Consider the following 72,089-nt stretch of genomic DNA (forward strand, 5'->3'; position numbering starts at 1 on the left):
AATCTGAAAAATAGACTACAGTTTGCATTCTTATTACCTGGAATAAGCCACAATGTTACAAATATAAAATATTCAGGAGTTGGAAATATTTCAACCAAACTGAAGAGAGACAGTTAAAGAAAGTGTCAAGCAAATTGTTTCTGTGATACCTCTGTCAGGAGAATCAAGATCACACAAGCTGTGTCTCCAGCTGGTATGGTTAGTAGCAAAGTGACTTTGAAATAATTTGATTTTTGTCTTTTGTTTCCCTTTTCCATATCTTAAATCTGCATCATAGTTCATGCTGTCAGGCAAGCTGCAAGATGAAAATATTCATCTTTATCCCACACCATCTCATATGTAAGGAGTCCTCCTGCCATCCCAATTGGCCAAGCTACTACTTGCCCTGCATTCACATTCTTCCATAAGTTTCAGTTCTTCAAGGATGTCCAGTGAATGAGTAATTTTGAATGAACAAATTCATAAAAAAAATTCAAACCTGTATGTGAAAATGTATGTGAAGCCGGGGGCAAAATTTGTTGAACAACTGTTTGCTATGAATGGTTCACCTCTCTTTACATATGACATGCAAAATTACCTACAGTGATAACATTTGCCTCCACTTTATATACAATTTACTTTAAGCCCATTCTTATTCATGATTCTTCCTCTGTATGTTTCCCTTCAGTGAGCAGTGACAGTGATGACATGGATTCCAATATGCTTTGCAGTACAGCATTCACCATGTGGTCAGAAGTTCCATTAAGCTAAATTTCTTTGTTTCAGATTTATAATAAAATCTATGAATGTTAATAGCCACAAAATGCATCTGCTGGTTGGCATTTATAAAGTTCATCGGGAGCACTTACACTTTACACGTCAGATGAGACTGTACAACATTAGCCCTGATTTACAAGCATCATTTATCAAAGACAACACCTGCTGCAGTGCAAATATCATACAAGGTCACTTTTTCCATTTAATACCTCTGCTGCAAAAAAATCGACTAGTTTTCTTTTTCCCCTTTCCTCAACATTTCTGAAGAGAACTCTATTTCATTTTATCATCAGAATGTACATAACCATATCTAAGTTCACATTTCCAGGATCTATATCATGGGACAATCATACTTTCACTTTCATCTACTTTGCAAATGAGCAGCAAATTCCTCCATCAATACCCCAGGAGGAGATACCAAATAACTTCCATTAGCATTATTGGTGGTTGCTTGAATGAATCCCCATGAACATCATTGAGAGTACAGATATCAAAGTGTACTCTTAAAGTTTCAATTTATGTTTAATTGTGTAAGTTAAACCCACCCAAAATCCAATGGAAGATTTACTTCCCTTGCGAAACCTTTCTGAAGGAAATGTAGTCAGTTTCCTAAGGGAAGAAAACTGAGTCAATATTGCTCATAAGAAGTCAGATGATTTCCACTAATAAACTAACAACACACTTCCATGCAAATAAATAAACATTACAGCATAACAATACTAAGGCTATAACTTAAACCCACAGCTGTAAAGCAAGGATATTGAGAATTAAGGCTTATCAATTCCTCTTCTCATGTTGTCATATCCAAAAAAATAATTTGAAATAACCAGTTTTGGCCAGTAGTGTAAAAATTTATGCCTCTGGTTAATGCAAAGCCTCCTTGTTGTCATCAGATATGTTGCCATGATGACCATAATATATCACCTCAGTTATACCCCTGACAGAGTGATGTGACATTCATTCCTCACAATTGTTCTGATTCATTCACTGTCCTTTACTGAACATTGGTAGCTTTCTGCTAATAAAGTGAAAAGGCTGATGTGCTCTTGACAGGCTGCCCATAAAAGAAGTCAGGTGGATGAAATGAGTTAGAAGATTAATTGATTGGTGTTGGCAAAGGGAGGAGAAAAGCACATTTTGTGGGTCTTCTTATTCGTTGATTTATACAGTGCATTTTGCAAGCACAAAGATATTTTGCAGAATTGCAAACTCGATAGAAAATGTAGGGCCCATTTTTGAAAACCCAGTCACTTTCATTGTATCTGCAATTTTTCTAGTACACATAACTGGAAACACAAATTATGTCACAGACATCTAGGTAGCTGGTCTACAGGTACCAAGTATATAGAAGTCCAAATGATGTCAATTGCACCCACAAATAATTGGAACTAGGCCCTCTCACTCTCCACTTTGGTCAGCCTGGTTGGCTCCTCCTTCCATGAAGAAGCTCATGTTGTATCCTCCTCCACTTGTTGCCAATAGTGCTAACTGGGAGCAATGCCTGTGCTCACAATACAATTGTGTCAGACTCTGAAGTGGCACAAGATGCTGAGAGTGGTGGAATGATGCACTAATTAAATGTAATTCAAACAAGAAAAAGCAAAGCCATTGTGGCTGAAATAAATGTCATTAAAGTGCAGATGGATTTGGCCCAATGTTTTGTAATTAAATCGTTGTGGGTTTTCCATTCAGAACAAAGTGCCAGCTCATTCACTTATTAGATGCCAGAGCTACTTAGCTTCATTTCATGGGTCTTGCACATAAATTGTTCATGAGATTCACTGGTACAGAGAAGCCCCTGAATCTATATATTAATTTACGTCACAGGGGTTCCTTTGGCTCCAAAGCACAGATAGAGGGGTCTTAACTGCACATAGTTGCTAGCTAGCTATTTATACAATGCCAGTCACTCTAGTATCTGAATAAACAGAACTAAGTAGGTTGTTGATGAGTGGTTCTCTCTTCCTCTCATCCACTGGTAGGAAGGAGTGTTCTACATTAGTCACAAATGTGTGTGGTGGAAGGGCAGAGGGTAAAAAGTGTTTTATTCTTATCCTCATTGTTGTAAAAGAAGGCAAACAAATGGATCTTGCACTTTGAGTGGAAGACAGTAAGATTTGAAATCAGCCTGATCTCTTGAGGAAGGAATTTCCATGTGCGGAGATAAAGGAAGAAGGAAGCATGCATCAGGACCCTAATGGGGCCCTGGGTGGTCACTACTTCCCACCACCCAACACAGATGTAATGAGGTTAAGTGGTGTCCATATAAAAGAAATTAAAACTACTGATTATTCCTCAAGAAAAGTTATTAATGACTTTCGACTATAAAGGCAACACAGACAAAATAAGAAAAGCGGAATTAAATACCAGCACTAAATAAGGATTAATATAAATGGCAAATTATACTGAAGGCAAGCACAAGTACATGTAATATTATGCATCAGGTACTTACTACTATTTTTAATACTGCAGTATTTATATAGCCTGAGGTCAAATTATCCCGACACTACTATTCTTAATACTGTAGTGTCAACACAACTTGAGATCAAATCAGCTTGAGCAACCCAGACTTCTTTACTCCGTAACCTTACCCTGCTTTCATCCGAAAAATACGTTATCCTTTAGTCGGCCATTTGCTCCACTGGCCAGGTGCCAACAGTCACAAAGTGCATGTTCTTTCGGTTCAGGGGTGAAGGTTGGGTTTAACACACACACACACACACAGAGGTTTGTGCCTTCCTACTTTTTATCTCATCTGCTGGCTGTGTTTTAAAACAGACCAACCAATCGGGTTAGGCCAAATGTTTACTGTGGTGGTTGTGGTTACTTTGATATCCAATTGTTTTGGTTTTATAAGTGATGCACAAGGAGATAACTTATCTTCATATAGCCCATTGTCTCGACGGTGGGTAGTGTGATTTTATAAGCTATGCCTGAAGGCCTAACTTATTTCACCACAAAGAAATCAGCATAAAGCGTTATCTGGTTGCAGGGTCTCTTGACTGCAAGCTGCAGCCTAATTTTGCAAAGCTTGCTTTTTAAAGCTAATTTTACAAGGCTGCCTGTCCAAAAAAAAAAAAAGGGGGGGGCTCTGGTTAAGCTTTTGAGATGTGGCTAACTAAAGCTAGGCACTAAATCCATATGTACATACATATTTTGATGTGTCACTCCATATTTGTAATGAAATATGCTTAGGATATGAATATGACATAACTGAGACATACTTTATGCAAGATGGCTCGTGTGAGATATCATTGGAAACACTGTGATTTACTGAACGTGATTTTCCCCTTTGTATGCCTGTATCATTTCTGTTTCTGAAGTTAGGAATATTGACTAGGTATCTGTATTTCAACTATGCTACTCTGGGTGACTGCTAACACTTCAGGTACAACAGTGGAAAAGCCAGACAGGGCGGATGGCCCATCAGCGAGGACAATGGACTGTGAAAAGCGTGGCCTTCCTGTGGATGCTCCATACTGCCACTGACTCATGGATGCTGTGATCCTACAGAGTCAGGTGGTCTTGTCACCTGATACTAAAACATTACCTGGGACTTCTTGTAACTTTCCACTGCAAGGGAAGCGGGGTCAAGTTTGGGAAACAAAGGATTCCTGCCTTATGTAAATCCTATTTAAGGGTGGGAAGGAAGGCAAACAGGACTCCTCCTCTCCATGGCCTGTCTGCCCAAGAAGGAAAACTGAAGGCAAGGGGGGAGTCCAGACTGAGACAGGGTCCAGTTTGAAAAGGAATATAACTGGAACTCTGAACCACAGAAACTTTGCAAACTGCCTGTAACAATATCTAGGGTGAGGAATACTATTTGTAACCAATTTCTTTAGTGAAACTAGCTTAGTTTGCATGTTTGATTTCATTTCCTTAGTAATCTGCTTTGTTCTGTTTGTTACCCCTTTTACCACTTAAAATCTGCCTTTTATAGTTAATAAAATTTGTTTGGTTTATTATTAAACCGAGTTTCTGTAATTTCTAACAAGGGGTGGGGGGAAGAAGGGTGCACACCTCCACATGGAGGGAGGGGGGGGCAAATTTCATCATCTATCTGTGGGTCTGCACTCCCAGGAAGGTGGACATCTGAGTGCTGGAGCAAGTCCCTGACACTGAGTCTTCCCAGAGCTGATCTGCAGTTGGGTGTGGCCCTGCCTGTGTGTGTGTTAGAGCAGGTTTTAAGAGCCTGGCTCAGCAAGACAGGTTAAAGGGGGCCCATGCTGGCAGAACAGATAGACTCAGTGGTATCTCAGCACTCAGATGGCTTCCCAAGGGGTCCAACCCATCACACCTATATTCACATTGAGTACTGCACAAGCAGTCCCATTCATCTTAGTGCAGCTGCTACTCATGAACTAAAATGGAAGCTAGGCCTTGTGAATAGGTCGTTTAGAGTAAAATGTGTCTTCACCACTAGTGCTCAGTTCTACATTCTCTGAGAGATACAATCATATCATATTGTTTCTATTTATTGTAATATTCTTGTCTATTCAAATTAACCTGTGGATTTACTATCTGGAGAGAATGGATCAAAGAGCTTCAAAGGATTTAACAGAGGATTAAGCATTGATGTGAATAATAAGACTATCATCTGAGGTTACATTGGCTACAATACAGATTTATATAAGGGCTACGAGCACTCATACTTGAAAACATAGTCTAGTCACTAAGGGGCAGGTTGCATGCTGGGATGAGGAACTAAAGAGGCATATAGCATTGAGGAAAGTGTACTATTTTTTAAATAAATGTGTACCTCTGGATTATTATCATCCGCCTGCTATACGGGAGGCAAAGAATTACCGGTAGCTCAATACTGGGAGGTTCTACACATCTCCAGAAAGGAGGACAATTACCATAATTCAGTTGCTGGTGCTCAGATGGACAATACAGTGATTCCACTTCTGGTAGGCTACCTCTGCCTTCCTGGCAAGACGCAAGGGCCTAGGACAAACCAAAGGACTTTGAAATGGCTAAAAGACTCACAGGTGCCAACGCTGTGGATGCTCCGGGGCTCAAGCACCCATGTAAAAAATAAAAAGTGCTTCTCAGCACCCAAGAGCCAGAGCTTGAGTGTGGAATGTGATGAGTTCTGGGCTGCTAAAAACTTCTGCCCTTGGGGCAGGAAGTTTGTTTATAAACAGAGGCAGGGTGATTAAGATAAGAAAAGGCTTGTCATTAAATTAAATTAAGGATCCTTAGATGACCCTGAAAGCATTGCTTCATCTATCCTTAACACTGGGGGGTGACTGAGAGAAGAGGAACCCGCAAGTAAAGGCTACGGTTTAGGTAAGCTAATATGCATTACAGGCCTTTTGTTGTTTTAAGAATTGTCCCCTATGTGTTTTGAGCAAGCGGTTCTGTCACTGCATTTTCATACTGGTCACAACAGGCTCCTGAAAGACAGTCAATGGCGGGGGCCAAAACCCAGCTGGCCCTTCTGATGAAACACTGCTGGTGAACAACAGTGCTGGGGACCCAGTCTAAGAATGGGGTGAATTGTGGTTTCCAACCTGAGAGAAGTACAGGTATGGGCCTGTCATCACAGAGACACTGAGTGAGGGGTCAAAGGTTCACCCTTGGAACCGTATGTGACAGGGTGTGCTGAGTCAAGAGCTGACTCTGCATCCTGTCACTCAAATCCCCATCAACATAGGTTAATTGAGACCTAATTGGAAAGTCAGTCAACGGACTAGAGCTACAGCTGAAGGGCTACTTAGAGGGGGAAGCAACCCCAGCAGCTGAGCATGTAAATCGGAAATGGGGAAGCTGAGAGCCAGAGGAAAGGCAGAGCTGGCGGCTGCTAGCTTTGGGGAAGGGAACAGAAGCAAGGGGAAGCTACCTGGGGCTTGTCAATATCAGTACAGGCAGAGGCCTGCTTGAACAACAAAATAAAACAGGGTGGTGGTGAAGTGGTGTGGTCTGTCCTTAAGGCCTGAAAGGAGTCACTGGCGACCACCCCATGACACCATAACATCCGTTTCTGCTCCCCACTAGGCTACATTTATTGCTGTTTTTAACAATAAAAGCTGGGAGGTTAACAGGCAGGGTCTGTGTTTCTGTATTTCCTCTTGTACAAGTTCTGAAAATCCTCAGCCACAAGAAAACATTATTCAGACTTCAGACACTCAAACCATAATAAGTTCATTTTGAGTCACATGGTTCATTACAGTGCACTATTTAATTGCTTCCAGTAGAGACTTGAATCTGTCAGCATGCTGGTGAGCCATTTGCTCATCTGCAAACCAAAGTATTGCTCTCTAGTCTCTGTAATAGAAAGTCCACCCAATGCTACTATAATATGTGATACAAACTGTGTCTGGAAACCTCACATATCTTTAATGGTCTACAGTGTACAGACAGACAATTAAATATCAGCAAGGGAAAGATGAATGCAGAGGTCTGAAACTGCCAATAGATGTAACAGAGAGACACGGTGAATGAGGTAATATCTTTTCTTGCCTCACTTTCGGTTAGTGAGAGACAAGCTTTCGAGCCACACAGAGCTCTTCTTCAGAGTCTCTCTCACCAGCAGAAGTTGTAATATTTTTTATTGGACCCTCACCCATCTTGTCTCTCTAATATCTTGGGATCAGCACGACTACACTTACACTGCATACAATAGATGTAATTAGCGCCTACAATGACAAGCGCCTGGTAGCACACACGGCCTAATTGTAGCCCCAGGGTAACTCCGCTGGTTTCGGTGGAGATTAAACCAGCGATGATCTGTCCAATACGCTGAGACTATAAAACTGAAGGTGAACTTCATCCCAAATGAAACATTCAGTCACTGCCTAATTTTTAAACCACCCAAATCTGGATATAAATAGACATCCTAATGTTGGTAAATCCACATGAACAATGAGCACTTCACCTTCCACATGAAATGATCTTGATGGGCTGTAGTTGTTGAGTGAACTAAACGAAGAGTTCAGAAATCATCCCGTTACAGACCCAATTGGGTCTGTTCTTTGCCTCAGATTAAACTATGTTAAATTTTAAGCTGTTCTCTCATTGGTTGAACTTCATTCAACTCCAGTCTGCAGAGGTTGTCAGCCTGTCTAACGCACTGCTGTAGCAACAAGGTTATTCAGTTGTTCAAGTTATTTCCTAAGGGAAAAATGCTCAGGTAAAGTGCTTTTCTAAGTGGTGAGTGCCTAAAGAACAGACAGCACATTGCAAGAGAGTGAAGGAATAACTGATTGAATATGCTATTATATACATGTCTGCCCAGATTGTTACCGTTTCATCTCTCACACAGTGGATACTGGCAGAGATCTCTTGGAGTCAGTAGACACATAACCACTGAATTGGCAATAATCTAGTTACTAGACCTGTCTGCCACTTGTTTATAGCTGGTAAAATGCCATAATTTCTATTTAGAATATTATTGTGCTTGAGCATCTGAATTCATTGGATGAAATGCTAGTATTTAGATAAACTCATTCGCTGTACCTAAACTGGCCAGACTTAGCATGCACTGTATCACTGCAGGAATTTGGAAGACTAGTATCTTATTTTAAGATCAAACATTTAAAGAAAAATAAATGTGAAATTAACTTCAGAGTGTACTAAGGCAAAGCATTGATTCAACAAAGCACTTAAGGACAGGCTGAACTTTAAGTATATGCTTAAATTATGACAACACAACACTGAGGACACAGAACACATGGTCAGAAGGTGGCACTTCCAGTTTTCGCACAGAACCATCTGTAGCAGATGCCTCAGGCAAGGCTTTTTGTATTCCCAGTCCTGTCTGTGCACTGAGTGGTGAAATAGGTACTTGGCAAGGCTAGCGAAAGCAACGGGAGAGCTGCCATTCACTGAGTCGGTATCAAACTCATAGTCACGAGCTCACTGGCCCAGTCCTGAGGCAGAGATGACACAAAAGCTTCTCACCACAAGCCATCATAAAGAGTACACCGCAGGCTCACGTGCTTTGGCAGGCTTTGTTGTGGAATGGGGAGGAAGGGGATTTATTTGCATTTTGGTGGCTTTTGCATAATCCGAACAACACTGATAACATTATCTGATTACAAATCAAACAGATTCTTATCACATGCCCACCCCAATTATAAATCTCTGATGTATGATAAGTACATAGAGTCTAAGGCCCACACCCTTAGCGCCCTGTGTGGATACCAAATGTATATCCATGGATATAAAGTGGATATCTGAGGAGCTGCAGGGCTCTATCGGGAACGGCAGCAGCCTTTATATCTGTGGATGTAAATTTGGTATCTGCGCAGGGTTCTGCAACTTTGCTGCATTCAAAACTGCCTTTGGCTGCAGCGAGAGTTTCAGACAGACCATAGCATCCAGACTCAGAAGAACATTCACTCACAGCTGCAGGGTCAGAGTCTTTGTCTCACTGGATTTACTCTTAGCAAAGCAGAGAATGGGGAGACATCAGGGTGCCTATTATGGCCTGTGAGTCTCTCTCTACCTCTTCTCTGGCCCCATCCATCAGCTGAGTGTAGCTGAGCACAGCATGCTCCTGCCTGTCCTCATGCCTATCCCTGACATGCCCCTTCTGCTGAGCATTGTGGGGACGATAGCATAAGACCCAGGTATGCCAGCTTTATACCTGTTGGGCACTCCCTCTTCCAAGGGAATCTCCTGCTAGAGCGATGCAGCCAGCCCCCACTCTCTTTGTGCTGCCCAGGAGAATGTGCCCATTGGAGTGCTGAAAGAGCTAGGTACCATTGTCTCTATGTAACAATTTAAAGGACAGATCTTGCAAATTGTTGGTCACCATCAGTGCCCCTTGACTTCACTAGCTAGGGTACCAGATAGGCACCATGAAAGGTTCAATTACTTAATGACATCACAGTCACCTGTCACTGTGCATATGCACCTTCTAGTACATAAAGCAGAACCTTTCAGATCAACAAACTCAGGCCTGTATCGCATAAGCTAAAGGAGATCTGTAAATTGTGGCAGAATTAGGGCTTGTTTGTTACACCCTCTTTAGATCAGCTGCCAGAAAGCATAGCTATTTGATCTGTCGCAGTCATGACATTCCTTCCAGCAGAGAACAGAGGTACTTACAGATTCGGGGCTAGTCTACACTTACCGCGCGGGTCGACGCGGTGAGTTCGACTTTCCGGAGTTCGAACTATCGCGTCTGATCTAGACGCGATAGTTCGAACTCCGGAAGCGCTAGTTCGAACTCCGGTACTCCACCTCGGCAGCTGGAGTTAGCAGAGTCGACCTTGGAGCCGCGGAGTTCGGTTCCGCGGCGTCTGGACGGGTACGTAGTTCGAACTAGGGTAGTTCGAATTCAGCTACGCTATTCACGTAGCTGAATTTGCGTACCCTAGTTCGACCCCCATTCTTAGTGTAGACCAGGCCTCAAATACATACTTCCCCCTCCGGTTATTAATACTTATCCCATCTAGAGTGCCTGTATGTTGAAGACACTTTATGTTGAATACAACATCTCTGTAAGATCAGTAAATATTATCAGCGAGCTTCTAAGATGGAAAAAATAGGCAGAGAGGTAGTAACTTGCCCAAGGCCACAGAGAAGTTACTGTTATAGGTAGGCTTAGAACTGGGGACTGCTGGTCTGATTCTTCAAACCCTAGTGCATCCGTCTCTTTGACTCATTGTTGACTATCTGGGGTGCACTTCCAACAGTTGGGATCAATCTATATTAAAACCATGTGCTGGAGACAGACTTCATGCTTGCCAGCTAAAATGCCCTCAGGCATAGAAACCAGGTTCCAAAAAGCAGAGACATCCAGCAGCACTTGAGCTAGAGTAGAATACTATTAGCGCAGTAGTAGAGGCCTGCATATTTGATGTGGAAGTTGGTTGGATTCTGTCCACAGTATGGTAAGTGCTGTTGACAAGCATCTATTATTGATGGCCAGGTAATCCCCACCAATATCATTTTTCTCTGCAAGGCCAGAAGTTAGGAACTTTTTCCTCCAAAACCCCAGGCCCGTTGCCTCTCAAAAATGCTAAGCAGGATCATGGCCTTAGTTTGTCTACAAACAAACATTCACTGGAGTGTCGTATGCCAGAGGGAGTCTTAAGCCTCGTCAGTCAGTGTTTATGGAATGGATGACATTTTGCCTTCTCTGGTTCCTTCTGGGTCTTGTGCTGACTCCTACACATAGCTAATCCATGCAGCTTAACCAACATCATACTATAAAAACATTTGTTTTTTATTTCATCCTATATCTCATTAACAAAAGTGCTTAGCATTCAGACAACTTATTTGGTTGGAAATCTTCTCCAGAACTATATGAGTTCCCTAAAGATTATCAGTTCTGTAAGAGTACTTTGTTCATTTGCAAATAAGGCGACCTACAAAAGGAAAAAGTGTGTTTATGCTTTGATATGATGAACAAAGAATGACTGGAAGTCTTTTTCAAAAGAAAGGGTTTTTTCCTGCTTCTTTTGTAACCCTATAAATGCCATATTGTCTTTTCTGTTCTGCTGGAGTATTCCATGGATGGCAAGAGAACTAGTGGGATTATGACTAGGACCTTCCCAAATTCATGGCTGGGAAAAACACATCCAGGCTGTGAAATCTCCAAGCCATGCAAGCTTTGCAGGTGTGGTGAGGTGGGTCTGCCTATGCCCAGAGCAGCTGCTTAACCCCTTCCTTACTGGTCTGGGGTTTGTATGTCAGGTGCTGCCTCCTGATAGGTCAAAGGCAGGATCAGAACTGGGCTGGGGGTAGTGCCGGAACCAAGATCAGAGTCTGTTGACAAGCCAAAAACTGTACTGTAGCCAGAACCCAAAGTGCAGGCCAGAGGTCAAAGCCTGGTGGTTAGAGTCTGAGGGGGTGGGGGCAGGGCTGGAGCAAGTTCAGAGTAGTGCAAGGACAAGACTGGAACGGGGCTCGGGTCAGGCTGGGGCAGGAACAGAAGCTGGAACTGTAGCTGGGAGCTGAGAGAGTCTGATATGCTCTGAGGCACCAGGAGGGTTCCTAGCCAGTTAGTGCTGTTGCATAGACTGATCTGCAGCTCTGGTGGGCTTGAGGAAACACCTGTGCCTCAGTGGGGGTGGGGGTCATCTGAGCCAGGCTCTGCTCAGGGATAGGCGGCTGCCTGGGTGGGAAGGGTAAGTTAGTACAGTGAAGCTGTTGCTGCATGCCTGACTGGTGACTCACTGCAGCTCTTTTGGAGGGGCAGCTAGGGAACAGCCCTGGTTTGGTGGGGGTTTGCCTCACGGTATACCTTGTCACACTGACCATGCTACAGATCATGTTAATAGGCAAACTGTAACACAGAGGTTAAGTTTCTTGCCCAAAGTCACTGTAGCGGGGCAGTCACCCCGCTCCGGCCGTGAAAGGGTTAAAAGCCAGCCCTTGGAGAGGGCTGGGGCTGAGAGCCAATAAAAACAGGCTGATTGGGAAGGCAGCCACAGCTGGGGCCAGGCCCAAATAGGAGATAGCTGGCCCTATAAAAGGGCTGTGAGCCAGGTGCTGTGTCAGTCTCTCTCTGGCTCTTGGGAGAGAAGGACCTGGCTGCCTAGGGCAGGGGGAGCTCCAGCCTGGCAACTTCCCAGGCCTTGCTAAAGGCCAAAACAGATACTGGGGTTGCAAAGGTTCAGCCTGGGGTTAGGTAGAGGCCAACCCCCCACCACCAATGATGAGTGGTTTACAGACTGCAGTCTGCCCCAGTGAGCAGGGGCTGGATGATGATTGGCAGTAGCCACTGAGGCAAGGTGGGTTTAGAGACTGAGGGTTCCCCTAGGAGGGGAGACACAGAGTGGGGGTACTGCAGGGGTAGAACCCCAAGGTAAAGGGTACTGGAGTCTGGGCAGGACATGGGGCCTCAGGCAGGTAAGCCACTGGCCAGCAGAGGGTGCTCTGGGCTGAAATTGAGCTAATTCCCAGGATAACCAGCAGGAGGTGCTGCACAGGTGAGTTTCACTTCACTACAGTCACACAATGAGTCAATTCCATAGCTAGGATTAGAATTCAGGACATTCATTCACAATTGGAGCTGCTTAGTAGAATGGACCTTTAGAAAGACCTTGGTGGTATTTTACCACCTTCCTCTGCAGTATGGGGCTTGGGCCACTAATAGGTTTACACTAATGTAAATGGTGGATTCTCTGTAACTTGAAGTCTTTAAATCATGATTTGAGGATTTCAGTAACTCAACCAGATGTTATGGGTTCAGTACAGGAGTGGGTGGGTGAGGTTCTGTGGCCTGCAAAGTGCAGGAGGTCAGACTAAATCAGGGATTGGCAACCTTTGGCACACGGCCCATCAGGGAACGCTGCTGGCGGCCAGGATGGTTTGTTTACCTGCAGTGTCTGCAGGTTTGGCTGATCACAGCTCCCACAGGCTGTGGTTCACCACTTCAGGCCAGTGGGGGCTGCGGGAAGTGGCATGGGATGTGCTGGCTGCTGCTTCCTACAGCAGAAAGAAAGAAATCTGAGCATTTAAGTCTAAACTGTTTGAGCAACTGCCATAGGGATAGAGTACCCCACCAATCATCTGAACAATGCTGTTTTGCTCTGTTATTTGCTTTGTAGTGTGCAGTCCCCAATGCTAACCACATATCCAGTGGCCAAGCCAGCTAAAAGTAGGTGGCTACTGTCCAGCATGCTGTTTTGTCAGCCACCAGCACTGGGGACGGGGGGAGGGGCACCACAGCTGTGACTGAGATTTGGGCATGAACCACCTGAATCAGATGGATATGGGAATAGATCAAGAGTGTTAAAGGGAAGCAAGAAAAGAAGGTAGGATAAGCAACTTACCATTGAGGTTTCTCTTGAATGAGATGGGATTTATTTTTGGGGGGTTGGGTTTTTGGTTTTTTGCTTCTCTTACTGTATACTTGCCTTGTCTAAAGGACAGAAGATGAATTTGATTATCTGGCAATGAAATCGCCTAGCACTACTTCACTCCCAATAATAACTCACAGGGCAGTATCTCATTAAACTTGCCCTGTTGCAAGGGTTAAAAGCCAGCGTGAGCACACACCCACCCCACATCTGAATGGCATACTCCATCACACACTGCTGCATTTTAACTGTCTCGATGCCAGAGTCGGGGAAATTTGGCTGCAAAACATCCTTTTGGGCTGTGGAGTGCTGGGGCCACCAGGCCATGGCCTGACCACTTGCACCAGGCTGCAATGCCATTCACTCAAATTTGGACAGAGTGGGTGTAGGGGCTGATGGATCAAGGGGGTAAGCCGCTGGGTGGTGTGCTGGAGAGGGGAAGAGAAGGGTTGGGGCGGGGGGAATCTATGCCCCTACACATGCTCACTTTAACTGGTGGTGCACAGCTCTGGCCTTTTCTGCATTAAGGACTTTATTCAGGAAAGCATTTGAGTGTATGCTTAAGTTCATCTCTATCAAGAACAGCATTTAAGCACCTGCTTAAAGTTAAGCTGGTGCTTAAGTGTTTACCTGATCAGGTATGCTTTCCTGGGTCAGGGCCCAAGATCCTATCTTATTAGTCAGTACAATCCGGCTACAGGCACACTATAAATTGATATTACACACAGGGACAGGGAACATTTTAGGCATAGGCTGGATAGGCAGTTGCATAGACTGCCAGATTTTTGTGGGGAAAGGCCCTCCAAAAAACTACAGTGAACTAAAACCATTTGACTTCTGTGTGAGAGCATCTAAAAGGGATTTACTGTGCTTTAACAAAAAGGGTGAAGTTAATGCATACAAGTTAATGTGTCTTATCTTTCCTGAATGTCCTCAAGTAGACCAGACCTGAGAGGTAAAAACTTTGAGGGCACTGTGTTTTAAAGTATTAGGCAGAAGACTGGGAGCCAAGAGGCCACATCTGTTTTTATCCTGATTAAAGCACTGATTACAGGGAGACTTTGGCCATGACACTTAGCCGCTACAAGCTTCTCTAACTAAAGTTCTTTACCCCAAACTAGGTACATTTTGTCAAAGTCATTTATTACAAATATTTCACCCAGCTCTATGGCAAGGTCACTCAACTTGTCAGAATTAAGGAAAATTGGAGATGCTGATTAGATTTGTTGTATTTCAGCTTGGTATGCTATGAAAGCCGCCTTTGAATCATGTTTTAGGCTTTCCAGTGCCAGAATGTGTCTTATAGAAAATGATGGGTATTATAGAAAATGATGACTGAGAAAATGAGTTTCCAGCCTAAATTATACCATCCTCTCAAAGTGAGCACTAGGCTATTTGAACATCACATAGGAAACTCACATTCAGTTGACCTTTTGATATTGTATATTCACTGCTTAATCAGATGAAAAAGTGGCCTAGCGTATCTTGAAAATATTGTATTGAGAACATTGACCAATTATCATATATTTACATATACTCTGGCAGCTTCTGGAGGGCCATTCAAGTATTTACCCATTAGCATAGTAGCTGCCTCTTTCCTACTAAATGAAAAAGACTTCAAAGTTTTCAATTTACTGAATAACATCACTCAATAGTATCAGAGGGGTAGCCGTGTTAGTCTGGTTCTGTAGAAGCAGCAAAGAATCCTGTGGCACCCACGAAAGCTAATCACTCAATATTAATTTTCCAATAATATCCTTTAAAAGTGCTTTTTTTTCCTACAGTCTAGACTATACTGCAAGTTCAAAATAACAAATTAGAGCAAAGTGGCAAGAAGGAGACCTGTGTTTGAGTGCTGACAATTGTTTGCCTTCTCAAAGCATCTGTAACCCTTTTCAGAACAAACCAACCACGCCTTTCCTACCTCCTGCAACGTTTACTTTGGCTCCTGAATCTTGAAGGCCAGCATGATGTTGCAAGTGAATGGTATGTCATGTGTCCCTGTGAGGAAATGCAATAACAACAACTACAACCCACCAAGATCTGCTGCCATTAAAATTATTGGGGTAGACCATACACCGATCCCTGCAGGACCCCACTTGTTATGCCCTTACAGCATGACTGTAAACCTCTGGGAACAGTTTTCCAACCAGTTATGAACCCATCTTATAGTAGCTCCATCTAGGTAATATTTCCTTAGTTTGTTTTTGAGAAGGTCATGTGAGACAGTATCAAAAGCCTTATTAAAGTCAAGATATACCACATCTACTGCTTCCTCCCACAAGGCTTGTTACCCTGTCAAAGAAAGCTATTGGGTTGGTTTGACATGATTTGTTCTTGACAAATCCATGCTGACTCTTATTTATCACCTCATTACCTTCTAAATGTTTGCAAATTGATTGCTTAATTATTTGCTCCATTATCTTTCTGGGTACGGAAGTTAAGATGACTGGTCTGTAATTCCCAGGGTTGTCCTTATTTCCTTTTCTATAGAATATCACTATATTTGCCCTTTTCCATTCCTCTGGAATCTCTCCTGTTTTCCATGAATCTTCAGAGATAATTGCTAATGACTAAGAGATCTCCTCAGTCAGCTCCTTGAGTATTCTAGAACGTATTTCATCAGGCCCTGTGACTTGAAGACATATGATACCTACTGTAGCAGGGTGACCACCCGCTCCAGCCTGGAAGGGGTTGGAAAAGCCCTGCAGAGGACAAGGTAAAACCCTTAAAGGCAGATAAGCCAGGGGCAGATAGAAGTCTCCCTCTAGCTGTAGAGTGAGATGGGCCTGGCTGCAGGGAGCTGGACACGTGCATGGGGCTAGACAATGACTGGCAGTAGCCATACACTGAGGCAAGGTGGGGATAGTGGGTTTCATCACTACAGTGGGTGGGCTTTGTCTGGGTCTAGGTGGAGGAGACAGGAACAGTGTTGGCACTGGCAATGCAGCCCTTCCACTACATCACTGAAGTGATCATGAAAAGTTCTCTTTCTGCTACTGTCATCTTAGGAAACAGGAGCTGAGTTTAAGGGCTGCCAAATATATACTTAAGAGTGGGCACTGCTGCTGACAGTGCAATTCTCCTAATGCTTATCTAGGTAGTAAACAGTAAATTGGTGCATTGTTTTAAAGGATGACCTTAATATGTGACTAGTATAATTGGCAGGAAAGACTATAGTTCAGTGATGTCTATTGAAAAAAGTCAGTGCACACCTTTTTGTAGCTTTTCTTTCTGCAAATAGAAGGCCTTAATAGAGCTGCATGTCTTCAGATTTCTTGTCCACAGCCCATTTAAAAATATAGATTATAGGATTTAATCAAATTCCTAATAAGAATAATTTGTGTCAAAATGGTACATGTATGTGCAAATTAACAGCAAAGGTTATTATAGACATCTGTCTCTATAACAGAAAAAATATTTTAAAAATAACCCTAAGAACAAATATTTGTCAGTCATCTTTGTACTAGACCAGTGGTTCCCAAACTTTAGTGAACCCCTTTCACTAAAATGTCGTCTTGCGAACCCCCTCCTAAAAATGAATATTTCCAGGAATTTTCTCCTTTACCTGAGTATAAATTATAAAAGCAGTGATCTTGGAAATATAAAATTTGTTTTTATGACATGCTTATTACACACTTTATTGTTAATTATTATTTATCATTACAGTATTTTTATTAAATTATGAAAACGGCAACACTCTTCCAAGATCTCACTTTCATAGCTTTTATCACTTTGAACAAGCCTTTTATAGGACAAGGCTCCTATGTTTCATCAAGGAGTATCAGATGTGAAACAGCATGAAGGTATTTAAGAAGCCAACTCAAAAAGTTCCTCCTACACAAGCATTGAAGTCTTGAGCAGTCCAGGCAAACAATGCACGTTACAACAAAGCTTAGCTGCCTATTTAATTTTAAAAACAGCAATATATATCCACCTCCCTTTCCATTTCTTATAAGGAGTACTGAAGTTTAAATCTCCTCAGTGGGGTAGATATGCTTGCTTTGATCTGCTTAGCTCTTGGAAGTCCAGGGGCTCCGGGCTGCTGGCCCCGTGCTGCCCAGGGTCCCTAGGGACAGCTCTGTCCGCCATTAGGGAATTTTTTCCTGAGAACCCCCTGTAACATTTCGCAAACCCCCAGGGGTTCACGAACCCCAGTTTGGGAACCACTGTACTAGACTAAGAGCACACAAAAGCAAGAAAGAACCAAAGTAAATTTCTACAAGTGAGCATATAGAATGTGATTCCCCTGTGACAGTCTGTAGTCAACTGAGCACAAAGTGGCTGCCTGCCTCAGCACAAAGCATGGTACATAGACATTTAAAGATGTAGTACACAGAAAACTAAGCCATAGCAGGTACACAGCTAAGTGCATTTCCTCATGCAATTTTTATATTCTATATGTGTAAATAAAAAAATCCAGCAGTCTCTAAGGACAAATATTTTCTACCGCTTAGCATACAACCTGACTGTGTTGTGTACACTTTCTCAATCACATTAGTAAATCTTCACCGTGCAATGCATTATCAGAATTTAATAGTGTTACCTTAAAGAGGAAAGCTATACATGTGCATGTCGGCCTAATGATATATTTACTGGCATAAAGGCTCAGATCAGCAGCGCTGCAGCAGCCTTCTGTCACTCCACATTCCACAACAGCCGTCTCTGGCACTTCCATTTGGACTGTCACATATGTTAATTGGACGATGGATATCATGAATTTCTGCCCCTGCTTTTGCAACAGACATCTACAGATGGGAGATGGCCCAGCTAAGCAGAATGTGGCAGGAGCAGCAACACACAAGCAGAAACAGTTTTGCCAACGTTTTCCTGTATATAGAGTATGCCTGTTAGAACAGGCACTGATGGTGCCCGCTGTAAAACTGAGGAACAGTTTCTACTCTAACCCCTTGTTTCCAGATGCTCATAACTTTTCCAACCATCTTCTGTGGGGGCTACACTAGTCCATGCTGGAAGATGAGTTGTGTGTGTTATGTTGGTTCTCAGGGTACTCAGGACTGTCAGTCCCTAGAGGCAGAGGATAATAAGGTGAAAGGGAGTCTTTCTTGCAGTAGCTGGGAGTCCGCCACCAACAGACTTTCAGCCACACAAGCACTCTCCTCTGGACTGTGTCAGACCTATCCTTGCTTTGCAGGTTAACAAGCGGTCCACCCCAATCCGAGAGACCCTTTGAATCATTCCCTTCTGATATCCAAACCCTGACACTAGGTACTCACAGAAATTCCACATCCTCTGCACCCAAAGTCGCTGTGTATCCCAGCTTACCAGTTTTACCTTAAAACACCACACTCCAGTAAACCACACAGCACTTATAATAAAACAAACGAAGGTTTATTTAAGAGCAAATAACGATTTATCAAGAAACAAGAGAGTAATGGCAACAAATGGTTACAATTAGGGCTGTCAATTAATTGCAGTTAACTTAAGCAACTAACGCAAAACAAATGAACTAGACTAAAAAATGGTCACAATTATTCTCAGTTTTAATCACACTGTTACACAATAATCGAATACCAATTTAAATTTATGATATATATTTTTGGATCTTGTTCTACATTTTCAAATATATTGATTTCAATTACAACACAGAACACAAAGTGTATGGTTCTCACTTTACACTACAACAGTGCCATGTGAATGCCCGTTCTCACTTTCAGGTGATACTGTACAGTAAATAAGAAGCGGGCAGCATTATCTCATGTAAATGTAAACACAGGGCCAGTGCTACCATTAAGGTGAACTAGGCGGCTGCCTAGGGCGCCAAGATTTGGAGGCGCCAAAAAGCGGTGCCCCCAATTTTTTTTTTTACAGTGGTTCCTCCCCGAGCTCACGGTTGCTGCTCCACTTCTCCCACCTCCCAGCCTTGCGGTGCCAGGGGTGGCGTGCTCGGGAAGGACGCGGAAGAGAGGTGAGCTGGGGTGAGGAGGTGCCGCACAGCTCCCCGGGGGGGGGGGAGGGAACTGCCGCGGGGGGGAGCGCCTCAGGGCGGGGAGCTGCCACAGGGCGGGGGGGTGGGGAGGCGCAAGGTGGAAGTTTCACCTAGGGTGCGAAACTTCCTTGCACCGGCCCTGCGTAAACAAACTTGTTTGTCTTAGTGACTGGCTGAACAAGAAGTAGGATTGAGTGGACTTGTAGGTGCTAAAGTTGTGCATTGTTTTGGTTTTGAGTGCAGTTATGTAAAAAAAATCTACATTTGTAAGTTGCGCTTTCACAATAAAAAGATTGCACAACAGTAATTGTATGAGGGGAATTGAAAAATACTGTTTCTTCTGCTTATCTTTTTTACAGTGCAAATATAGCCCACACACCTCCTGGGTGTGGTGTTCTGTCCCATCTAGTGGCACTGAGACCACTTAGAGAGAGAGAGATAAAACGAGTCTGTTCTACAGCCTTAGCTAACTGAGAGTTGGCTTTTAGCAGGTGCAGTAGAGGCTCATGAACTAAGCTCCAGAGATCCTAGGTTCAATCCCACTCTCCGACGGCTGGGGTCTGTCAGTGTTACACAAATATTTGTAATAAAAAATAATAATATAAAGTGAGCACTGTACACTTTGTATTGTGTTGTAATTGAAATCAATATATCTGAAAATCTAGAAAAACATCCAAAAGTATTTATAATAAATTTAACTTGGTACTCTATTATTGTTTAACAGTGCAATTAAAACTGCAATTAATCATGATCAATTTTTTATCTCACAATTAATCGCTATTATTTTTTAATGGTTTGACAGCCCTAGTACAAAATTATATCTTAAAAGACAAACTGGGTCTCTACTTACTAATAGCTAATTTTTCTGTATAATAATGTAGGTTCTTCCCTAAAGTTCAGTCCATTGCAGAGAGGGCTGGTTTCACAAGAATCAGGATCCAATTATTCATGAAAGCTCCCTAATCCTCAGTGTATGTATACAGCGTGCTTCTCCCTCTTCTGTGTTATGCTGAAACAGCTTTTTGTTTCTATTCACAGACAGGGCAAACCCCTGTATTGTTATAAAGGTTTTTTAAAACCTTTAAGTGGTTTTCAATGTATGTCATGGCCTCTGATGGTTTCCCATTCAGAGTCCTAGAATTGTTCAAGGTTACAAATTGAGCCTTTCATTGCATCACTTGCCAAAAAGGGCAGGGTGCTAGCTCCCCTTGCCAGAACGGGCCATGACCAAGATATATTATTGCCTGGTGACTAATTTCTACTCTGAGTCCACAAAGCAGGCTTTCACTATAAATACATTACAGTAGAACCTCAGTTACGAACACCTCAGGAATGGAGATTGTTCATAATTCTCAAATGTTTGTAACTCTGATCAAAACGTTATGGTTGTTCTTTCAAAAGTTTATAGCTGAACATTGAATTAATAGAGCTTTGAAATTTTACTATGCAGAAGAAAAATTCTGCTTTTAACCATCTTAATTTAAGTAAAACAAGCACATAAACAGTTTCCTTACGTTGTCAAATCTTTTTAAAACTTCCCCTTTATTTTTTTGTAATACTTTACCTTTAACACAGTACTGTGTTGTATTTGCCATTTTTTTTTTGAGCTGGGGAGTATCTGCTGCTGCTGCCTGATTTTGTACTTCCAGTTCCAAATGATGGGTGTGGTTGACCAGTCACTTTGTAACTCTGGGTATTCATAACTCTGAGGTTCTACTGTATTCCTTAAATATTACCCATACATACATTTCGCAATGATTATGAATCTTGACAAGTTACAAGCTTTCTGTAGATACCTCACATGTTAGTCTTTATGAATAAATATCCTGTAAAATGTGTTTGGTGCAGTGAGCTTGTTGGGTCTGAAGTGAGAGATGTTTCAAAGAATAGGGGACTCTTCGCCAAGGAGTCTCTGTCATATGTGTAAAGATGAAACAAAATCTCCTCATATATTTCTGAATGATGGGAAGGTTGGGGTGGGAGGGGAGAAACAATCTTTTCTCATTATCAAATAATCCTAACCAGTACATTCTAGCTAGTAAACTTTTTTCAGCAGAACTGCAACAAAACTGACTGAAGTTTGAAAACTGTGGTAGAGATAGAGCTCTTAGAGGACCACTGGACCAATTGCTTTGCTTGGTTTGGAATAAAAATGGCCTTGGAAACTGAGTACTGAGCTTGTTCAGAAAGTGACCTTGATTCTGAACGAGCAAACTAAAATCATAGAATTGTAGGACTGGAAGGGACTTCGAGAGGTCATCAAATATTTTCCTGGGGGCAGTCAAAGTCCTTTCTGTTAGCCAGGTTGTCATTTCTGCAGGATAAATAACTGCAGATTATTGAAATCTGTTTCCTTTTCTGTTTAAACTTATTCTTAAAAAAAATAAATCTAGGAATGCAATCGGAAAAAAACAAACTGAAATACCATTGCCATCTCTGTCACAGGAGCATTAGCAGTTCCTCCACTCAGCTAGAGTGTGGCTGGCTTCACGAAGGGGATGCCAGGACTGATCCATGCCACCATCATCAGACCTTGCATCCGCATACAATGACCAACCCAAAATCTATATAACATGCCACATGACACCACCCTGCAGCTGATGTCTAACACCTCATTCTGGGAGTTAAAGCAGCTTCCACTCTCATCCACAATACTGTGGATATGTTTGAACGGGAAGTGATAGGCAGTGGCGAGTAAAGCCCAGGAGATATTTGTTTGTTGAAGAGTCAAAACTGCCTATACAGTTTTGGAATCGCTGATCCAGATGATGACCAGGTTTCGCTTCCAACCCATTAATGAAGGAATGAATGACACATTGTAGGAACTTGGACAACCTTTATCAGGCTGCATACAGCTGGTGGCTGGATACTGTGCTCAATGCACCTGACTTTTTGTAATGCAGATCCTAGCTCAAACCTACATAAGCCACAGGGGGAAAGGCACCAGGGCATCAGAATATAATCTCTGTTCAGGAATGGTGATGCTGATCAGGGTAAAAGAGCAATCGCAGCTGTCTATGAGGAAGCTTGTGCCTGCCTGCACAGCTCTCAAATTTCCTGGGCCAGATCATCTCCCCCTATATCTGTAAATGTGTTCTTGTGCACAGAGCTCTCCTTTCTTCTACGTAGAAGGGGGGCTTAGCTGCCTTTATGGCACCAGCTCACCCCTGCTTCCCAGCTCAACCCAATAGAAACCGCTCTGTGCAGCCTGGGACCCACACTGTGGGATGCTGCCCTGTATAGAGCTTCCTACAGATCCCCAGGGATTCACCACCTTTGAGGGTGGACCTCACAAACCCTTTTCACCACAGGCCAATGAGGGAGAATCTCCAGAAGGGATTTGCTGTATAGATTCCCCCTATATACCTTTTCTGCAGATTTTAATCGAGAAAGGGCTCATTATGATTACTATTTATTATGTTTTATGTAGCACCCCTAATGTGCCAAGTGCTTGTGACGGGTTAGATCACAGAAACCCCCTTGGGAACTGCCAGACTGATGGGCCAAGACTACTTCTGCCCCTGCCTTCCCTGCCAGCTCGGGATCCCAGCACCCTATCTTGCTGAGCCAGACACACTCGTCTGCTCCAACACAGAGTTAACTGAAAGCAGCTTACAGAAGTATCTTTGTCTTTAACACTCAGATACCCAACTCCCCTGCCCCAGGTATTAATACATACTCTGGGTTAATAAATAAAAAGTGATTTTATTAAATACAGAAGGTAGGATGTAAGTGATTTCAAGTAGTAACGGACAGAACAAAGTGAATTACCAAGCAAAATAAAATAGAACACGCAAGTCTATGTCTAAGAAACTGAATACAGATAAAAATCTCACCCAGTAAGCTTCCTTTTACAGACTAGTCTACCTCTAGTCTGGGTCCAGAAATCACTCACACAACTTGTAATTATTGTCCTTTGTTCCAATTCCTTTCATGTATCCTTGCGGGGTGGAGAGGCTCCCTCTTTAGCCAACTGAAGACACCATGGAGGGAGGGGGTCTCCCGGGGGGTTAAATAGACTTTCTCTTTTGGGTGGAGACCCCCTCCTCACCCCTATGCAAAGTCTAGCTCCAAGATGGAGTTTTGGAGTCACATGGGCAAGTCACATGTCCATGCATGACTCAGAACTACAGTTAGCAGCCATGGTTCACATGCTACCTTGAAGTCCTCAAGTAGACTTCTTATGTGGATTGGAGCATTCCAAGATCCATGGTTCCTTAAGTGCTTCTTGATTAGACACTTAACTTTGCAAATTCCTTTGTAAAGAAGCTGACCAAATGCCTTACAAAGCTTACTTAGAAATCAAGCAAGTATACAGCCAATATTCATAACGTCAAGTACAAAAATGATATATGTGTACAAATAAGATGAATAGATTCAATAGACCATAACCTTTACAGAGATAAGTTACATGGCACATGTAGCATAAAACATACTCCAGTTATGTCATATTCCCATAAAGCATTATGGGCTACATCTTCACAGCGCTATCCACTCATTGGACACTGCCCTGCCCTGTAGAGTTTGCCAGCCAATGCTATTAAGACCTAACTGTAGCACTGAGTTAACAAGTCTGTTAGAATTATGGTAGCTTCTTTCCGGATAAGAAAACAGTACACAGGGCACATTAATCCCCCTCCTTCTTACACTGAAAACCCCTTAAATACAGCCTCATGCTTCCCCTACAAACATGTAACACACCACACACCTAACCTGTGTGCATATGTCAACAGTGACTATCTGCTGATGCTACTGAGTCTGTAAGGAAGGTTTGTGTCATACACTGAGGAGGGTGTGAATTTTGGAAGTTTCTTGTACACTGTGGTGAGTTTTGGAAGTTCCTTGAGGTATCATAGACTCATAGACTCATAGATTTTGAGGTCAGAAGGGATCATTATGATCATCTAGTCTGACCTCCTGCACAATGCAGGCCACAGAATCTCACCCACCCACTCCTGTAACAAACCCCTAACCTATGTCTGAGTTATTGAAGTCCTCAAATTGTGGTTTGAAGACCTCAAGCTGCAGAGAATCCTCCAGCAAGTGACCCATGCCCCATGCTGCAGAGCAATGCAAAAAACCTCCAGGGCCTCTGCCAATTGGTATCTGTTGCCACTGGTGGAAATAAGCCGTTGGGGTAAAAAATGGATCAAAAATGTCCTAAAATTTACTATTTCCTTGCTTCTTAGCATTTGTGATGGGAAATGTCACATTTAAACTGACCTTGGTCCCTTTTAAAGAAAGTTTCTGTTTACAGAATCTAGATTGGAAAAAAATGTGTATGATGTTTGTATATTTCTCTCTCCATACACATCATCCTTTAGATTTAGTTTTCAAAAATCTTTATTATCTCTCTCTACTTCAAATTCATCCTCTTGCCATGTTTTTAAACATTCTGAGAGCTGCACTGCTCTGATCTTTTCGCTTGTGTTACATCAATCCTGTGCTATCTGAGCTCTTGGCATTTTTCTTTTCTATGATAAGGATGTTTCTTTTCAAATTAACACATTTCTTACCAGGTTACAACAGAAAAAAGTGCTGGCTCCATTGACACTTTAATACCGTATCTTTTTTTATGCTTCATTATGGGATAATTCCAAATGTTACATTTATTTAGCAACCAAAGCTACATGGGTGATTTGGCAGGTCAATATTAGTAGGTCTAACTGCAGTCATTTTTTACCCTTTAGAAATAGGTCTCAGCACCTGAAGGAGTGCATTCAGGTTCACAATTATGGTAAGTATTTGATCATTCATTGTCACTGCTAAGAACAGCTTTTGCGCCAATTCTCCCAAAGACTTTTCTTTACAGTGTGACATGACTAACTACTTTAGCCTTTATACTCCTCATTTAATAATGTCATCATGAAGCAGTACCTTGTCATCTTCATAATAAGGTCAATGCATGGGAAAAACAAAATAGAGCAATCAGGCAGCAAATTTACCATAGGAGATGTGCTTGCACCGAATAAACGGTGAAGGGTTGGCAAAAGTTCAACACCAGATGAGAGAAGCCCAGAAGCTAGTAAAACCCAGGTTCAACGTATACACCAGCAAAAGGAACAGGTTTGACAAAAGGTCACAGAGTTTGGGTGAAATCCAAAACAGAGTCAGTTCTTCAACTGATATAAATTGGTGTTACTCAACTGAAGTGAATGGAGCTATGCCAATTTACCCCAGCTGAGGAAATAGCCCATAATAAGGAAAGGAGAAGTAATAAGAAATCCAGAAAAAGTTGATCCTAACCATCAGATGCTAGAACCCCCTCGAAGACAGTTTAATACAAGGACAGATTTACTGTAAAGCCAGGTTCTGCTCTTGTTGACATTAGTGTAAATTTAGAGGACTGTCACTGAGAGACAAATATGGCCCACAGCATTTTTTAAAAAGCACTAGGTAAGTCAAAGAATGATTACAAACATCGTGTGTTTAGGAAGATGACGAAGCCAAAAGATTTGTCACTATCAGCCTCAGTTCCTTAAGCAAACTCCATGAGAATGAGAAGTACCTCAAACACTTGCACCTGGCAGTTTTTTCAAAATGCAGCCTCTGTCTGTGCACACACAGTAGTTGAACTTGTGCATGTCAGGGTTGTGCATATAAATTCTGTCACTTCTGTCACATCTGGTAGAATGTACCACTTGCTCTATGTGCAGATGACAGTACTAAAAAATGGAGACTGGAGGAAGCACCTGTGAAAGTTGGCTCTGATGCCAATTTATGAATAAGATCCAATTACTTCAGATGCTTCTCTGGAGGCAGTGCAACTCTCTATTGCCTACAACCAAGGGCAGTGCATAAGTGGCACAACCTGATCCAAAATGTTGCCAGCTCCAACAATACCAGGATTGATAAGCCTGTAGGGATTTCTGCGCCTGCTAATAATGTAGCCCTATTGGTCTAATTGAAACATCTCTCTCTGATTCTTCTCCAGATTACCGCAGGCCAGCATTTTCTCAGTATGACAATGGCGTTACTACATGGCCTGTTCAGATAAGTTGCTCATTAACTTCAAGCAATAAAAGGACCTTAACTGTCTTTGAGAAGGGGTATACACACCCCACATTGGACAGCCAGAAGTTAATGAGCTAATGAGGGCTCAAATCGCTCCACCCTTTTGTGCCCGTGAGAAACGTCAGGATTGGAGGGAGAGCTTAAGAGGGAGAAACCCAGCTCAACTAGACAGACCTTCCCTCCTCAGGTCCTGGAGAGAGGGCTGACTAAAGGTAGAAACTCACCAGACGACCACTACCTGACAGCCCCTCCCTGAGGGAAGGGAGGGCCAGATGCTGATTTACCTTGAGATGAACCATTTCCCTCTATTACCTGTGAACTAAGGTTAGGGTCACAGCCCGGCCAGCATCCTCTGAAGGAAGAGAGCCCTGCCCTTAACCCAAACTCTGGATGAATAATTTCTGTTAATTCCTCTTCTGTTTGTTGACTAATCCTGAAGGAGAGATTCTTTAAAGTGACTTGGGTGGAGCCTAAGTCACAGAAAGAGGTCAGCGCGATCACTGGCAGGAGATACCCGACTGGGAGAGAGCTGCTATGCCGATCCAGGCCACAAGGAGGCACTAGCTGTGAGTCAACACTTCACACCTTGCTTCTTAAAAGTTTTCATCACAAAGCAAAATGAAGCAGAATGAAAGCCACCCATACAAACATCAAAATGAGTTTCAGCACCCTTGTTTCTGGGATACCAGAGTCACTTTTAGATGATGATTGACTCAAAGAAAAATAATTCATATAGTCATGTATGATGCAGGCATCAAACCAGATTTGTCAAATTTTCAAATCACACATGTGTATTGAGAACTTTGAAAAGAAAGGAAAGATGCAGATGCACAGGGAGTAGGAGATGGGCAAACACCACAATCTTTCATACTAAGAAGGAAGTGGTTAAAAAATACAAAGCACTTTGAATCATAGAATCATAGAAGATTAAGGTTGGAAGAGACCTCAGGAAGTCATCTAGTCCAACCCCCTGCTCAAAGCTGGACTAACACCAACACCAACTACACCAACAACAACACTTCCACAGATCTAAACAATTAATCTCATGTAACCATGGAGTTAGGATAGGCATGTGAAGACATGCAAAATGTAACAAGTCAAACAAGATGTGGGAACTAAAAACAGTTTGGGAGTACAGCACTCATAGCGTTGAAAAAAACATTCTCGGTTACAGAAACTGGGGACTGTAATTCAGTGGTTAGAATCCATTCTGAGTTCAAGAGCTCAGCTCTCCATTGGTCTGACACAGCCTGAGTTTGAGGAGCTTTGGGGCAGGTTATGCCCATCTGTTGAGTGGACATGTGATAGAGCCCTCCGCTACTGTCTTCTTGCACAAATGGCTCTAACACCTCCAGTTTGTAAACACCCATATGTAGTTTTTGTGTTATCTTAATCAGCACTCCCTTACAGTCCTGTGCAGCAACCCTACTTACACTGACATACAAACATCATCCCCTCTTGCAATAGGGACGAGATCTCCATGCAGAGATCTTCCTTTACCCGGGTCCTGCTAGCCCTCTCCCATATTCTCTCTTTCCACGTCTTTTCTGTGTGCCTTTCTACTCTTTTGGTTCATGCGTTAACAAGCTCATTAGCTCCCCCAGCTCAGATTGTCTAGTAATTAGCCTTAGCTTACATCCCTCAGGCCCTTTTCTGGGGAAACTAACTGGGTTTACAGTGACCAGAGTGCTGATTCAGCTGCTGCTTCTTAGCACGCAGTCACAGGACACCACTCCCAAAATGAAAAGGAAGGAATTTTTGCTAACTAAGCCCCATTCTCTTATGGTTAACTATACTTACAGTGCAGTTTTAAACCAAACTCTCCAGTTTAAGACCAATTTGCCTTATTTTCCTGGAAGCTACAGGAAGACAGACAAGACATCAGGCTTCACAAGGCTGTAACTTTTTCAGCTTGACACAGATGGGAAACTATCAGGCAACAATTTTTTCAGTGTAGGTCAAAAGGTCAACCTTCATCTGTACTACTTGAGGGAGGGCTGCAACCTGGTCCCATCACCTTTGTTGGAACCTCACTGCCCGTTCCTGGAACAAGGGTTGAATGTGGGGGCAGAAGAGGTTGTCCACTCTTTGTAACAGACACATAAAGCCTCTGGCCCATTCCTCGCCTGTGTAGGGGATGCCTTTCCCTCTTCTTCATTTCAATTTCAGTTTATTAAGGACTAGGCACCTGCCATGCTTTGTGACATTGAACATATTATTGCCCAATTCACCTTGGCTGCTGAAAGGAAGGTGAAAAATCCCACAGTGCCCAGGCCAACTCGGTAGCAAACGAAAATTTCCTGCCCAGTCCCCAGAAAGTGATTAGCACAGTGCCCGCATTAAAGCCCCAAAACCCAGCCCTATTCCAATCCCAGGGGAGGAAGTGAGTGCACAACAGCATCCTGGGTTGAGAAGGCTTATAAATTGGGTGTTTGGGAGCCTATAGGCTTTTGCTGAATCCTTCTATCCAGCCATGAGCCACAAGATCACAAGAAGGCCTAATGCCCACAGGGAAGGGAAGAAAAATGGGAGAGGGGGCCCAAATATTTTCTTTCTTGTTAGCCCAGACAAACCCGCCTTACATCTGAGCTTGTGGGTGGGTGAGGATATTATGTTTTCTCCTGTGTTGAATTATACTGCATTCAGAGTGTTTGCACAGTACCCTGTCTACCTTAATTGGGGGCTCATTAATCATTATTAATAATTATATGTGGGATTATTTATTCCTCTGCACAGGAAGGAAATAACATCAGGAGGATGTCAATCTGCTTCAAGAGTGATGAGAAAAGAATGAGCATGAAAACAACGCGTGTTTTAAAAAATCCTTGTGGAGGGAAGCTGCTTTGGCCAGCTGAACATTTATATTCTTTGTCTGTTTTTCTGTCATTCATTCTGAGCACATGTTGAGATCAAAACTGTCACAAATCTACTACAGCCTCACATATCTCATTCCCTGGAAGGATGAGAAGATACCAAAATGGTTTTGGATATCTATATTAAGAGAGGTAATAATATCAGTATAGCTCCGTCCACCCAGTAGGATCCTCAAGCCTTTTGTATACAGAAATCACTTTCACCATCACTGAAATGCAGCTGATTCTTGTGTATAGTGTGGCAGCACTTTAACAGTGCACAGGAACATTCTACAACAGTTTTAAACAAGATGTGAAGACAAAAAGCAATATGAGATTGAAATTATAGGGGGAAACTAGTCGGTAGATTGTAATTATTCAAACTGGATTTAGCCAGGACACAGATGCTATTACATTTAGTCTTGCAAAAAAAAAATCCACAGGCTTATCTTTAATTATTATAATAGGCAAGACTTCCGTTTATGAGTCAGCTGAAAAAAGGCACCTCCAGTGGCAGAGTTTTCCAGCTCGATGATGTGGCCTTATTCAGTACTGACTCAGAGGGAAAAGTGCCACCTAATGAATTACCCAGAGCTCTTATTGCAGCATTTCCTTAGAAGTCTTCTATCCAAGATCTGAGCAGCTACAACTCTGCATAATTTGGAGGACCTGAGAAGATTGCTGCCTAACATTTGGCTGAAACCATAAGAAATAACAAACAAAGCTGCATTTTAAAAATATAAACTGCTATCCTGCTATTTTGTACTTTGAAACAAGCCAAAAATATTTTGGAAGTGACAAAAATATTGCTTCTTGAGCAAGATTCTGATGATTTTCATGGCTGTTTGCTTTTCCTGAATTTGCAGACACAAGGCCTGAGAGATTCCTGAAGGTTTAAGGAGGAAAATTAACTTGTATTCTGTTGCTACAGTCACAATTTGGGGGTATTCATTTAACCTGTTAAGAACCCCATGAACCAAAATGTTTGTGAAGCATCAAGTAAAGCTCTATTATCAAAGAAGATACTATTGTCTCTTATGTTTCGCAACATAAAGATCAAAAGATCTTAGCCTGACACCTTTTCTCTACAAAAATCACGTTTGACTTATGTCCTTTGCTCTGATTTTAGTTGGTTTTTGCATTTGCAAATATTAATCAACTAAATACTTCCAAAACTCTGTGATGAAATATGACAGCATTAGAATTACCTTGCTACAGCTACTTTCTTCTCTTCCATTTTTCTATTTCATTCTATTGTGGTTTTTTTTTAAATAAAATACCTAAAAGTCCTCACTTGCACAACTCTGGAATCTTCGAAACATCAATATGGGTTGAATTGAAAAATAACCACATTAATTCTAAATGTTTATATTGAATTTTATATATTGAGTTATTAAAATAGCATATTAATTATTTAGGAGGTAACATTGATTTATTCCCCAATAAGAAAATACATTAAACAGATCTATTGAGTAAGAAAAAAAATTACAGTGAACTTTTGCAGCTAGATCCTTATTATTCGTTCCATGCCCACAAGTTAATCAATAGCTTATCCATCACGGGCCGCCACGAATGTCAGTATATATGAGATTTTAACTATGAGATATGTATTTATAGTGTCATCTAATTTATTACTGCCTTCCAGGATGTCACAATATTTGCTACCAAAGGAGTGAATGTGCTTTAGATTTAAAAGAAAACTGCTATATAGGTAGTGAAATAGCTAATATCTTAAAGGAAAACAATAGCCAGACAGAACAATGAACCCTGTATGGGTCTGAGCAATTATCTGAAAACTTCTTCTAATAACTTTCTTAGCGTGTCTGACAATCCAGATGACACTGTGGAATAGATGATTCATGTTTAACTCTCTATCAATTAATTTTCTACCAATACTGGAAATAGAATATGTAAAGCAATGCAAAAACATGCAAGGAAAGACCAATAAAAAGAACATACTACAGGATACTTCAAATCCCATAAGACCCTTTCGATGGGAACATGTCAGAAGGATATCGTTGATAAGAAACATGACCAAGCTTTGCCCCTGAGGGGGCAGATTATGGCCTGGCAGTGTTCCCTCACAGGGGAATACAATGGAGTAAGGATTACTAATTCCCCTCCCACACCACTGGGAGGAGAGTGGGTGGAATAGGCAAAGCCCTCTCCCACCAGCCAGCCAGCACAGCTGAGTTTGGTGTCACAGGGGCAGATAGAGGGCTGGCATGTGGCGAGCCAGCTATTCCTAGGTGCCAATTCCTATGGGGCTGAAGCACCCATGGAAAAAAATAGTGGGTGGTCAGCACCCACCGACAGCCCTGCAGATCAGCGGCTCCCACTTCCCCCAGCACCCTGCTGATCGGCACCTCCCACTCCCTTCCAGTTCCTTCCGCCTGCCAGCAGACCTGTCAATCAGCCCCTACCCTTCCCTCCCAGCACCTCCCGCCCACTGTGATCAGCTGCATGCAGGAGGCACTGGGGCAGGAGGGGAAGGAGCAGGAGCAGGAAGAGGTGGGAAAGAGGCGGGAATCGGTGGGGCAGAGGCAGAGTGGGGGTTGAGCACACCCTGGGAACAGAGGAAGTCAGGGCCTATGCAGGTATCAGATTGAGATTCTCTGAGACAGAGTCTGGCTCCTACTCTGCTCTTTGGGCAGCACAGTTACGTAATGTACTTTACATAGGTCTTGTGGCAAAGCTGCAATTTAGCCCTAAGAGTTTTTGAGGGAAACAAAGAAAAGAGTGAAAAACTGAAGCACCATCACGTCTTCTGAGCATAGATGATTCTAAAGCGCTTCTTAAGTGGGAGGGACTGTTCCCATAGGTGGGAGGGACTGTTTTGTTTACTAGGAATAGAGCAGTTAACACAAAAATGTTAACAGTTTCATTATATATATATATATATATATATATATACATATATATATATATATATACTTTTTTGTCATGGTGTTTTCTCAGTGAAACTGTTGAGACCCAACAGTGAGAGAGATGGCATGTTGGTACCAGAAGGTCCCTCAGCAGTTTCCTTTAAAGTTGAATTTAAAAAAAACCCACCATTTTGTTCTGAAATGTCAACTTGAAACATTTTTTTTTAATTTCCGTTCTCCCAATTGGAAAGATTTTTTTTTAAAAATAAACACTTTCCAGTGGATGATGTTCCAACATGAACATTTTTCATTTGAAATATTTCAGCCAGCTCTATTTAAAACTCTCCTTTACATGAGATTGGATTTCTATCAAGTCTCACGAGTTAGATATAAAATATCTGTTAGGAAAACACTGACTTTATGAAATTAGTCACATATGAATTTATGAAACTGCTCTCCTGGCATTCCATACTATGTAAAATGTGAAAATGGTTCAACTGAAAGTATGTTTCAAACCTAATTTATGGTATATTTTTGTTGTAGTTTTTTCCTAATTTATCAGCTAAATATCTAATACACCTTTTATCTCAAAGAACATAGCATACTGATAAATTAAGCCTCACAACTATTGTAGACAGAGTGCATTGTGAGGTCCGTTTTCATGTCCAGTCTTAACGATAAAAGCAAAAACAACAATAAAAATTATACTTCTTAACAGGCCAAGTCCACTAGAGTCACACCAGGAAAAAATGGGTCCCATTCAGCTTATGAAGACCTATCAGGACTGCAATTTATTTAGTGAAATTGACTATATCAAATGCAGTCAATACTTGCATACCTTTTTAGCACAGAGGTCAGATCTACGTAGAATTCTACACTTACCATTACTGAGTGATGTGAATGCTTTACTAATATATCTATATAATAAAGGACTATTGGTTGCTCCCTGAAGATTATTAATAAATGAATGATTTAGGACTCATCCATTTTTCTCCTTCATCTGGCAGATTATATCTGACTTGCTGAGGGATTTAATAAAAGATTAAATTGCTTCTTTCACCTTAGTGTCTGATTTAAAGAAGGTTTCTACATACTATCTGTTTTTCCAGGCTCACAGCAATTTCAACTTATTCCTTAGGAAGGTTTCTCAATATGGATTGACCTATTGCAATTAGACTTAAGGCAAATTCTGCCCTCAGTTACACTGGTGCAGAAATGGAGTAGAATTTGTTCCTTGGGTTCAGGGTTCAGTGTTGTAGAAATCTTAGGGAGAAGAACATCAACCGTTGGATGTGCCTGCCATGTTAAAACCAATCATTTTTGGTGGGAGGGTAAAAAGTTTGGATAGGCTTTTCTGAAAGCCTTGTTGAGCCAAACTAGGTAAAAGATTGCAGAACGCTATCTTGCCCTGTGTCACAGCCCGGCTGGCCCTTTCAGGGAAGTCAGACTCAGCTTTGTCTGTGACAATCAACTATCCTCCAAACTGATCCTAATCAGCTGGGAATCAGGTGGCCTTGGTAATGATTGGACCCAGTTGAGAAGGTGAAAGGGTTTGCTCAAAAGACTGAAAGTGCTCAGTTAGTGGGAGAAGTTTAAGGAGGCAGCTCACACCTAAGAAAGGTCCTGATAGAAGAGGGTAGCAGAGGTGAAGAAGATTCCTGCCATGGGCCTCTGAGAAGGCCAGCTAATGGACAGAAGGCCTTTGGGGTAGATTGGAGTTGAGGTTCCAGAGTAGTGGAAGGGACTCCAGGGAAGAAGCCCTTTGTTAGGAGCTGGACCCCCCAGGGAGAAAGTGCTCTGAAGGGGAGTGGAAAGGACTTCACAGAGCCTGGAAGGGGGCTAAGAGTCTATAGAGGAATGAGCCCTTGAAAGGGGTAGAGAAAGACATTGGTGAGGCCACATCTGGAGTATTGCGTCCAGTTTTGGGCCCCCACTACAGAAAGGATGTGGGCAAATTGGAGAGAGTCCAGCGGAGGGCAACAAAAATGATCAGGGGGCTGGGGCACATGACTTACAAGGAGAGGCTGAGGGAACTGGGCCTGTTTAGTCTGCAGAAGAGAAGAGTGAGGGGAGATTTGATAGCAGCCTACAACTATCTGAAGGGAGGTTCCAAAGAGGATGGAGCTTTGGCTGTTCTCAGTGGTGGCAGATGACAGAACAAGGAGCAATGGTCTCAAGTTGCAGTGAGGGAGGTCTAGGTTTTTAAGGTCCGGCTTGATAAAGCCCTGGCTGGGATGATTTAGTTGGGGTTGGTCCTGCCTTGAGCAGAGGTTGGACTAGATGACCCCCTGAGGTCTCTTCCAACCATAATATTATATGATTCTAAGTGGTCCAGGGAGGCAGCTAGGAGATCTGAGTTGATGGACCTGGTCTGTTCTATGTGTGAAAGTAGAATGAATTATATTGTAAAATAGATAGGATTAAAGAAATGCTGTCTGTACCTTTAAGCAAAATTGCTGGAATGCTGCAGTCCAGGTGTCAGGAATACAGACATTAACATAGAACAATTGCACCATTTAAGGGCAATTGGTGAAGCATTAGCCTTAAATCGATAAAAGTTAGTAAGGAAGTAGGATATGCATGCTGTGCCCCAGATGAATTTTACTGTTTTGTTCTCTTTGTCCCTTTGTTTAATTCCCGCTCTTTTATCTGTATAAATAAGACTGTTTGGGTCTTGCATGGCCACTCACATTATCTGGGTGTTATTGGCAGAGCGCTGTGCTAATAAAACAGAGTGGTCTGACAAATTGTGAGTCTTGATTCTAACTTTGACATCTGGGATCCCTGGACTGTAACCCAGAGGAGAGGGAGAGCCTAGGTTCCCCTACCAGCCACTGGAAAAAGTGGTGTGAAGACTCAGGAGACCCGTGGTGGAGGAACTATTTAACCGAGACTTGGGCTAAAGACTTAGTTTGAGGCTGTGGGTATCAGTGACTAGTCTTTGGGTGGTCAGGCAGGAGTTGGACCCAGTGATTAGAGCCAACAACAGGAATCAGCACGCAGGGTTAGGATTGGGTTACCTGAAGTGAGGCAAGGCAGGAAGCAAGGCTGGAATAAGCCTGGCACAATGAAGGAGCAAGGCTGGGAACAAGGAAACACAAGAACTACCACAGCCATAGACAGATACTTGGAGCTGCTGCTGGGCTTAAGAGCCCATCTGCTGACTCTTCCAACCAATCAGGCAGTGTATTATAGGTCAGCTGTGCTTGTTAGATTGCCCAGAGACTGCAGGCCCTGCTTCCTGACAGTGGGACTATTGTTTGTTGGATTTCCTGTTACTCTGGAAGGGGTGAGATTTCAAAGTGACCTGGATGGAGTCCAGAGTCACGAGATGAGGTAGACCCCTATAAAGCTGGAGCAGCTGCTGGCCCAGGGTGCTAGATGAGAGCCTGTTATACAATGCCCCACCATGAGGGAGTGTGCCAGCAAAGAGTCCACTCTTCTACATCCTGTAAGCATGCATATATACATACATATATTATTTAAAGTTGATAATTATTTCTGTTGTCTAGTGGCATTGCAGTATTACCCAAAGGCTCCACTCAGGAATGGGGCCCCATTGAACTATGTATTGTTCAAACATATAGAAAGATATGGTCCCTGCCCCCCAAAAGCTTACAATCTGAGCTTGGATGACAGCAAGCACAAAATGGAGTCAATGTGAATTGAGTGTGTTTAGGCTAAAATATAGTGGTAAGATGACTCTGAGGACGTTTATGTGATATCAAGCTGACACAGCAATGAGTTAGAAATTGCTTAAAATGGAAAGAAATGTCTACATTTGGTATATTGGAAATTATCTTTATTGGACATTTTTAGTAGGCTAGTGATAGCTGGTCATGTTCTTCTGGATATTTTAGAGTGAGAAACACAGAGCTTTTTCAGGTCTTCCAGGGTTCCGATCTCATTGGCTCATTTCATCCTCTACCCCATAATACTTTTCCTTTAGATCTTAAGGGGATTTTCCAAAATATCCAGGTCACAGATAGACCAGAGAGGAGCTAGAAAGACTAGCCACCAGATTTGGGGGCAGATATCAGGAACTTGTTATGGATCAGCTGGAACCTAACCAATCTTTTGGGATGCAAGATTAAAGATTCTCTTTCATATGTCATTTAATTGGGCCTATTTTTCCTGTCTTTCTGTCTCCTGTCTAATGGATTCTAAATCTGGCCAGCTTTGACATTACCTTAACTCCATGATACCACCAGAATGGCAAGCTAAAATATTGACACAGTCCTGTACCCATTTGAAAGAAAAATAGTGGGAGCATGTGAGCTAGTTGTTAGGCCAGATGAGGAAGTATGCTGACAATGTCCTAAGTTTTATGAATAGGAAGAGTTTCTGAAGAAACCATTTTGGGGTTTGGTTCTCTCAGAAAGAGTTTGGACTGGAGAAGAAAACATTTTAATGAGTGAGAGGAAGAGTAGCACTCCTAGCAAAGGCTGATAGGCATGTTGGAAATTCCCTTGCTGTTAGCTATACTGCTCCACACAGGACACCAGCAGCAAAAGAAACATGATCCAAGGCCATTGAAGTCATTGGGAGCACTTTTATTTATTTCAGAGGTGCTGGATCAAACCGGGGGAGAACAAAGGGTAGGGGCCTTATTTGTGCTGGTTTGTACTACAGTACTGCATAAAGGCCATGACTGTGATGAGGGGCCCATTATGCTAGATACTGAGAGACAGTCTTGGCCATGAATACCATGCAGTTTAATAAAGAAGACCAAGGGTAGAAAGAGAAACACAGAGGTGAAATAACTGGCCTATGATTAGTGGCAGAGCTAGAAGTAGAACCTAAATGCCCTAATTGCCAGTTCAGTGGCTAATTCACTGACCCACCTCAATCAGTAGCTTCTAAAGTCACATGTATCTTTATGAAGCTCTGTAAATAATGATAAAAAAACTATTTGTGCATTTAAAATATTTCTGCTCGTACTCTGGCTGCAATCAATTTGCTCATCACTGCTTTTCTTGGAAAGACTGCTACTTTTCTGCATTTTTCCGAAGGAAATCAGAAAAGAACTGAAAATCAAAAGCAATTTTGATAATTAGCTTGAAATTATTGTCTGTGGTTCCAGCATATTTTACTGTTGCAGAATTTAAAAAAAAATACTAAAAATCAGAAAACTAAATATAGCTAGATAAACAATGTTGTTCATCTCCACACCATACTTAGTAAAAAGACTGGTTTCAGAGTAGAGATTAGATGAGAGAGAAAGATTAATGCAGATCAACTTAATATTTTGGTAATACTTTTACGCAATGATGCTACTAGCAATATTTTTGACATATCCCTGCCTCCTGTCTAGCTCAGCTACGATCCACATTTTTGTTTTTACTTTTTCCATGCCATGGGCCAAATTAGATTGAACTATATCACATGCCAGTAGAATATAAAAGTAATCTATTCATTTATCAGGATTCCACTTTCTGAACCCGATTAGTTTTCATTGTTTAAGAAATTATTCTTCAGGGGTCTCATGTGAACTTTTTAGCATAACCTACTAGAGCTTCAGAAACTAAGTGACAAGTGCATTACAAGAGCTCTGAGTACTGGATAAGGTGATTTTGGCCCCTGCTGCAGGAGCTCTCACCCCCACATCTGCCTGACTCCTAGCAAGAAATTCATCCTGTCCCCCAAACCCCCATCATCGTGTCCCTATCCAGCCCCCCCAGTTCAGCACCCCTCAGTTCAGATCACCACGTCATCCGTTCAGCCCCCCATCAACCCACACCGCCCTCCCTACTGGCCCACTGAGGGAGGCAGGGAGAAACCTCTCTACCCTTTGTGTCTGAAATATTAACACCTCCTCTTCCTCCCCAACCCCCGAAACAAGGGTTAAGGACTAGTGAGTATGGAATTGGAGCAGAGGCCCAAGGTGAGATTGACAGACTATTGTTTTCTGGACTATTGGTTCACTTCAGCATGGGTGGCACTAGATGTGACCTGGCCAGCGGACCAAGTTGCAAGAGAAAGCAGGTCACCGCAGGGCTGGACCAGCTGCCAAAGAAAGGGAGGCTGCTATGCTACCACAAGCCACAAGGTGGCATGCTGCTGGTGAATCACACTCTCACAATGACTTGCCATCTTTTGTCATTGTCCACTGAAAGGTTTGAAGAGCTGAACAGAGGGAAAAAATGAAACTCCCTGATGAAAATACAAAGTAATATCCCCAACGTTTTGTCCAAACACCCACTCAGGCAATAGCAATCTGCCTCCCTAAATTCCCCTTCAGAGTCAGTTAGCTATGGTATTCTTCATCCCTTCCAATCTTAAACTGTTGTGTTATGTTGTCATGTGCTGTCAGTCAGCTCCAATGTCTCATCCTGGGCCTAGTAATGACTGACTTTCAATGGTGAGGAAAGTGATCAATATGCACATTGTATATAAGTGTTTCATGCACTGAGGTCTTTCAGGGTGGAGGCTGCCATGCAACTGCAACGTTGCTATGGGTTTCCTGAAATAACAATAGTGCTGAAAACTACTGTGGGCTAGATCCTTAGCAGGTGTAAATTGCCCTAGCTTCACTGGAGTCAATGGATGTTGCACCAATTGATATCAGCTGAAGATATGGCCCATTGTGACTATACATAATGCATTGCTCAAGGTTCAAATTCTGCTTTCAACTATACTCATGCAACCTCAATTGATTTTAAAATCCCACATTACCCTGTGTGGTCCAGCTAACCTCACCACAAGAATCTAATGACATTTGAGTAGACTTCACTGCAAACACACTTTTACCCTATTATCTGAATAACCAAACAGTATTCAGTAGATTATTTGGCTATTTAGGTGTAGTTCAGACAGTCATACCCCTTGGGAATGACCCTTCAGATTAATGGTAATTCAGGACATGACAGGCACCCAGAATTTGTCATTTCTACTTCAATTCTTCTTAGCCTTTCAGCAGTTTATTCAGTTTAAAATTGGCACCAACCAAATACCATCACCGTAGTTAACAGTAAGATGACTTTGTTACCTCAGGCTGCCAGTGGACAATATGCAGCATTTCAGGAGTGGGGTTTTTGTTTGTTTGTTCTGAAAGACAAACAGGCCAGAGAAGTCAGAATAGCAGCCGAGATGGCAGCATGCTCTTCTAACTTGAGTTTATTCGATGGATTGGAAAACCCACAGAGCTTGTCAGAATGGGACCAACAGTAATGGCTCTGGGCAACACTTTCTATTCCATTATGTTGGAGTCTCGGATCACTCAAAGAGATTTGTTCATGACTCAGAATTAATGGTTTATTTTCTTTTCTGGGCTCCCCCAATTGATGTCATATATTGTGTGTTTGTGTATAGTATGCAAACAAACAAAGCTCAGATATTGTTGCTAGTATTAGTAAGTTCCCTTTTCAATCTTACGGATGTCTTCTGACAGTTTCTCTTTATGCTGTTTTTAAGGCCAGATTAGCTTTGAGTGGACTTAACTATTAAATGGAGTCTCCCATGCAACCGTTGAGGTGTGTGTGTGAGCAGCTGTTGTACACTACACTACCCTCTCAGTCTGAAAACTGCCTCTCAAAGGCTGCAGGTAGCTGCTGTGCTAGAATCCAAAACCAATGAAGTCAGTGGAAAACCTCCCATTGACTTCAATGGGCTCGGGAACAGCTCCTAGATCAGGGGTCTCAAACATTTATATGGCAGCTAAGCTCCCCGTCCGCTGCTCCCCAGTGTTTGGGGCTGGGTCTCTCCCCCTGCCCCACCTGCTGCCCCCACGCGCCTCCCCCGAGTGTCCCCCGGCCCCCACTTGCTGCCCCGTCACCGCCTGGGAGCCTGCAGCTCATACAGACTCCCCTGGGCTGCCCTTCCCTCACCTAGTCCTGAGCAACTCCAATACCCCAAGCCTCTCCAATGCTCCAAACCCTTCATCCCCAGACCACAGCCTCACCCTGCACCCCCTCCTATCCCCAAACTCCATCCCAGAGTCTGCACCCCCACCCCTTGCCCCAGCCCAGAGTCTGCACCCCAGACCCCCTCCCCCACCCAAACTCCCTCCCAGAGCCTTAGGCAGGTGGGGATGGAGTTTGGGGGAGGGCAGGTTCTGGGCACCACCAAAATTTCAACAAACCTGCCACCCCTGGAAGAGGCAGAGCAGGAGTGGAGTGGTGGTGTAGCCCAGTGCAGTGGGGGGGGAGGCTTTACTGAGTGTATATATTTTATTAAAACCGCTTGGAAATGACTTCATTGAAAAAAAGACCACTCGTGGAAGAAAAGAAAGTTTTTCAAGACAAGTGGGAGAATTTATATGTTTTCACAGATGTAAAAGATAAAATTCAATGCCTTATTTGTCAGCAAATGATTGCTGTTCCCAAGGGGTGTAATGTGCATCGGCACTACGACATGATGCACAGTGAAAAATATGATGCATTCACTGGAAAAATCCGAGAGGAAAAAGTTCAGCAACTTAAAGGAACATTTGCCAAGCAAAGAAATTTCTTTTCGGGAATTAACAAGTCTAGCGAAGATTCAGTAAGAACAAGTTTTGTGATAAGCGAAATGATAGCTAAATCATCGTGACCTTTTACAGAAGGCTTAGTCATAAAAGAATCTCTTATGAAGGCCAGCAAAATTTTATGTCCTGATAGGAAGAAAGTTTTTGAAGGCATAAGCTTGTCTACCAATACAGTTGCCTGCAGGATAATGGATTTAGCTTAAAATGTGCAAAAACAATTGATTCAAATGGCAAAGGACTTTGAAGCATTTTCAATTGCTCTTGATGAGAGTACAGATGTATCAGATACCGCACAGTGTGCAGTGTTCATTAGAGGTGTGGACTGCAATTCGAATATAACTGAAGAATTGCTAGACTTAATGCTACTGAAGGGTACCACAATGGGACGTGACATATTTCAAGGACTGGAAGAGTGCATTGAAAAAGCTGCGCTGCCATGGAACAAACTCGTATCTTTGGCTACGGATGGTGTGCCATCAATGTGCTCTGAAAACGTTGGTGTGGTTGGATTATTGAAGGCCAAACTGAACAGCCTCAATATACACCTCTACCTCAATATAACACTGTCCTCGGGAGCCAAAAAATCTTACCGCGTTATAGGTGAAACTGCGTTATATTGAACTTGCTTTGATCCACTAGAGTGCACAGCCTCGCCCCCCACTCCCGAGAGCACTGCTTTACCGCGTTATATCCAAATTTGTGTTATATCGAATTGCATTACCTCGAGGTAGAGGTGTACCAGGAATTAGCTTCACCAGTATACATTGTATTTTGCACCAAGAAGCCCTGTGTAGTAAAAGTCTACAAATGAAGGAAGTTATGGATGTAGTTGTTAAAACTGTTAATTTTATATGTGCACGAGGGCTGAATCACAGACAGTTCACTTCTTTTCTAGCAAGTATGGACAGCAAATATGGGGAACTTCTGTATCACACTCAAGTTAGATGGCTGAGTCGTGGAAATGTTTTGAAGCATTTTTTTGCACTTAGAGAGGAGATTGATTCCTTCATGAAAATGAAAAACAAGGAGGTTCCACAGCTTGCTGATTCCACTTTTATCTGCAACCTTGCTTTTCGAACATGTAACTGATCACCTGAATGCACTGAACTTGAAACTTCAGGGTAGAAAACAGGTGATAACACAGATGTATGACAGTGTTAATTCATTTAAAGTCAAGCTTACTTTGTGGGGGAAACAGCTGACTGCTGGCAATTTGGTTCATTTCTCGACTCTGAATTCCTTAGGAAAAGTTGAACCCAAATCCTTGAAAGAATATGCAGAGATCATTCCTAACTTACACAAACAGTTTGATGCGCGGTTTAAAGATTTCAAGGCACTTGAACAACATTTTCAACTTTTTTCCACACCATTTGCTGTTGAAATTGACTATGTTCCAGATGAAATGCAGATGGAGTTAGTGGAGCTTCAGTGTGACACCATTTTGAAGCAGAAGTCTACAGATGTTGGAATTCCAGAATTCTACAGGTTTCTTGCACAAGAAAGATTTCCCATGTTATTCTCTGCTTCCGCAAGGATAATGGCAATGTTTGGAAGTACATATATATGTGAACAGTTTTTCTCTTCCACGAAGATTAACAAATCTGTGTTAAGGTCAAGGTTCACTGATGAACATCTGAAAGCAACATTGAGATTGGTTTCGTCTCAGGCTATCAGACCTAATATTGATGCTCTGGTTGATGCAAAACGCTGCCAGCTAAGTGGCCAAAAATGAAATGACTGTCAAAATTAGCACTGACTTTTCACATTACAGTTAAAGAAATTGTTGAAAAAGTTAATAAATTGACTTTTAATAGCGTACTATATTTTAATACTATACTACTATATTACTCTTCTTTTTTTTCTGCCTACCTCCAGACGCTTCCCACCTCCAAGCTGCCAAACAGCAGTTGGTGGCGCTTAGCACTTTCCAGGAGGGAGTAGGGAGGAGCGGGGAGCCGCGCGCTCAGGGGAGGAGGTGGAGAAGAGATGGGGCACAGGCGGGGCCTCATGGAAGGGGTGGAGTGGGGGTAGGGCCAGGGGCAGCGAGGAGCGGGTGTCAGTGATGCGGCCCTCAGGCCAATGCACTAGTCCTCATGTGGCCCTTGTGGTCATTTGAGTTTGAGACCCTTGTCGTAGATGACCCCAAAAGAAGCCTTACACTGGCTAACCCAGTGAGAGATCTTTTAAGCATGTCTCATCTGGAAATCACTCTGCATATTTTACAAATAGCACAATGTTTGATTGGGTAGGAGATGCAACTACAGTAAGAAGGCAGCCCAGTGCGGGAACAGCAGTATGTCTTGTTCATCACAGTTCCTCAACAATGCATGTCAGTATGTGGCATGTAATCAGTAATGTGTTAGTATAGTGCATGTTTAGTAGTAGTGCTATTGTATTATAACATGATCCCATGATGGTGCTTATGTGTCAATAATTCTAACCCTATAAGCATTTGGTTTTACCTGCTTGGGTTTGATCCTGAAAAGTACAGCTGTCTAAGCATTGTGTGTGTAAATGCCAGGTTAAAAAAAAGTGAAAAGCAGACCATGGAGTACAAGGGAACTCAATCCTATATTAATTAGTGCTTTAGAGAAGCCTAATGGAAGGAGTAATGCAGAAATGTGTAGCTAAGTGCCTCTTCAGCACGAGGACTGTGCTTAAGCCAATGTCATCTTAAAACCCCGTTCTCCACCCACACCCTTCTGTCTCACTTTGCACTTGGGAGGTGGTGGAATCTCCTTCCTTAGAGGTTTTTAAGATCAGTCTTGACAAAGCCCTAGCTGGGATGATTTAATTGGGGATTGGTCCTGCTTTGAGCAGGGGGTTGGACTAGATGACTTCCTGAGGTCCCTTCCAACCCTGATATTCTATGATTTCTCATATTGCAAATGTGGATTTCCAGTATGCTGTATGTGTTCCCTATGCTGTCAGGTTCAAGCAACTGATGCCAGAATGAGACTATCACAGTTTTAGGGTGACTGCACCTGTATTCCCCCGTCTGTGGTCCCTCCAGGGCACTCATTTAAGGTTTCTGGCTCTCAGCCATTACCTCTCTTCAGAGAGTGTGACACAAGTCTCTATCCTTCTGACTGGGGGGTTTAAGGCTGCACAGCTCACTGGTTTACACTGTGATATCCCCAGCAAGTCAGTCTGCCTAAAGACTAGCTCCTGCACTTATCTTTCTCTCTGAGGGTATGTCTACATGACGAAATTAGGTCGAATTTATAGAAGTCGATTTTTTAGAAATCAATTTTATACAGTCGATTGTGTGTGTCCCCACTTAAGACCATTAAGACCAAAAACATTGTCGCGGGTGGTTCTGGGTACATATCATCAGGCCCCACCTCCCCCCCGTGAAAGCAACGGCAGACAATCGTTTTGAGCCTTTTTTCCTGGGTTACCCGTGCAGATGCCATACCACGGCAAGCATGGAGCCCGCTCAGCTCACCGTCACCGTACGTCTCCTGGGTGCTGGCAGACGTGGTACTGCATTGCTACACAGCAGCAGCTCATTGCCTTTTGGCAGCAGATGGTGCCTAGACATAAATGGGAGTGACTTCAAGTCATCCTCTTTTTAAGTTTCATCTCATGGAGATTCAGTACTGCCTGCCGTCGTACTGCACCGTCTTCTGGAGAGCAGCCAGGAGACGACGGTGGCTAGCAGTCGTACTGCCCTGTCTGCTGCCAGGCTATATTCTTAAGGTAAAAAGCATTACAGAGTGAACATATAGGAACTTTCATTGGTAAACTCTAAGCATGCATATGAAAACAGAGGTTACCCATCAGTCTTATGGGGCCCTGGTAGGCCAAAGTCTTTCCACCTATCCTGTAAGGAGTTGGGGCACTTGGCCAGGTGATCCAGTCCATTTGCTGGATCAGAAAGAAGGCCCTGAGTCAGTTTAAATGCAACCTTTTTATGCAAAAAGGCCTTTCTTTATCGGTTGGTCTTTGGAAAATTCAGTTTGAATTATTATATTCAAACCCCTTCAAGTGTGGTACCTCCCTGAAACTGTTTACAACCTGATGATTCGCCTAGATGATCCTACCCCATTGTTCTTCATTCCCAAAGGAGCTGTGGAAACACTCCCCCATGGAATACAATATAATCATATATACAATCCTTGGCCCACAGTGATACATGCAATATGTTCCCCCAAAGATACTGCATGTGGCTACAATATCTGTCAGAGAGATAGTGGTTGTGGCTCATGTTATATTCTCCCTATGATGTTTTTGTGCATCAACTAATATTTCTAGTGTACTGAGTAATCCGATTCTTCCTGTAGTACCTAAATATCTCCTGCATTTTCACTTGGTATTCCTGCCTAAATTCTTCTGCAGTGTTTAATAGTTCTGTTGAACAGTTGACATATTTCACCCCAGAGGTAGCTGGAATTCAGTGGCAGATGAAGCATATACAGTAGTCTATATATCTGCTTGTGACAGCAATAAAATGATCCTGGTGTTCCTGCAAAAGAAAAAGTTCTAAATCAGTATGAAATATTATACTGCATTACTTATGAAATTTTTTAAATAACCACTTCAGAAAACAGTGCCTGGGCGCAGGAGGATGTTTTTGCTACTCACTGCTGTAATTGCTCCTGATCAAAAGACACTGTGATATATGTAGTGTCCTTTTAACTCAAACTGCTTGCTTCAGAAAAGCACTACCAATAACACACACCATAGTGGATATCAGAATGGTGTCAGAAGTTAATAAAAACAATCTCCTTTTGATTGAGACTAATGTTTTCAAACACTTTAGCCTGTCCTTCAATTCCTATCAGCTACTCTGCAGACAGGAATTAATTTTCTGTTTCCCTGGTCTTTAATAATGAATGCAAAACTAATTTAAACACTGGCTGATTGGATAATGTGGTAAGCGATTCACGCTAGAATACCTCTAACTTAATGGTATTACTTAGCTTTGAAGAAGATAATGCTACAGTTAAGTTCCTGTCAGCATTTCCCTAATCATGATAATAGCAATATTACCATACAATTTTCTATAATAATAGACACCCTTTACCCCCTATTTGGCAGGCATTTAACCCTGTGATAAAAATCCCCTCTGAGCTGAAACCTTTGGCAGCACTCAGAAAATAAAAGCAGTGCTGGGTTGACCTCAAAGTTCATTCAGACTGGAACAACCCTTTGAAATATCAGGTCTGAACTACCTGTCTTTAGTCAGAAAATTAGTGTCAGCAACCTCATGATAACAGGAGATAGGTCCCAGCTGGAAATCCCATAAGGCCACGTCTACACTACAGAGTTAAGTCGACCTTAGGTACGTCAACGATTATAAACTGCTGTAATTACACTGCTTTTGCATGTTCACACAACGCTCCTTGTTTCGGCAGAGCACATCCAGTGTTGATGCTCTAGCACCAACAGAGAGAGCAGTGCACCATGGGTACCTATCCGATTGTGCAAATCACCACCTTCTCCCGCTAGGAGTATTGGGAATGGATGGCAGTGCATCATGGGGGCAGGATTACTCATCTTTGATGTAGCTTTCTTTGTCCCATAATTCCAAAAGCTTCCGACTGTGTTTCATGCTGTTTTTCAGCTGCCCCTGTAAACTTTGCGCCCACCATCTCTATCTGAAAGCATGGATCCTGCACTTCTCCAGTCTTGTAATGAGTGTTATGAACACAATGTGGCTTATCCTGCAGTATTTCATGACCTGTGAATCTGAACAGGAATCTGTGGTGTCTGCCCTGCTGCGTGCCTTGGAAAGAAACAATTAAAGATTCATGTTGGCATGCATAGAGCAGCTGCACTTACTTACTATTGAACTGGAGACACAACCATCAAGTGGTGGCATCAAATTGTGATGCAGGTGTGGGATGACAAGCAGTGGCTACAGAACTTTCATATGTGCAAAGCCACCTTCCTTGAACTCTGTGTGGAGCTCACACCTGCCCTGTGGCACAAGGACACCAAAATGAGAGCTGCCCTAGTGGTGGAAAAGAGTGTAGCAATCGCTGGCAACTCCAGACTGCTACTAGTCAATCCTGGATCAGTTTGGAGTTTGGAAGTGCACCGCGGGGGTTGCATTCATGCAAGTGTTCAGGCCCATTAATTGCCTCCTGCTCTGGGAAATGTGCAGGAAACAGTGGGTGGCTTTGCTGCAATGGGATTTCCTAACTGCGGCGGGGCAATAGATGACATGCATATCCCAGTTTTGGCCCCAGACTATCTAGCCACAGAGTACATCAACAGAAAAGGCTACTTCTCTATGGTATTGCAAGTGCTGGTGGATCACCGGGGTCGTATCACTGACATCAAGGCAGGGTGGTCAGGAAAAATGCATGACGCATGCATCTTCAGGAACATTGGCCTGTATAGAAAGCTGCATGCAGGGACTTTCTTTCCAGACCAGAGGATTCCAGTAGGGGATGTGGAAATGCCCATAGTGATCCTGGGACACCCAGCCTACCCCTTATTCCCATGGCTTGTGAACCCATACACAAACCTTGACAGCAGCAAGGAGCGCTTCAACAACAGGCTCAGCAGGTGCAGAATGACCGCAGAATGTGTGTTTGACAGTAAAGGGCTGCTGTTGCTGCCTTTTTGGCAGGTTAGACCTCAATGAGGAAAATATTCCCATGGCCATAGCAGCCTGCTGTGCTCTGCATAACGTTTGTGAAGCCAAGGGGGAAAAGTTTTCCCAGGGATGGAGCACTTAGATGGATCACCTGGTTGCTGATTTTGAGCAGCCAGACCCCAGGGCTATTAGAGGGTTTCAACAAGGGGCTATTTGAATCAGGGAGGCTTTGAAGCTGTATTTTGACAATAAGCCCCAGTAATGTGTCTTTCTATAATGAATTGAGCCAGGTATTGTTTACTTGCCACATTGAATGACCCCTGTAATGATTCCTGCCTGAGTGTTAAGTGTAGTCTCCAAATGGGTTGCCACTGTGCATGAATTTCTGTTGCAACTGCCCTGTGTAGGTCACAAAATAAAAAAAAATCACTGTTTTGTAAGACTGAATTTTTATTAAACATATAAATATATAGATTAACATTTCTTAACAGGGACATGACAGTGCGCAGCACTCTCTGAAGAGAGGATCTCACAACTGTAAGTCCAGCTGTCATTATGGAAAATGTCCCTGGGGTGCAGTGCAAGGGGTACTGCAATGGGCCAGGAACATGGGAGGAGTGCATGTGGGGAGTTTTGGGAGGGCAAGGAAGGCAGTTTTGTATGGGCTGCAGGAGGAGTCAAGAACACGTGTTCCACCTGCAGCGCAATCAGGGACCTCAACATCTGTTTGGTCCTCCATGTACTTTATCATCTGCTCCTGACACTCTATTATCTGCTCCTGGCCCTGCCTCCTCTCCTGGCTATCCATTTCTAGTTTTTGGTTTATGGTCTCTTTCCACACTCTGTGCTCCCTGATCTGACAATTGCAGCACTTCATGAAACATGTCCTCCTTACTCCTCCTGTTTCTTCTCCTTATCTGATGGAGACGCTCCACTGGTGAGTCGGAGCTGGCCCTCAAGGGCACATGTGAAGAAGAAAAAGAAACAATACACAAAGGCAGTATTGTGGGTGCACTCAGACTTGAATCATAGAAGTTACCCACAGCTCCTTCACACTTTCCCTTGGCTAGCACGCAACACAGCTAGAGCACTAAACATTGTGAGTTGGGATGGGGAGATGCAAGATGGGACAAAAGCATGGGTGGTTTCAGAAGGGGATCAGTACAAGTACCTAGGGACACTATTCTGAATACTGGCACCATTTCCCACAGGACTGGGTGATGAAAGTTCAAACCACAATATTGAGGGTAACTGAAGGTGCAAGTGTGCAACTCCTGCACGCATGTGGCTTCAGACCAGGTCCACATACTACTCACCTGTGTGCTACTTTGGTTCCTCCAGAAGTAATTGCCAATTGACACAGTAAAGTTTCCTACAACAGGGGAAGAAACAAAGCAGCTCTGCTAAGGAACATTTGGCAGAGGATTGCAGAGTATTTGCAGGAAAGTTTCCTAGACATCTCTATGGAGGATTCCCGGGAGTCCTCGGTGTTCATTAATAAACTTTTCTGCAGGGCTCCCACTGCATAACTGCACGGAGGAATGCAAAGCAGATGCAAACAGTACCTCATGTTGTTAATTTCAATCCCTTCTCCCACATGTACCATGTAACAAAATAAAGGACACCTCTACCTCATGTAACCGTCCACTATCAAAGCAAAATGAGTACTTACCAGAGCCCCCGTCTCCTGATTCACGCACACCAGAGTCAGACTTCTTGGAACTGGCTAGACCCCTCTGGAGTAAAAAAGAGGTCTTGGCTTGCCACACCACCTGATGAGCGTGTTGCCTGTTCCACAACCTCCTACAACTCAGCCTCCTCATCCACCACTTTCATGCCCCTTTTCATCCATGTCACAAGCAATCTGCTCGTACGTGTCATAGTTCCTATGGCTGGATTGGAGCTGTGACTGCACAGCCTCCTCGCCCCACAAGACCCAACAGATCCAGAAACTCCAGTGTACTCCAGGCGGGAGCGTGTTTGCAACAGAAAGCCAGCATGGTCAGCTGGGAAAATGCGATGTGAGCTGTCCATGCCCAGCAAACAGGAAGTGGAATTTCAAAAATTCCTGGGGCTGTAAAGGGGGAGGGGTGCATGCCCGTGTACCTGGCTGCAGGGCAGCGGAGTAGAGCGATCCTGAAGTGGGACACCTCCTGGAGGCCAGTTAGGGCAACATAAACGAGCACAGTGTCTACAGTGACACTGCTTTGTCACAAAAAGCTCTATGCCACTCATCAAGGTGGTTTTATTATGTTGGTGTAGCAGGAGAGTTAAATCGGTGGGAGGAGCATTTTTGTGTGTACACCTCCACTGTGCTGTTGATGAAGGTTGACTTTTGTTGACAAAACTATGTAGTGTAGACAAGACCTAAGAATAGTCTTTGTCATGTCTTGTCTTGGGACTGCCACTTCTAATCCTAGCTAGGTACTAGATGGGAAGAAATAAAAATATATTTGAACCTTTTGGACCTTTAAATAGATTTATTATGAAATCAGGAAATGAAATCAGCGTGAGATACTGACATTTTCCCAGGTGGTTTGGCCACCTCTATTCTAAAAACTGTCAGAATCCCAGCCATAATCGCTGCCCAGTTAAGACATGGTTGGGGGGGGGCATTGTTTAATTGGTTGGGTTTTAGTTTAATATTCTTTGGTTTTTTAGAAGGTTTGAACTGAGCATTGTTTCACCAATCAAGTGTAAGGACAAGATCTGTAGGACTGCACATTGCTCCTGAAAAGACTGTCTTGGAAACTCAAGTAGCAATACGAGTCTGCTTTTGAAAAATCCTCTTGCATATTAATGATTCATTTATTATGCTAGTTTTGAATCTTTACAAGCATTTTATGAATCAAGTTGGGGTGGAGGCGGGGGAATGGAGAATTTGTAATTAATAAGCTCTTGCACTAAATCCTTTCCAAAATCACTAAGGCAAAGCTTTTAATATGTAAACATTCCATGTCCGATGTACAGCATAGACTGCTGGCTCTTATCTTTTACTGCTTTCTTAACCCAGTGACTGCTGCCCTGTGTAGTAGATATGTCCCACTAGAATGCACTACTTCTGCTGCCAAATGTACCAGCTATGCTCTGATCTTCTGTTACTTCAATAGAACAAAGGCAGCACAATAAGAGGAACAAAAGTGAGGAAAGAAGCAAGAGGCTCAAAGGGGAATATGTTTGATTTAAATGTGTCCATTGACACTTGCATTGCACATTATCCAAAGGGAAATAATCAACGTATGCTTAAAACTTGCCACCCCAGAGTCTGTTCCTACTCCCATTTAAGCCAATACAAAGTCTCCTCTTGACTCTAATAGAAAGAGAGTCAGGACATGTGTGGCCATAGCCTTTTGTCCAAAGAGCAAATAGCTAAAGGTGTAAAAACAAACACGTTTTTTATTAAGTATATCAGAAGCTGGAAAAGAATTGGCGGATCAGCAGGGGTAAAGGGAGCAATTAGGGAAGATAAGGTTTTTGCTGAGAAGATAAATGACTTCTTTGTATTCATCCAGCAAGGATGTTGAGGAAATTCCTGTCTCAGACCTGCTGTTTTCTGCTTACAAAGGTGAAGTGCTCTCAGACAGATTTAAATTAATAATTTAAAAAGCAATAAGTCACCAGGCCCACATCATACACATTCATAAGTTCTGCAGGAACTGCTGGTGATAAAAAAATATGCAATTGCTCATTAAATTGACTACAGTTCCCTAGGGCTGGAGAGTAGCAAATATTGTACCAATATTTAAAAAAGGCTGGAGGGGAATTATGGGAAATTACAGAGTAATAAGCCTTATACCTGTACCTGGAAAATGAGCTGAAACAGTAGTTAAAAACAGACTAATAAAACAGTTGGAATATCATCATAGGATCTATCCAGTGCACATTCTGCAACAGACAATCATGTCTTACCAAACCCTTAGAATTCTTCAAACAGGTTAATAAAGTGACAGATGATGGAGAACCAGTAGACATAATTTATTCAAACTTCCAAAAGGTATCTGCCAAAGTTCTGCACAGGAGGCGTCTACAGAAATTAAGTAGTTATGGAGGCTACAAGTACAATGTTTTCAGGGATCAGGTATTGGCATGAAAACAAAGCATCAACTCAGTAGTTTAAGCATTGACTTGCTAAACCCAGGGCTGTGAGTTCAATCCTTGAGGGGGCCATTTAGGGGTCTGGGGAGTGGGCCTGCTTTGAGGTCCTTTCTAACCCTGATATTAAATTATGAATTTTCACCATATCTAAAGTTTAGCAGCCGCATGTGTCAAGGGGCCTAGTCCAGTGTTTAGTAAATGTATTAAAAAACTGGAAGGTAGTGAAGTAGCAAAATTTGCAGATGACTAAAGTAAATACCTATGTCAGGATTAGAGAGCATGATGGAGAACTTCAGAGACCTAAAGAAGCTAGAAGAATGGGCAAAACAATGACCAATGAAATTCAAAGTCATGCACACTGCAGGAAAAAATTCAAACAGCTTCCCACACCTTATTAGGTTCCAAATTAACTGTATCAACTCAGAGAAGGGACTTGGGTGTTACTGTAGACAGCTCAGTGAAGACCTCTACTGCAGCTGCAGTAAAAAAAGTAAAATAGAATCCAAAGCAGAAAAATACAAAGGAATAGAATGGTTAATATGCAGAATAGTCCATTGCCTTTATGTAATCAATAGTGTAGCCTCCTCTCGATTCACATACCTAGCGGCGGTCCGGATCTTCAGTGGCACTTCGGTGGTGGGTCCTTCACTCGCTCGGGGTCTTCTGCGGCACTGAAGGACCTGCCGCCGAAATGCCGCCGAAGACCTGGAGCGAGTGAAGGACCTGCCGCCGTAGTGCCGCCAAAGACCCGGACCGCGGTCAGGTGAGTAAAAATTAAAAAGTTAGGTGCTCTTCTTTAGGGTGCAGGGCCCTCTTAGGCGTGGGGCCTGATTCAGGGGAATCGGCTTAAAGCCGGCCCTGGCTATAATACTGGTATAAGGTGCTTTATACTGGTATAGTTCATTTTGTTTCACCCAACCAGAATCATCTATGCTAGCATAAGCAGTTTAATTCTGGTATAATTGTGTCTACACTCAGGGAGGTTTGCGGTTTTCACCATGCCAGCATAATTAAAGCAGCAGAGCTTTTAAGTGCAGACAAGGCATTGATGAAACTAGAGATAGAAATGACTTCTGAATCCTCCCTTTCTGGGGATCCATATGGGCCTCATCATTCATGAATGTATTTTCACAGCACGTCTGAGGTGAGGAAGTGTTATCATGCCCATTTGACAGAGCAGGCATGGCTCAGAAAGACTAAATAATTTGGCCAGGATGACAGGAAATATGTCTTAGAGCTAGGAGTTAAACTCTGATTAGACATGCCAAACCTATGAAAAAAACACAGAAATTGGGCTTATTTTTTACTTAATTGGCTTGTGACTTGCTTGTTGGCTAGTTTTTGGCTTGTAGCTTGTGCCTTGTTGTAGCTTGTTGCTTCTTTTTTTTATTGGCTCACGGCAAGCAGGGGCAAGGGGGGAGAGAGTCAGGAGTGCACAGCGGGCCCACCACAGTCCCAGACTGCACACTGGAGGGATCTAGTCACATAGAGTGTTGAGGTTCTTAGAGACTGGCTTGATCTGGCCTTGTTTTGAAATGGGATTAGCTTGATTTTTGGCTTATTGTGAAAGTCAGGGTGCTTATTTACTGCGTGAAAGTTGGCAACTGTGACTCTGATCTTCTCAGGCCTAGACCAGTGCTTTAGCCACAAGTCTTTTCTTCCTCTCCTAATGATGTTTCTCCCAGCATGAAGCTGAAGCACATTGGTCGGTGAGAGACCTTGTGGGAAAGTTCATGCAGTGTGGTTGTAGCTGTGTCAGTCCTAGAATATTAGACAGACAAGGTGGGTGAGGAAGTATCTTTTATTGGACCAACTTCTGTTGGTGAGAGAGACAAGCTTTTGAACTACATAGAGCTCTTCTTAAGGCCTGGAAAGGTATACCTGTTTTGGACATTAACAGAGCACTCAGTGTGCCAGGCTGCCACCTTTTAGGAGTGCATAAAATATTGTAGAAATGTCTTGAAAAATGTTCAAGAAATCCATGTGGTTTTCATAACTGCTAATGACATTTATTCCTGCTCTGGTGACACAGGTCTTTGCACATGACTAGGAGAAATTAGCTAAAGATGTTTCACAGCAGCTTGTGAACTTATTTAAACTGACAAAGTTCTTGAAGTAGCTCTCTGAGTCTGGAAAAGTGGAGATATTCACTAAGAAAGCAATCACTGTTAATTGTAAGTACTTGAGTGGCTTGTGACTTGGTTTTGTTCAAAGTCTGATTTTCTTAAATCAAATGCACATCATAGTTAAGGGAGCAGAAGTGCCTCAATTCTAACCCCCTGGAGGGGTTTGGTCTAAATGTTTCCTGGCTTGGTCTTTTCTCAATGGTGATTTTCTTTTAAAGGTTGAGCAAAAATGTATTTAAAAATGGAATGGACATATCTGATTTTCCCCTCTGCCACACACTTTGTATGCAGCTCATCTTCTCAAGCAGTAAAACTGGATTTTCAAAAGGAGTCTAAGGGAGTTGGATGCCCAACTTCTATTGGATTTCACTGAGCTTTGGGTGCCTAAGTCTCTTAGGCCTCTTAAAAACCTAGCGACATTATGACATAGCGCAATGGGTTGCAACGCCACTCACTCAAATTTGTTATGATGGAAGGGCTGCCGGAGCAAACCTGAGAGGTGCCATGATGAGTTAAAGTGAGAGTGGGTCACTTGTGCGCATCATGTGGAAATTTTCCACTCCTGTATGAACACACACACTCACACACCACATGTTGTATATCTTTATATTTCAGTGTGTGTATGCATGGATGTGCACGTGAGGGTGGATAGTGAAATGTGCAGAGCAGCTTTGGATCTTTCTGCATTTTTTAATGTTTAGTCAGTCACATGCACTTTCAATCCATTATCATGCACAATATCTTTCCAACTGAGTAGGATTCACTTTAATACAATAAAAGTGATTTGTCATCAAAATAGTTTTATAGACTAGCTAGGCAAATGGAGTGATGTGATTAGCAGGTTATCACCCTTTCAATTGAAAGTCAAAGCTCAGCTGTCACAACAAAGAGAACTGTAAAACATACACAGGAAGATTTAAAATATGGCAACCCACTATTTTATCAGAAGGCAGACAGGGCTAATGGCTCATGCTAAGTAGTTGTGTAACTCCTCTGTCAGATATTTTGTGTAGTAATAAGGGTGAGACAATGACATTCTTCTGTGATGCTCTAGGGATACTAATTAATGCAAAAAGGGTTTTCAAAGTACTAGTAAATAAGTATCATAATATTCCTTCCTAAAATATGTCAGCAAAGGTAGATAGGTAGATAGGCAGAGATCACCTTTAATAAACAAGGCTAAACAGAATGTTACGAAGGATTAGGAAAGGGATAGAAAATAAGAGAGAAAATATTAAATGCCATTATATAAGTCCATGGTAGGCCCATACTGGAAAAAGTCCTGAGAAAGGCAGCAAAGATGACCAAGGGTATGAAACGGCTTCTGTACAAGGAGAGACAAAAAAGGATTAGGGTTGTTCAGTTTAGAAAAGAGACAACTATGGGAGGTTATGATAGAGGTCTATAAAATCGTGAATGGTTTGAAAAAAATGTGAATAGAGATATGGTGGTGACTCTTTCCCACAATACAAAAATCATGGGTCACCCAATTAAATTAATAGGCAGTAGGTTTAATAGAAACAAGAGAAAGTACTTTTTCACATAACTAATGGAACTCATGGTTATAGGATGTTTTCAAGGCCAAAAGTATAATTGGGTTTAAAAAAAGAACTAGATAAATTCATGGAGGATAGGTCTATCAATGGCTATTAGCCAAGATGGTCAGGAATGCTCACCCTAAAACTCAGACAGTCAGAAGCCAGGAGGGGAAGACAGGGTGGATTACTCCTACTTGCCTGTTCTGAAGCTCTGGTACTGGTCACTGTCAGAGACAGGATACTGGGTTAGATGGACCGTGGGTCTGACCCAGTATAGCAGTTCTGATATTCTTATGTGATGTACTTTTACACCTAAAATAGCTGCAACTGCTACATATATCTTTGACTTTGTTAAAAAATCATTTTCCATATTCCCATTTGCTATGTATTGAATCTAACAAGAGTCAAACATTTCATATTTAAATCCTATGATTCATCTCTATATTTTCATGCTGGGTGTCTTGGTGAGGTTAAAAAACAAACATTTTCTCCTGCATGCCTCTTTCTTTGATTCTCATCTCAGTGACCCTGCTTTGTTATAGAACATAAAAGAAGCCATGATGTAAATTAAATCCATATCTGACTCCACAGTCAAGACAATTATCATAGTTATTTAGATTTAAATTACAATAAAAGTGTCTATACAAAGATCTCTAGAAAGTAAAAAGCCTACCTGGTTACTGCTGTAACATGACCATTTGATAGCACCTGGTAATGTAATAGCATCTCTGCTGTGTGTACTCTGGAGTACTTTTAATAGGCAGCAGGTTTAAAACAAACAAAACAAAGTATTTCTTCACACAACACCCAGTCAACCTGTGGAACTCCTTGCCAGAGGATATTGTGAAGGCCAAAATTATAACAAGGTTCAAAAAAGAACTAGATAAATTCATGGAGGATAGGTCCATCACAGCCATGATGGGCAGAGATGGTGTCTCTAGTCTTTGTTTGCCAGAAGCTGGGAAAGAGTGACAGGGGATAGATCACTTGATGATTACCTGTTCTGTTCATTCCCGCTAAAGAACCTGGCATTGGCCACAGTTGGTAGACAGGATACTGGGCTACATGAACCTTTGATCTGACCCAGATGGTCATTCTTATGTTCTTATGAGACAAAGAATGGATGGATACAAGTTCTTGGCAGACAAAACAACTGAGGTTGCCCCCAACCCACCACCTTCACCTCAGTTGTGTGCAGGGGCGGCTCTACGTTTTTGGCCGCCCCAAGCAGTCATGCCCAGGAGGCGCCCTGGAGCCGCGGGAGCAGCGGACCTCCCGCGGGCATGACTGCGGACAGTTCGCTGGTCCCGCGGCTCGGCTGGACCTCCCGCATGCATGCCTGCGGCAGCTCCAACAGAGCCGCCGGACCTGCGAACCGTCCGCAGTCATGCCTGCGGGAGGTCCACTGGAGCCGCGGGACGAGCGCCCCCTCCGCAGTCATGCCTGCGGCAGGTCCGCCGGCCCAGCTTGCCGCCCCCCCGGGAAAGGGCCGCCCCACGCGCGTGCTTGCCGCGCTGGGGTCTAGAGCCGGCCCTGGTTGTGTGTGGGATGAGCGTTAGCCAGCTCACTCTCATCTATACCTAAGTTTCATTGGCTGAGGCCTGAACTGCATCATCCAAGCTAGATGAGGTTGGGTGTTGTCAGAGTACTGAAAACACTGAACCTCATGCCACCTTAAAAGTCCTGATGCTGGTCCCATTTACATATTAAAATAGAGGGCACCCTGCAGCACCCAATGCTTTCCCACTTCTTGTTTGGTGAGACAATAATTTGAAACATCAACATATTCACAAGCTTATCACTATCAGTTATCAAGAACCAGAATGAAGTTGTGATCCAGAATTTCTCTACAGTAACTGTGCTTGTGAATTCATTATCTCATTTTCTGTATTATTAACTAGTTCTCCATTTTTCCCCACTTTCCTGTAAGCTATCTGATAAAACTGAAAGAGTGTCGATAACATTCTCCATAGTGTGGAAGCCTGAAAGAACAGCATATTATAACTTAATTGTTGTGTTTGCTGGGCAACCAGCTCTGCTGACAGTGCTGATAATGGAATTTGCATACAAGTATTATACCAAATAATCTGAGTGTTATTTTTCTTTGTAACCCAAAATGGAGCTATTGATCAGTATTATCTGGGTGAAATCAAGGTTCCTGAAAGCAAGGCTATAACCTCACTGGGTAGACGTAGGTACAATAGCATTTGCATTGATTAACTGATCTCTAATACATAATAGTCAAATAACATCCAGCATTTTCCAGCATTGTTACTTTGATAGGATGCAGTATTTCCAAACAGGCTCTCCATGGCCTGCATGCATGGCACCAAAACTTTTGTGCCCAAATTTGACATAGCCAGCCAGCCAGCCACTGCTCACTGAAATCATTAAAGCCTCCTTCAGAGAACATCTCTGCACATCTCTGAAGGACAAATTTTGCTTACTAAGCCACCTCCAGCCTCCCATTCCTATGCTAGACCATAATAAAAATGGTAATGACTTTAGCTGCATCTTACTTCTGCCAATATTCCAGACCACTGACAATTAGGATCCAGGCCTGGCCATGACACAGAGACAGCTTTGGTAGCTCTGATGAATGACTTTGGTATGACTTTGGACCCAGGCCACTCCTCAATGCTCATCCTACTCATGCTCTCCAGAGCTTTCAACACAAGGTGTGACCTGTGTTGGAGGTCTAGCCCTAACCTGACGTCAATCATTCCTCCCCATCAAATCTCAGGAAGTAGTGAGAGGCAGCTGCTCTTCACTCTCAGAAGCTCTCACATGTTCCTTAAGGGCCTATCTCATCCCATTCTCCTTTTAAATATATATGAAATCTCTAGGAGAAATTGCTAGATGACAATGACTGTACTACCACCAGTGATAGCCAAATTGTATGTCCATTCCTAGTAGACAGAGGCCTAGACAGTGTGAGCCACATGATAGTCACCTTAAGAATGTAACTCCCTCTCTGTGGAGCTCTCAGTCAAGGCCAGTCAAATCTTAAGCATGTATAACACAGAACATAAAACCCCTGAGTGAGACAAAAGGCTGAGGACATCACTCCTGTGGCCGGGATCTTTAGTACCTCTCCCAGGACACCCCTGGGTCCAATACAAGGTCTTGGTACAAATCTTGAGAACTCTTAGTGGGTTGAGCCAATCCATTGGTACCCTTCCCGGACCACAGCAGCCATCAGGAATATGGAAACGCTCCTGGTGAATTTTTCCAGAGCAGGAGTCAAGTGATACCTGACACTAGGTTCTGTGAAACATAATACCCAAGGACATCGGAACAGAATAGTCTTCACAGAAGGATGCAAACTATTATTTAGCAGGAGTATGTCCCTGATATCAGACAATAAGGAGAACATACAGGAGGAGGGAGGGATAGAAGGAAATGGGGAAGACAGAGGGAGAAGGAAGTAGAAAGGAAAAACATCAAGAGCATGCAGGTGACTAAACCCTAGGAGAACAAGGGCAGAGCCTAATTTGCATGTGCTTCTTGTGTTCTCTGTAACGTACTCAGGTACTATGGGGAGTGTTGCTCAATAAATACCCTAGAACGATAGATTCCACTAGAATTTAAAACATGTTTGCATCCTCCCCTCGCTATTTAAGAGATCACATAGAATACAAACATAATGCCAGGACCCTTTCAACATAAAGTCGCTAAGGGCTAGGTATTTAGTGCTCAGCACCCACAATTGGGGCCAGATTTTCAAAAGAGCATGGGGAAGATCAACCTTCCTGAACCTGCTGCAGGTGCTAATCATGTTTCTGTTAAGTGTAATCATTTGTGGCACCGGCAGCATGAGGCCCTGATGTTGGAGCTGGTAAAGGAGTCCCCAGTGCACCTTAGAACTTGTTCAGCATCGGAAGGGAAAAAGAAAGCGCCTTCACTCTTTAAACATTGAGCAGTTGGTTTAAATATTGAACAGTGAAGCAGTTCTTCTGGTTATCAAAACAGTATTAAAGCAGGTTGAAACATGATTTATGCTGTCGGTGGAGCCGTTGTCACTTGTCTCTAGGACACTACCACAGTGAGGAATAACAATGCTTTGCACTTATGTAGACACTTACATCAGAGGACCAAAAAGCATTCTTAAAACCATCAATTAATAAGCAGGGTGGTTAAATCAGTGAAGATTTCTTGTTGTTTGTGTGCAAAATATAGCTTCTCATGACATTTTGAGTGGCCAAACAATGAGCCATAAGAAAAGATCAGAGAGACTGAGGACTTGACTTATGAGGAAAGATTTAGAAAGACAGATGTGTCATTTAGCGAAGAGGTGGTGAGACATTAATCCAACCTACAAATAGTTGCAGAATGCAAACTCAAAGGGTATAGAAGGATTATTTAGTATAGTAACAGCAGCATAGTACAGGTATGGAAATAGAGCTAGGAGAAATGGGATGACGTAAACAAACAGAACATCAGGAAAAACTTCCTGACAGTGAGATATATCAGGCTGTATAAACGTGTCCCGAGGGAAGTGGTGGAAGCTCCATGACATTAGACTTTTGATCATCATTTATGACCCTAAATGAGAGCAGGGTCACACTGTGCCCAGACACACAGTGGGAGACAGTCCCCGCCCTGAAGAACTTACAACCTAAATGGGCAAGACAGACAAAAAGTGGAAGACTTTCCTACGGTTACACCCAGGTCAGTGTCAAAGCTGGCAATAGAACCCTGGCTTTCTGCTTCCCAGTCAACCCACTGGACCACACTGTTAAAGACTTAGAATGTTGCTTTAAGGTTACAAGTCCTGCATGTCAGGCAGACGGCCTCAATAACCTAATAAGGTTTTCCCAGCTGTCCCTTCTACTATGATCCCCACTTTTCACACAAGTTAAGGAGTTGCAATGATCTCCCTTAGATTTCTTTCAAAGACTTTATGATGCTGAGAAATCTTCATGAAGCCTTAAATGGTCCTTTCTTCCCTGCATGGTGACTGAGAAGAGCTTTAACTGGTAGGGATACCATAGTGAGGAATCAGAACTGGCAGTAGATTAGAACATTAAATATGCTGACACTGGGCTGCCAGATGTGCATTATTTATGCAGACAAATGTATTTTATCACACACCAGTTTCCATGGACCACTTCTAATTTTACTTTGAAAACAAAAGACTGGATCACAGCCTTAAAATACTGAACAAACCCCACCACCAGCATTCTCAGCTGGTGCGAGTGGTTACATGATGTAATACATAGTGTTAATATTTTAGATCAGGGTGAAACCACATTAAAAATGGAGTTGGAGGGAAGGAGGAACAAAATAACATTCTGGGGAGGGCTACAGAGCCCCACTATAGTGAAATAACAGATGCAATTTTCTGTACGTAAAATATTGTATAATTTTAGTAAAACTTACTTACTAGAAGTGAGGTTTAGGTTGTTATCCAGCACAGCACATCAGTTTACCTACATATAAGTGAGCTGTTCCCTTCACGTTAAGTGCGTTGCTGGATCAGGGTCTTAAGTTTCCTTCCCTTCACACCACTCACTTTTCTTCCATTGTGTATATTTATTTTCTTCCTTTCCATTTTTTCCCATCCCTTCCTTCTGGCTTCAATTGCTTGCCTTTGTAAGTTCTTCTTCAGTTACCAGAAAAGGAAAATCGATATAACTGAGAGCCAAATGAAGTGTCCCAACTAAACAGTTCACAGGAATGAATGTTTCATCACCGGTAAATGTTTAAACTACAAAAACCTCTGTGGCACACAATCACCTCCCTTGTTCAAGGATCACTAAAGACACCCAGGAAATACATCAGCCTGGGAATTACTCCCTAGGAACTCAGATAAATCAGGATTTCCCCACCCCCCATAGAATGTTCTTCAGAACAAAACCCCCAAAATTTCCTCCTCCCCCTCCCCCATTCATCCTCTTAATTATTAAAGTTGTGGTACCACCTAGAATGTGCTGGGCACTGTACAGCTGGGCAGAGACTGTCCCAACAAATTTACCGTCTAAATAGACAAGACAGGAAAGCTATATTCCAGGGAATGCTAAGTATAGTTCTGTTCCTCAGGTTTCTTACTTCATCCCACCTTCTTTCTTCACCCCTAGCCAGGTTCAAAATGCTTTGACGTTGCTGCTCCAGTGTGATGTTCTCCTTGCCAGCCCATCCCATAGCCCAGACTCAGGTCCAGCATGACTGCCTTGGAGAGGAAAAACAACAAGAAGAATCCAGTCATGTTAGTGGAAGTGTCTAATGGGCAGGTACATACATGGCCTCCCCTGCCCCCTGCCTCCCCTTCTCTCCCTTCAATGCCGCTATCCCCATTCACTACCTCCTCCCTCCCATCCCTCGGAAACCCCACTATGCTGCCCTTTGCCCCCTCATCTCTCTGCTCCCAACTCCATGTCATTCTGCTTTTTCAGGGGCTTCTCCAGCTGCTACCTCTTGTGGTCTTAGGAAAGTCTTCAGGCTCTTTCCACAGGTCTCCTGCTGGCTCTGTGCTCCAAGAGACAGGGGTTGTGGGAAGTTATCATCTGGCAGGAACCCCAACATGTGCCAACCGATTGTAGCACTGGTGCATGTGGTTCTAACTCTGCTCAGTTGCCTGACTTCCTGGTTTGGGGCTACAAACACTGTTGCCAACCCCAGCCATTCAAAATCATGAATCTAACCCCTGAAAACCGTGAGCCTTCGAAGAATAATAAATATTGCTTTTTTGGCCTTCTGGTTTCTGAGCTATTGGGTTTCATGTTTTCAAGCATTCCTCTGCAACTATGAGGACTAGAAAAGGAAAGGTCAGAGTCACATGTGATCACCTGACTCCTGGAGCTGGGGTTTTAAGAAAAAGCACCAAATATTGCACAACTCATGAAACAGCCATGAGATTGGCAACACTTAGCTGAGCAGAGAGGGAGCAGCAGGAGCAGCACAATTGCCGCCTGATATAGTTTGTTGGGGGAATTCTAGGAACAAGGTGTTGTGGGGAACACAGGTTCCTTTCATTTCCCAGCAGTGGCTGGACTTATGTCCCTAATAACAAACAGCTTTCTCTAGAAATATATAAAACATGCAAAATAAACCACAACCTACATTAACATTGAGCAATGAACTCAAAGAAGCCAGCCACAGGTGCCTTTTGCACAAGGGCGGCAAAACATTGTCACCTGTCAGAGGTTTCCTCCACTCTGGAAGTTGAGATGGGCTCACTTACACCCCTGCAACTTCCTTTGATTTGTAAGTGGGATTGCACAGATATAAATGGGATCAGGGCTTGGCCCATCGTCTGTATTTATACACATTCACAATGTGCAAATTCATGTTCACAGCAGCATGTAGCATCACTGAATGATGTGTGACTCTGTTAATGAGGACAATGCAGGAGTGTGTGCTGCAGACTTTTGCCTGGTAATGGTGGCGAAACTGCTCTACTTTTAGTGTACTCAGTCAAAATGAAGAAAAACTGTAAAATGTGTGGCTAGCACATTATGTTATGTCAAGATTAGGAAGGACTGTGAGGAACTCCAGTGGGATCTAAACAAAACTAGGTGAACACAACACCGCTGCAGATGAAATTAAACGGAGACAACTACAATGTAATGCACATTGAAAGGAATCATTTTAATTACATGTACATCAGATGGACCCTGCATTAGCTGCACTCTCTCAGGATCAAGAGCTAGGTATCATTGTAAACAGCTCATTAGAAAGGTCTTCTCAATACACAGGACAGATGAAAAAGCAAATTAGGTGCTAAGGTGCATTACACAAGAAAGGAGGTGTTTGTACAACACTGATTATAATGGATTTAAAATCACTATAGGGTAAAGTTGTCAAGTGCCTAAATGATTTAGGGGCCTAAATCTCATTTGCAGAAGTGATTTAGGAGCTTAAATCTTATTGACAGTCAGTAGAACTTAGGTATCTCAGGGCTAGATTCACAAGGGGATTTAGGCACTTGAGTTCAAATTTATATCCTGTAAATCAATGTTTCCCAAAATTGGGATGCCGCTTGTGTAGGAAAGCCCCTGGCGGGCCGGGCCGGTTTGTTTACCTGCTGTGTCCGCAGGTCCGGCCGATCGCAGCTCCACTGGCCATGGTTCACTGCTCCAGGCCAGTGGGAGCTGCTGAAAGCTGATGCCTAACCCTGTAAAGCCTAAATTCTCTAGGTGCCCAAGTCTCGCTGGTGAAGTCCACCTGGTGCCTCAGTTTCTGCTCGTGGGCACACCCATCGGCTAGAAGGAGAGAGACTGTAGCCTCATGGTTATCAGGCTCTCCTGGGCTTTGGAAGCTCAAAGTCCATGTTCCAATGACTATGTAAGTATTTTATACAAAGTGGAACAGTTCCCACAGGAGAGCCATCCACTTCTGAATACCCCATTGTCTGGTGACTGAGGCACTCGCCTGGGAGGCGAGAGATCTGCTCCACATTGAAATCCACAGTGTCCAACACAGGTCTCCCACATTCTGGATGAATACTCCATCGTCCTCCTCAGCTTTTAGTAAGAAAGGGCTGGCCCAGCTTAGGCACGGAACTCCAGGAAAGGGTGCAGGGCTGTGAAAGCCAAGCACAGGGAGGCACCTCCCTCCAGGGGGAGTTGGCACCTAAGGGTAAGTCTCCCCTCGGAGCTGGGGTGAAAGTCCCATTTTGAGGAGACATGCTTGCGCTAGCTGTCACGGAGCTAGCACATCTGACATAGAAGGTAGCCACGGCAGTGCAAGCAGTGAGTGGGGCTAGCTGCCTCAAGCATGTGCCCATCAGGGATGCTAGGTAAGTACTTTGGAGGGTTAGCTCGCTGTGCTGCTTGCGCTGCCATGGCTACTTTGTGTTTTTAGCACCCTAGCTGAATGGGAACTAGTGCAAGTACGTCTCCAGTGAATCACACTCCCAGTAAGAAATACCCTAAATCCCATTGAGGGGTGGGGCTGAGGCCATAACCTTCTCAGCATTTCCTATTGGCAATTTAGGCAGCTCCTTGCTCAGTGTGCTGGCTGTTGTGGATCCCTTTCTTAGGTGCCTAACTCTCTCCATACATTGTATGGGCAGCCTGAGTGCCTAACTCAGGGGGGACAGAACACCTAAATGTTAGGCACTAGACTAGGCGTTGTAAGTCCCCTTTGTGGCTCTATTCCTAAGTGACTTAGGCCCAGATTTTTGCAAGTATTCGGACGTTGCTCTACTCAGTGTTTCACTGCCTAAACTTTTAAAAGGGTTCCTTATGTGCGTAGCAAAATGTTACCATATCTTTACTTCGAACACTTGATTAGCTCTCATCTTGATACCTAAACTAGGAATTGGTAGAAATGGAAGTGTTCAGAGAAGAGCAATGAACATTATTTGAGGCACAGGAGATTTCTATTGAAAGATTTCAGGGAGTAGAAATTTTAATGAATGAATTGATTTATTCTGTCTTCTTGCATTGCAAGTTACGAATTTAAACTGCAGTTAGAAAACAAAGGATTATCAACTGACTATTTAGTTATTTCAGGACTTTTCCATCGCACTCCTCACTGTAGTATTTGAGAGTCTCACAAGCATGTGTAAGTAGCTGTGCTATAGCTTAACTAAGGGTACGTCTATGCTACCCACTGGATCGGTGGGTAGTGTTCGCTGTATCGAGGATCAATTTATTGAATCTCATCTGGATGCGATAAATCGATCCGCTAATTGACGCCCGTACTCCACCTCGACAGGAGTCAGGGCCGGCTCCAGGCACCAGCTCAGCAAGCAGGTGCTTGGGGTGGCCAAGGGAAAGGGGCGGCACATCGGGCTCTTCGGTGGCAATTCGGCGGCAGGTCCCTCGGTCCCTCTCGGAGGGAATGACCTGCCGCCGAATTTCCGCTGAAGAAGAAAGCAGCGCGGTGGAGCTGCCGCTGATTGCAATCGCAGCTTTCCCCTCCCCCCGCCACCGCTTGGGGCGGCAAAAACCCTGGAGGCAGCCCTGGCAGGAGCAGTAAGCAGAGTCGACAGTGGAGCCATGGCAGTTGACTTGCCGCCATGAGGACGGCCAGGTAAGTCGAACAAAGATATTTCGACTTCAGCTACGCTATTCGTGTAGCTGAAGTTGTGTATCTTAGTTCGAAACCCCCCGCCTCCTCCCCCGCTAGTGTAGCCCAGGCCTAAGTCTTGTTTAACTCTAAACTTCTCACTCCATACAAAAAAATCTACATTTAGCTACTTCAAAAGGCAGAAAAGCTGTTACCAATAGCACGGGCACAAAAAGAGAGTGCTCTTGATTGAGCGTGGTGGTAACAGAAAAGCACCAGGGGAGGGTAAGAAATAAAAGTAATAGAGAGCAATCAGCTTTAAACAAAGATCAGTAAAAAGAATAATTAAAAAGTTTCTCCCAGCAGGGAACGCAGAAATACTATTTATCTAAGTATAAAATAGCTATGCTGCAGTGCATGCATAAACTGGCCAGGCGGTACCTCAAACCTCTTTGTCTCAAGTTTACGCAATGAGAGTTTAAAATCTGCAAGGCAAATCTGCAGCAAAAGTCAAGTAGCTTAGAACAAGAATAATCAGGCTAATAGTAAACAGCCCGATTTGTCATATAATTCTAAATTAAAGAAATTAATTTCCTACCCCAGTACAGTAATTCTCAAGTGAGCTGAGCTAATGTTCCAATAAAGCATTCAAATAATCGATGCAGTAGAGCTGAAATGTGCATGCAGCATTTCAAAACTTTTTAGACAAGTACAGAAGTGACCCTGAATGCAATTAAAAAGGTGGGTTATTTAAAAAAAAAAAGGAAAAATATGTGCAAAGACAAAAAACAGAAGAGAGTTGATAACAACTAGATCAACTTGACACTGTTTTAGAAAAATAATATAAAACCTGAGTTTTATTTATTCAGTTATATGTGTCCACACTAAAAAAAAGAGCATTATCCAAATGTTGTAGGCACCCAGAACATAACTAAAACTAAAAAAATACAGCAAAGGGGAGCAGTAGACTTCATTACCGTCCTCTGCATGCACACCCAGAAACTCAAGAGTGCAGAGCCCCTTCTGCTTCAAACAATTCCCCACCTTATGTAACCATTCTACCTGTTTTGAGTAGCTAATGCACTCTAGCCACTTCCACGTTCCCCCCACTCACAGTTTATTGTCCGGAGTTGGTGGAGCCCAAGAATTCTGGCAGGTGAGTCTTTAGCTCCTAAGGGAGGGGCTGTCTGGGCAGCTGCAAGGGATCTACCTCCTGGCCCAGCAAAGGTGATTTCAACTTTGATTGCTGAGTAGGGAGGCCCACACTGTAGTCCCTCACATAGGCTGTTTCCTGCATCTTCAGCCCAAGCCATCTTGACACCATCACTTGTGTTAGTACTGCCTCAAAGCCACCTCCGCTCTGTGCTGTCCACTGCAGCTCAGCTCCATCCACTTCCTTGAAGCCATTTGAGCTTAGCTTAGAGATCTGCAACCTTGATGCTGCTTCAGTGCTGGGTCTTTGGAGAGGAATCAATGGTATTCAGGGCCCTTCGGTGAGTCCTTACCACCAGAGAGGCACTCCCAGCAGGAAGACAGAGACCATCACCAAGCCCCCTCCCCAGCCCTGTCCAGTCTCCCTTATTCAACTGTGTCTGACTGTGGTCTTGGTCATGGTGACCCCAGACACATTTGGTGTAGAGCTCTTGTCCCTTCTTTCCCCAACAGGGACAATAGCATTTTATTGCCTCCAAACACAAAACTTAACTGTATTTTAAAGAAAATGCCCCCAACTGTGATCACTGAAACACAGGCCTGGCCCATTCATTTCCCCTCGCTCACCAACAGATGATCCCTCCCCTGTGATGCTTCTGAGTACATCTCATTTCACCAACAGGTGTCAATAGTGAGCTCCCTACTCTCTAGGACTTCTGGCCACAGACCTTACACTTGTAGTTTCCACATTGTCTTTCCCCTTTTTCAAATGCCTGGGTGGGGGAAGAGGAGTTTTCCAGCATATCTTTCAGATGATCAGTTTCAGGCTATTGCCTGCTAAGGAGGGGAGCAAATTCCAAAGCCAAGGGGCCCCAATCTCTGAACTACTGTGGGAGCCCTACTGTGGAGCTTCTTACCTATGCCGGTTGGGATGAAAAAATAACTCTGTAGATTTTCAGTGCCAATAAACGCAGAGGGCATGGTGACATTCCCCAGGATACAACCTGGACTGATGGACTTTTACACCACTTTGCTGTGAGAGCTACCACTCCTGCTCAGCTCTCACACAGCCTCCAGCATGTAAATCATTTCAAACTATATCCTATGAGAACTATAGCCACTCACCCAACAATTACACTGTAGGGCAACACTAGCAAATTCCCAGTCCCAGACTTCCCCCAGAAATGTACATCTTGTACTGCCCAGCACCCTCCTGGGCAATACAAGGTCATATAAAGTCCGTCATTTCATTAATGGAAAATGATATACACAAATCTTGCTATGAAGTTTCCCAAAGACTTCAATCCAAATACACACTGGTTTAGATAAAACAATAAAACAAGTTTATTAACTACAGGAAGATAGATTTTAAGTGATTACAAGTAATGAGGCATAAAAGTCAGAATTGATTGCAAAAAATAAAAGATAAAATGTAATTAATATCTAATTTAACATGCTAAATAAATTCAAGCAAAGGTTTCTCTCACCACATGCTCTAGCAATCTTACTGGCTCACATCTTTCAGCCAGGACCCATCTCCCAGCTCAGTGTTAATTTCCTTGTCCTTCAGGTGTTTTCTCTCTGCCATAAGCAGAGAGAAAAAGAGGACCGTTCGGGGGGCATCTGTTCCTCTTCCATGTAGTTCTCTTTTTCTTTGACAGTCATCTCCAACTGAGGGTCAGAGACAGAAAATCTGTGTGGAAGTGGAGCTCCAGCTGTTTTTTTGCCAAAATTTAGATTTCTCGCTCACACCCTTTTTCCTGCTGAAGAATGGCCACTTAACCAGCTAATATTCAATTGATTTTGTTGACACCTGGCTGAGGTGTCAGTTTGCATTTTGTCTTTGAGGAACTGGTTTGTGCCTGCTTTTCTAAACATGGAACATGTCTCAGTAATGTGATACAGTAGAATCTTATAACTTTACATACAATGTTGCCCCATATATTTTATAAGAACAATAACGATCCTCGAATTGTGAGTTTTCAAATGATACCTCACAAAGTATATTTTGTACTAAATCCATTTGTAAAAAGGGTGAACATAGGGATACCTCCTGACTGTCACAAGCACATCCTTACTCACACGAGTAATCCTTACTGGAGTAGCCCCAAAGAGTCAATGGTGAGAAAGGACACGTGTGTGTGAGTAAGGCTGTGTCTACACTACAGACCTTACAGCAGCACAGCTGTACCACAGATTTCCTGTCTAGCCGCTCTATGACGGTGTGTGAGAGCTCTCTTGCTGGCATAATTAAAGCACCCCCAATGAGCGACAGTAGCTATGCTGACAGGAAACCATCTCCCATTGACAGCGTTGTCCACACCGGCGCTTTTGTAGGTGAAACTTTTGTTGGTCATGGGTGTGTTTTTTTCACACCCCGACCGACAAAAGTTTTACCGATAAAAGTGCCAGTGTAGACATAGCCAAAGCCTAAAGTTTTACAGGATTAGCCACAAAGTGATTTAGCACACATTATTGCAATTAAATGCTCCAGATATGTAATTCAGTGGTAGTTTTGCCTGAATAAGGGCTATAGGACTGATCCCCCAAAGCCTCATTTACCACTACACTAATCCAGTTTTATGCCAGTATAGCTGCACTGGGAATTTCTGCTGTCCCCTAGGCCACACAAAGAATTACTGTGAAGTATCGCGACATTTATAGGCTAAGACAAACAACTAGAATAGACAACGTACATACCACCTAACGTATTTCCTAACATCTGTTTGTTACCTCCCCTTGTTCCTGATATTTTGAACAAAACATCACTATTCATTATTCTATCAAATGATCTTATTTTGTACTAGATTGGGGTTTATCTGTACTAGCTTTGAAATATAATTATGTAAATATCTAGTACCTAGTGCACTAGCAGCAACTTTGCCCAAGTTCATGTACTGAATAGTGAACTTGTAAACATCTGCTTTGATATATGACTTGGTTCAGGCCTTAGATCTTGCATCAGGTCCAGTGCTCCAGGCCCTGTCTCCCTACTACAGTATCTAAGGAGAATTTTAAACAGAAGCTATTAAACGCAGACATTTTTAAATGAGCAGGTCCAGATCACTTGTATCTAAGAGTTTTAAAAAAGCCGGACAAGGAGCTTGTCGGACTGTTAATATTGATTTTCAATAAGTTTCAGAGCACTGGGGAAGTTCCAGAAGACTGGAAGAAAGCTAATGTTGTGCCAATTTTTGAAAAGGGTAAAGAGGATTACCTGCATAATTATAGACCTGTCAGTCTGACATCAATCCCAAGCAAAAAATAATGGTGGGGCTGATATGGGACTCAATAAAGAAGTAGAGGGTAATGTAGTTAATGAACATTAAGATGCATTTATGGAAAACAGATCCTATTAAACTAACCTGATATATTTCCTTAAAATGAGATTACAAGTTTGGTTGATAAAAGTAATAATGTTGATGTAATATGCTTCACTTCTGTAAGGTGCTTGACTTGGTACTACACGATATTTTGATTAAAAAACTAGAATGATATAAAGTTAACATGGAACACACTAAATGGATTAACATTGACTAACTGATAGGTCTCAAAATGTAATTGAGAATGGGGAAATCATAATTGAGCAGGTGTGTTTCCAGTGGGGTCTCTCAAGGATTTATTCTTGGCCCTATGCTATTTAACATATTTATCAGTGACCTGGAATAAAACATAAAATCACCGATGAAGTTTGAAGATGACGCAAAAGTCGAGGGAATGGTAAATAAAAAAGAGAACATGTCATTGATTTAGAGTGATCTGTACTGCTTGGTAAACTGGGTACAAGCAAACAATATGCATTTGTATATACCTAAGTGTATATGTATACATCTAGGAACAAAAAACATAGGCCATACTTCCAGAATGGAGTACTCTACCCGGGGAAGCAGTGACTCTGAATACGATTTGGGGGGCATGGTGGATAATCCATTGAACATGATCACCCAGTCAGATGCTGTGGCCAAAAGAGCTAATGCAATCCTGGGATGGATAAACAGCGGAATCTTGAGTAGGAGTAGAGAGATTATTTTATCTATATATTTGGCACTGGTGTGACCACTGCTGCAATACTATGTCCAGTTCTGGTGCCTACAATTCAAGAAGGATGTAGGTAAAATGGAGATGGTTCATAGAAGAGCCACAAGAATGATTAAAGGATTGGAAAACATGTCTTATAGTGATTGGACTCCTTGACTCTAGCTATTTGCATAACAAAAAGAAGGTTAATGGGGTGACTTGATTACAATCTGTAAGTACCTACAAGGGCAACAAATATTTATTAATGAGGTCTTCAATCCAGCAGCGTATAAAATGATCCAATGGCTGGAAGTTGAAGCTAGACCAAGTCAGACTGGAGATAATATGTACATTTTTAATGGTGAATAATTAAGCATTGGAACAATTGACAGTGGATCATGGTGGATTCTCCATCACTGCCAATTTTAAAATCAAGATTGCTTGTTTTTCTAAAATATCTGCTCTAAGAATGATTTTTGGGGAAGTTCTTTGGCCTGTAGTATACAGATGATCAGGCTAGATGATCACAGTGGACCCTTCTGGCCTTGGAATCTTTGAATCCCCGTGTTAAGGGAGAGTAGCAGTCAGCAGTGACCACTATTGTGTACTATCCTTGAACAGGTGGTGAGGGAGACTCCCCCTGCATGGCCGAACAAGGGCAGTGCACAATTTGGCCCATATGTTTAATACTGTAAGTTAAATGAAGTGTTAAAAAGGAACAACACACTTTATTCCGTGATGCAAAAATAAAGCAAGCTTTTCCCCAGTTAAATTATTTACAGTGGTGAGTCTATAGAAAGTTTGTATTAAATATACAGATGTTCTATAGAGAACTGTAGGGCTGAGAATCTTGCAGATTTCTATGTATGTTTCAAGCTAGGGATAAGAATCTATTATTTAATGTGGTTGGCTGAGCATAAAACCTCAGGGGCATCATTTGCAGTGCCATTTCATGTCAAACCAATACATTAAAATGAGGGAACCTTGCCTAAAATAGACTAACCTATGCGAGCAAACCCAAGCCATGCTATGGGAAAAAGCCGCAATGCCAATTTAAACATGATGAAAACACTAAAAGTAAGTTAACCTAGGTTTTGAAAAAAAAATACAAAAACCACATGACTAGTTGGATATAGGTTTTTTGAAGTGAAGCAGTACCTACAGAATGTCAATCAAGCAAAATAAATCTATATCTTTTAAAAAAAATCTTTAAAAAGTACTGAATTAATCATAAATGAACATATCATGCAATGGGCCAAGTTTATCCCTGCCGTTAGTTAGTCCATTGACTTTTTGGGGAGCTATAACAAGATTGAATTTGGCTCAGTATGTGTAAAGGAGATTAAGGGATCTCGTTTCAAATGATTGGCTTATATGATTGCTGCTTGGATCTTCTTTATAGTAGGAGTGGATTTGTTGAATTCTATCTCCTGAGAACATCTACACTGGCATCTGGATGAAGTTTCATTGATGCTATACTTGAGCACCCATTTAAAAATATGCACTGAGGCCAGAATTTCCCCATTTATTGCCTTACAATGGGAATCTAAGGGCAGGTCTACACTACGGGGGAAAATCGATATAAGATACGCAACTTCAGCTACGTGAATAACATAGTTGAAGTCGAAGTATCTTATATCGATTTACCTACCGTCCTCACGGCGCGGGATCGATGTCCGTGGCTCCCCATGTCGACTCCGCTACCGCAGTTCGGGTTGGTGGAGTTACGGAGTCGACAGGAGTGCGTTCGGGGATCGATATATCGCGTCTAGATGAGACGCGATATATCGATCCCCGAGAAATCGATTGCTACCCGCCGATACGGCGGGTAGTGAAGACGTACCCTAAGCCTTCATGTGCCACACTAATGGTCTCCAACATAGAAATATGGTTTGGTAACAAGTGTAAGAAATTCTGTGTGTTGGGCAGTGTAGTGAATTTATTTGACTTGGCATGTTAAGAACCAGGGCTTGCCTATTGCCCAAGTGTA

Source organism: Mauremys mutica, chromosome 1, assembly GCF_020497125.1.
Source record: "Mauremys mutica isolate MM-2020 ecotype Southern chromosome 1, ASM2049712v1, whole genome shotgun sequence".
Classification (NCBI taxonomy): Eukaryota; Metazoa; Chordata; order Testudines; family Geoemydidae; genus Mauremys; species Mauremys mutica.